The sequence below is a fragment of the Bombina bombina genome, chromosome 10 (assembly GCF_027579735.1).
Source record: "Bombina bombina isolate aBomBom1 chromosome 10, aBomBom1.pri, whole genome shotgun sequence".
Taxonomy (NCBI): Eukaryota; Metazoa; Chordata; class Amphibia; order Anura; family Bombinatoridae; genus Bombina; species Bombina bombina.
In genome coordinates, this window is record NC_069508.1 from 36,730,262 (window position 1) to 36,802,350 (window position 72,089).

At 37.4% G+C, this 72,089-nt stretch overlaps 1 protein-coding gene across 1 annotated transcript; it reads right to left on the minus strand.

The window, feature by feature from the left end:
• Positions 1–1,990: 1,990 nt before the first annotated feature.
• On the minus strand, positions 1,991–47,675 carry MTF2 (metal response element binding transcription factor 2). The gene is made up of 15 exons (XM_053693954.1): positions 47,499–47,675; positions 45,067–45,262; positions 44,797–44,878; positions 36,960–37,055; positions 35,448–35,548; positions 33,598–33,746; positions 28,260–28,355; positions 27,624–27,692; positions 23,669–23,792; positions 20,262–20,329; positions 10,707–10,874; positions 10,130–10,250; positions 8,654–8,712; positions 8,485–8,580; positions 1,991–6,202 (listed from the first exon to the last, which is right to left on the minus strand). The coding sequence occupies exons 1-15, from the start codon at positions 47,501–47,503 to the stop codon at positions 5,848–5,850; spliced, it is 1,785 nt and encodes a 594-aa protein (XP_053549929.1). The 5' UTR covers positions 47,504–47,675; the 3' UTR covers positions 1,991–5,847.
• Positions 47,676–72,089: the final 24,414 nt, after the last annotated feature.

The following is a 72,089-nucleotide window of genomic DNA, read 5'->3' on the forward strand; positions in this document are numbered from 1 at the left end:
AACCATGTTAAGTTTTATAATCCTACAGGTAAAGGTTATTGTGTATCATGGTGTGGAGAAGTTTAATAGGAATATTAGACAGAAAAACCTGGACTGGATAAGTCACAATGCCATCAACTTGCTATTGTAGCTTACATCATTAATGTTACAAATTCATCAACCTCAAATTGTTAACTAATCCGTTCTCTCTTAGAAGTCAGCATGTTAACATTTTTCTTTTTTATTGGTATCCAATCATTGTGATATAGAAGCAGTTACAGTCTGTGGCTGAGCTATCTTATGAAGGACAACCTTGAAAATAGTTGGAAACTTTTGGACTCAGTGAAACTTCTAGCTGACTACAGGCCAGTGTTGGGGAGTATCTAACGAACACTTAAACATGAAACCCCAAAATGTCTATTAATGATTTAGGTAGAGCATACATTTTTAAACAAACTTTCCGGTTTACTTCTATTATCAATTTTGTTCCATTCCTTTGGTATCCTTTAGTTAAAGGAGCAGCAGTGCTAGGTAGGCTCTGAAACTGGGAGCTAGCTGATTGGTGAATGCACATACTGTATATGCCTTTTGCCATTGGCTTACCAATGTGGGAGCTAGCTGAACACATTTGCCAAACCAATGGCAAAAGGCATATAGTGCAGCCACCAATCAGCAGCTAGCTCCCAGTTCCAGAGCCTACCTATGTATGCTTTTCAACAGAGGTTACCAAGAGAACTAAGCAAATTAGATAAGTAAATTGAAAAGTTGCTTAAAAGGATATGATCTGATTAAGGAAACATTTTTGGTTTCATGTCCCTTTAAGAAAGCAAACAATCGCCATTCATTGAAAAGAGGAAAGAAACCGCATTATTGGCGACATGATCAGAGAAAATAGTAAAGAAATGTAAAAATTCTGGAATATTTATAATATAAATGGATTTAAATAAAAAACCGTGTTCAATATGACGATATTAAAAACTGTAGTCAATTAACAGCAGGGCACGTGCATTCATCTCTTTCATGAGAAAACGAATGTCAAAGATGGAGGCCACCAGCAGCATCCGTCTCTTTTCAGATGTGGATTTCTTCTCGTGAAAGTGCAACACACTAAGATCTGTGCAAATTTGGTACCGAAAATAGCCAAATACCGCTGTCGGCTGCCATCTTTGGTCTTCGTTTTCTCACATGCCTAATTAACAGCTAGGTCAACCACTGACAGTTGGCATGAATTTTGAGAAGTGCATTTTAGACTATTGATGAAACAGACTGGTATTTACACTTTAGCAAGCATTGATCAAAGATGTTGGGCCTAGGTGCCTTTAATTTGGTTATTAGAAATATATCCAGTATCTGTGCTCCATAAGTGACTTTAGTTGGCCTTTTCAGTAACATTTATTCTGTGAATCTTCCAAAAGAAAATGCAAAACATGGGAAGATCAGATGGAAACAAAATCTGAAAATTCTTAAATTAAAAAGCTTGAACACCCAGGTAAAAAGATATTATGGTCAAGCAAAGTTAGCTTTTTAAAAGATATTGTGACATTAATAAAGATCACTCCTAGGATGTTCAGATGTCTCATTTGTCTACTTAATCAAGAAAGAAAATCAACTGTATGACATCGCAAGTTTTAAAATTGACTAATCTTTGTAAATTTGAAAACATCCTGGTAGCTTGCCCCTTTATCTGCGTTTTTGAGATTACTACGCCTGTGTCAAGTTATTTGCCGGTGCCAGGACTTGTTTTCACCCAGGTATGGCAAAAGGTGAATGATGCTACAAAACACCTAATACGATCTTTTCTTTACAGGATTTTCCAAACTACATTTATTGATTTATGAATAAGAAATTAGAATGTGAAAAATGTTTGAGCAAATGCAGACGTTACCAGTCTTACAGCTTTAATAAAAATATATCACAGCGTAGGAGAGCAGAGGGTGATTTATACAGTATGATCATTTGTAAATGTCTTTTTAAGGTACCTGTGAGAATAAAACAGCACAAAACAATTACATTCATTGCTATGCTTTATTTTGTTTGGACAAACACAAAAAAAAAAAAAGTACTTTTTTCATTTATTATAAAGCCACCCTATGACAATTGTTAGGCTATTGGGGTGGAATAATGTCTGATAAAAACAGCTTTTTATTTCATTGCACTAGTAGGTGTGAAGAGACATTCAAACAAAAAGCAATCTAATCTGGTGGTAAATATTGTATTAAAAGGACATGAAAATAATTTTTTTCTCTCATTATTCAGATAAGAGTAAACAAGGAAAAAAATTATATATATTCTAATTTACTTCTATCATCAAATTTGCTAGATACCAAGGTAGGCAGGCGTACACATTCCTGAAGCACTACATGACAGGAAATAGTGCACACCCCTGAGCTTACAGCCCCTGCTTTTCAACAACAAAAGAATTGATAACAGAAGAAATTTTAAAAGTTGTTTAAAATGGTGTGCTTTTTGTAAATTGTGAGAGAAATGTATTGAGTTTTATGTCCCTTTAATGTTTCAGAGGATAAAAAAATGGATGCCAACAATGACTTATATTGAAGTCTAGAGAAGGTATAAAAAAAATATTACAGGCAATTTGAATCTACACAAACAGAAAAAGTGTGGGGGGGGGGATAAAATTCAGTCTACTAAGCAACCGATGATTTCTTTGCAATATAAAAACACAAGAGTTCTGTAAGCAGTTACTTAACTTAATCACTTTAATTATCTGAAGGAAAATGCTGTGTTATTGAAGGTAGTATTTCAATTTCTTAAATATTATGCAACAATCTATGCTGTAATATAATTCGTAATCCTAAACAAAACAAAAATGACACTTTTTTTTTTAAAGATTGACATTAAGGAATAAACTGTACAAAATATTACACATTGGTTATGCAGAAAAAAGATTTACAACATAAACCTGAACAAATTTTACTGCTTAGGAGCTAAAAACTCTTCATAAACTAAGACGTTGTACACAAATTCCTATACACCTTTATGGTCATCTGCGTACAAGACTTGCTTGTCTGGTTCGGATTCAGCCGTGAGTTCTGTGCACTTTCATGTAACAGAAGGCGGTTTTGATTTTGCCCTACTCCACAGCAGAAGTTTTCAGCAGTAGATACATGCATTTGAAGGTTTCGGATACCTTCCGATGCGGCAGAAACTCTTACTATACGGCTATTTTCAGAGTCAAAATTATTCTTGTGAAACTGCAACACACTAGGATCTGCAAAATTTGCCTCTGAAAATAGCTGAATGGGACGAGCTGCTGCTTTAACTAGCGCCGCGGAACCTGTTGGCGCACTACAAATAACCAATGATAAAAAATAACAGGTATCTGAAACCTCCGGATTGCACACATCTAATTAGCAGTCTGTTGGCATAAAAGATAACGGACAATAAAAGGTTCAGAAACGTGTGTGCATTTTGTGAAAATTAGCAGTTTATGCATGATTAAGATCCCTCTAAAAATAACATACATGTCTTAAATATGAGTCACTTTAAAATGATAGATTTGTATCAATTAAATTAAAAATTTTTATGAATAATGAATTTACACAGCAGTAACAAATTCATCTACATATATATAGGAGGAAAAGCTCCAAGACACAACTGCTAATTCAATTAAACATTTAGAAATTCTGTAGAAAATTAAACTCTAGCAGAACATTGGAGTTAAAGTGGATGAAGTATCTAAAAAATAGAAGCAATTTTGCTAAAAAGTACTGAGCGAGTATTAGCACCGGGGAAGCCTGAGCAAATGCTTTGTGAAAATACTGCAGCGTGTCCTGAATTATTTATATTTCAAAGGTTTAATTTTCTACTTATTCTAAAGTAAATTATTGCATAGATCACATTTTATAAACAAGAGAACTATCTACGCAAACGTTCATTTACAGGCGTAATATTTCTTAAACACATTTGCTTAAAGCAACAGTGCCAGTCTCCATATACATCTGAAGCAAGGAGGATTTGTACAAGGCAGCATCAAACAATGTAACTCATGTGTATTGCTTGGCTTAATATTACAATTCATTGTAATTAAAAAAAAAAAAAAAAAAAAAAAGGATTTCACTTTCAACCCAAGCATACGGTTATTAACCAATTTCAAAACCATTCTAATGTAATCTAAATGTTTTGGTATGGTAGGTCAGATTAAACTAAAAACACTAGTAGAACAGTACACCGAGTTCCTCTTAAGAGCCTCTGTATACTCAAATGCAGCAATAAAATGCATAATACTCCACAAGTCCAAGAATTAAAGGAACATTAAAGTCATTTTATTATACATGCATTTATATAGTTTGATAGATTGATCAAAATCTTCTCAAATTTGCATTTTTTGTAGCATACTAAATGGCCAAATCTCTTTAGTATTTATCTCCATTCCTGTGGCCAAAAATAGGACAGGCAGAAATAAGCTCCTGCACTGATCAAGCAATCACTGTGTAGCATGTTGCGGTCCGGTTTTGATCCTTAAGGCACATGCCAGCTTTTCTGAGATAGCAAAAACATTTTCAGAGGAAAAGTTAAAAGGAAAAGGGGCAAAGCAAAAATATATTGCAAGGTTTTTGTACTACATCAATTTAAACATTTTATGGGGCGTTATGGGTGGGTTCATGTCCCTTTGAAAATAATTTCAAAAAGGGAAAGTTTGACAACCCTAAACAGGTAAGTCCTTTTTTCACTCTAGTGGCAAACAGTAAAGGGTGCTGTGCCCTTACAGATGGCCCATTTTTTACTTATGTTCTGAATATATACCAGTTACTTCTGCTACAAACCATTCGATACTGTAAAGCAAGTCACGTATTTCATAGTTTAGGGTCACATGGAACTGTTGCTTTATCACGTCAAACCGTATTTACTAAAATATTAAATCCACATTACATAAGGATACATTAGTCAAAGGTTTGATTACACAAACTGTAAACCAAACCACTGTTGCACATATTTGGTTATAAGCAATGTTCGTTCTAAAAACCCAAAGTCAGATGATATCAAGCAGTTGTAGCAATATTTAAAGGGATATAATGGTTAAAATAGAATGAGTGCATTTACATTTTAAGTAGAAGCATGGACAAAGCACCAGCCCATACCTTGTGTGCGCGTTTAGTATTAGCGATGACTTAAAGGGACAGCAAAGTCAAAACTAAAATTTAATGACACAGAAAACATATGCAATTGTAAGAGACAGTTTAATTCAATTATCAAATCGTGCAGGCTCTTTATATGCATCAGCTACTACTGAGCATGTGCAAGAGTTCATAGTGTATACATATAGGTCTGTGTGATTAGCTAATGGCTGTCGCATGGTAAAAGGGGCAGCAAATTTAATTGATTTTTTAAAATATTGAAGTGCTATTGCATTGTCTTATGTAATTGTTGATTATCCGGTTCTACTGTAATTAAGTTCATTTATTGTCTATCACACAAGGAAATACCAAACGAGCAGCAATGGTATTTGAAAGGCTGGTGCACAGGGCATGCAACTGAAACTGTAATAGCTTTTACTAGACTTATTTCTGCTCAGAGAAATATATTGCAAAAATGCTTCTGCTGAAAATAAAAATAAAAAAAAATCACTCACTTTAAAATTTTGACCATTATGTCCCGCAATACAGCCAACCATATTCCCTCGCAAAGAGGATATTCTTGTCATTTGGTCAGTAACAATATTGTGTTATTTTTTTTTTTTTTTTTTTTAAAAAGGCCACATTTTTAATTTCTCAACCCATTTACTACCAGAGAACACGTAATACAGGGACGCACTACGTATCACATGTACTGCGTTAGCAGAAAGGATCAAGAACAGTTACTGTTCTTTTTAAAGGAACCTGAAAAACAAAAATAAAATCTGTCCAGAGGTCAGGATGCGGTGGCACCCTCCCACTCTACAAGATACTGCACTTTCCCATCAAGCGTCACGCGACGCGCTATTACTCTGTATTTTTCACCACAGGCTATTCGCCCAGCAGCACCAAAATAACTTGTGATTGAATTCTTCAGGTGATGCAGCTGGAACTCCTGATCTGCTAGGTTCTTAACAATATCCGTATTTAGTCCAGAAAGCTGATCCTCTTTGTCTTCATCATTATTTGCATTGTCTGAATTGTGGGCTTGCAGAGCTTTTCGGGGGTGGCGACCCCTTCTTTTAAGTGGTGGAACATGTGCTGACCAAGACCTGCCTGCGCGTGTGACTCTGCTGAAGTCTTGCTGAGGACTGGAATAAAGGACACACAAAAGAAAGTCATTCTTTTTTTTTAGCGAGGAAAAAAAAAAAAAAGGGAAAGAAAACAGGAATAGCCTTTTAAGCATTTAGAGTAATCGTTTTAACAGCCTGGGCAACAGAAGTACATTATTGCTGCACCATATTTTGTTTGTTTATAAAAAGCGGTTGCTTATATTTTCTTTTTAAATGAATGCAAAGAATACAAGAAAAGTAATGATTTTGGATGTAGCCAAAGCCAAAGGCACTTGTCAAAGCTTCGGTTTATTCTTTGACAACTGAAAAAAAAATCTAACAGCCATTGCAGCAGCTGAATATACAAGCCGACTGTACATCTTTGTTTCCCCTTAAAGGGTTTCAAATGTTTATAGCAGCTTAAAGTATTATATTTATGGGAAACATCACATTGTTATCAAGGGAATGTCCATTCAAATGGGCTGACCCTACAGAAAGATAATACCCGTTTACATTATCTCCTTCTATAGAAACTTTACCTTTCAGTTGAAGAGTGTCACAATAGAGCGAGTAAACCTTAAAGGGCCATGATACCCACATTTTTTCTTTCATGATTTAGAAAGAGAATGCATTTTTAAACATCTTTCTAATTTACTTCTATTATCTAATTTGTTTTATTCTCTTGATATTCTTTGCTGAAAAGCATATCTAGATATGCTCAGTAGCTGCTGATTGGTTGCTGCACATAGAAGTCTCATGTGATTGGCTCACCCATGTGCATTGCTTTTTCTTCAAATAAGGATATCTCAAAAATGAAGCAAAATAAATAATAGAAGTAAATTGTAATGTTGTTTAAATTTGTATGTTCTATCTGAATCATGAAAGAAAGATTTTGGGTTTAGTGGCCCTTTAAGTGAAAATCTAAACAGCTTTATTGGATAGTATTAAAAAACAGACACACTGATCCTATGTCCATATACTCTGGCGTCCAAGCGTCATCCTTCAACCGAAAGGTAAAGTTTCTATTTGAATTTACCGTGAGGCCCCTGGAGGGATAGGGCCTAAGTGACTGGATTATCCACAGCGGGATCACGGTTGAATGGCGAGTGCATTGATTTTCATATCCAGTTTGTTTGTTGGACTATTGAATATCTCCTTCTATACACAAAGCCTAAAAGCCCTCACTGTTAGGTCAGTGGTTAATCTTTGCTGCCTTCTCACATTTACATAGCTTTTTCTAGGATACCAGGTCTGAACACATCCTCTATTTTACATTTGAAAACACATGGACTCTCTCCACTCCCTCACCTTAAACTGACAAAACTAAATTGTAGGCAATATAAAATATTTTTTTAAAGTCCTTTTTAGACAGTTGGTGCCAATCTCAGAGCCTAGACCGTCGCTGCACCACTGCATCAGTATGCCCCATGCATTTTTATGTCTGTCACAAGAACAAATCCACCAATCAGCAGCTATGTATATCCATAGATCAGTACCTGATGGTAAAGAGGCATCTATGTCCGATTTAAAAGGAAGCTAAAGAAGCGTTTTTTTTTTTAATTATTACTTATATTACAAAGTGCACAAGTATTTTTGTTTTAGATCCAATATAAGATTTGAAAGTACTCTCCAGCTTGAGGCAATGTGCAACACTTTAAATGGACATTAAACACTAAATAAATGCTAGATAGAATGATGCATTAAAGAAAAGATTAGTCTGAGAATAACCTGTAGATGTATTTTTTAAACTTTCATTAGTTGTATAAATATTGACAAAATAAGTGTAAAGTTTTAGTGTCTATAAAACGGGGGCTGCCATGTTGTAACTTGTGTTACCTTCTCTGCTGTGGCCAATTAGGGACAGTTATAAATAGGTCACTAAAGTGTGCAGCCAATGACTGTGTGGGATATAACAGTGTTCTGCACTTCCATTTCTAACAGGAACTGAAATGATAACAATTTCAGATTGCAATTAAAGGAAAAGGGGACAAAATAATTAAAGTATATTGCAGATTATTTTTTTATATATACAGTACGATGTATCATTTTAGATTATCATCTCAAAGTGTTTAATGTCCCTTTAAATGAAGCCTGTTGCTAATTACTATAATTATATATAAATTTATTAGGAATCAGGAACCACACTGTGTACTCAAAATAAATGGTCATCACCCTCTACAAAAGTTATCTTATGAATAACAATCTAGCTAAGTTATTCGTTCTTGTACATGGAAATGTAAGCAAAAGCAGAAAAGCTACTATATCTGCACTTGGCCCCAAAATCCAGCTAATTGCAGGGTAATCCATTTCAAACATCGTACCTAGAGATGTTGCTTGAGGTAGTTTCTTTAGTATTGGCGGTACCACCGGACTCCATATCAGAATTGTTGGACGACAAAACAGCAAGATCTGCGTTCCTAATAGATTAGACAAACCGGTTTAAAACCTGCCCAATAAATAAGAGTAAATGAATAAAGAAATGCACCTTACCTTCTTTGATCAGACAGATCAAGAATTTTATTCTCCAATACTTGATCAGTCTCTTTAGTCTAGGACAAAAAAAATATAAATTTATAATTTTGCATATTAAAAAAAGCTATTGAAAGGGATATGAAACCCAAATTATTTGTTTCATGATTCAGATAGAGCATTCAATTTTAAGCAACTTTCTAATTTAGTCCTATTATCAATTTTTTCTTCATTCTCTTGGTATCTTTATTCAAAAAGCATGAATCTAAGCTTAGGAGCCAGCCCATTTTTTGGTTCAGCAAGGGCTACCCAGGGTGCTAAATTAAAAATGGGTCGGCTCCTAAGCTTACATTCCTGCTTTTCCAAATACAGATACCTGTATCACTTATGATTCGATTAGTGCAAAACATTGAGATAATGAAAATACTTTAAATGGAAGTATGTGCAAGAAATATTATAAACGTTCAATATAAAGATTTTTCAAGATAAGTCAGACTGACAATATGGGACATTTCACCATTTTAACCATAATTTGGTGACACACTCATGCAGTTCAAGTACCCAATTAAACCGAGAGCTAGTTATTAAGTTTCATATATGCAACAAAGTCATTTAAAAAACATTTTGCTAGAAGGTAAATACAACAATTTAGGGATGCACCAAAATGTCGGCAGCAGAAACGTTTCGGCCCGAAAATGGCATTTTAGTTTTTTGGGGGTTTTTTGCCTGTTATTTTCAGTAAAATTAATTAATTGTGTAGCATATTTCAAATGTGATGCTAGCCTAGAGCAGCTTTTTGAGTTTATTACTTGACTTAATGTTTTGCATATAATAGTTTTCTAGGACTATATTTTATTTGGACAATTGGTAAAAAAACAAAACTTAAATCCGATTGTTACATAGAACGAAAGAAAGAATATTACAGTATATAGATATATAATATTGTGTAGGGAAGCACCAAAATTTTGGTCACAGAAACATTTTGGCCGAAAATGGCATCTTTTTTTTTTTGCCTTTTTTCTTGGTAAAATTATTGTGTAGCATATTATTGTATTCAGATTTTTTTTTGTCCAATTTTACTGTTAATTTCAATAAAAGTGTGGTTATTTTATTGGCTTGCAGTTTTTCAATTCAGATTTATTCATTAAATAGTTTAATTATGCAAAAAAAAACTAAAAAATATATATATTTTAAAACAGTTGCCTAGGAAAACACGTTTACAGTAGACTTTATATAGGCATTTAAAAAATAAAATTAATTAAAAAGTCATTTTCGTTCTCTGTTTTCGGCCAAGGGCATCCTGAATTTTCGGTCCAAAATTTATTTCGGTGCATCACTACAAATTCTATTTAACAAAGTTATTTTAAGTCAATTGATGCGCTTGTGAGACAGTAATTCAGCTTATACACGATTAAAAATAAACGCACAAGAGAAAATACTTGGTGTGTCACATTACCACCATACAGAATACATCAGAACTTTATAAACAATACTTACTGAATTTATGCTGACCAAAGCAGGAGCATTGTTCATCTCATTCTGCAAAATTTTCCTCCTGTGTGACCCTGGAGGTCGACCAACAGGCTTCCGCTTTTTCACTTCACCATTATTAACCTCTCTTTAAAAAAAAAAAAAAAGAAAAATGCAGTTTAGCTTTTTGCGTGCAATTTTAAGGGACATTTCAAATTACTTTTATAGTCAATTATACTCCATTCTATCAGTACCATTTGTTGAAAAGCATAGGCAGGTCTAGCAGCAGCAGTGCACAACTGGGAGCTAGCTGGTGGTTACAAACATATGCTTCTTGTCATTGGCTTACCAAGTGCTCAGATAGCTCCCAGTAGCGACTATGTATTTAGCCCATTGCAGGGGTTGTACACAAAATACTCTACTGCACTGTTTGCGTATAACAAGTTACACTATTTCCAATGTAGCCTTTTTAAGTCCCTTTAAACAGCTGGATTTAGTACATACCTCATCAGTAATGCTTGATGCTCACTTACAAAAGATTTGAAAAAGTAATGAGCAAAACTTGGTCATTCACTCTATAAAAACAGATATGGGGACTGCTTACTTTGTAACAGGTAGCAGTTTTGAGGACTTCCGGCCTTTAATCTTGAATTCATGAGCCGTGCTCTCTTCTTTTTCCAATTTTACAGCTGCATTTGGGGGTACAGGGGGTACTCTAATTCGCAGACCAAACAAATGCTTCTTTTTCTTGATTTCCTTCCCAGACATGAACCTATGATAAAGCAGCCAAATATTTCTTTCAACACATATAAAATTAACTTTCAATACTAAACATTAGGAATGATAAAATATAGTATAAACCAGGTCATCTGGTGGCCCGAGGGATACATGTGGCCCTTGGCACTAGTTTTTGTGGTCTTTCCGAAAAAGCAGAACTAATAAAGGTGCACCCTAGAAAAAAACAGAACTAAAAATGTGTGCTTTGGGGGGACCACAACTTAAAACAGCTCTGTAGAGGGAAGACAAGCAGACAGAGTATCATGCACCTTAACTAAAAACGACCCTGTGCCACTGAATATTTTTAGGAAATATATATATTTGTTTAAAAGCAACAAATATTTAACATACACAACGGGACAAGGCAGGGCTGCCCTCTCTCCCCCATCTTATTCGTCCTCACAATGGAGGTCCTGGCTTGCCATGTCAGGCAAAACCCAAACATTCATGGGATTACCATTGGTCCAGATGCTCACAAATTGGCCATGTTTGCCGATGATGTCCTACTCACCCTCACTTCCCCAGCACTCTCCCTACCCAGTCTAACCGCAGAATTTGACAAATTCAGTAGTTACTCACATTTCCTCATCAACTACACTAAATCAGAGCTTTTAAATATTACCATGACCCCCAAGAACTTTGTAAATTTCATTAAAACTTGCCCATTTAAAATTCAAAACTCACACTTGAAGTACTTAGGCATAGTATTAGCCTCTAACCCATCCAGATGGTTTGCCCTCAACTACCAACCGCTCCTACACTCTATCCAGCACTCATTATCTACCTGGAAAGACAAATCACTATCGTGGTGGGGTAGAATACAATCAATTAAAATGACTATACTCCCCAAAATTCTATATATACTACAAGCTATGCCCATCACAATCCAGAAAGCTTTTATACAACAATTGCAAAAAGCCATTAACAGCTTTGTGTGGGGAAGACTCTGCCCGAGAATACCGAGAGGAACTATGTATAGATCCCTACAGAGTGGGGGGCTGGGTCTTCCAGACCTACGTCTATACTACCAAGCGGTTACCCTACAAAGAATTCTTGACTGGCATTGTAGAAGAGACTCTAAGGCCTGGGTGGCAGTTGACTCACAGCTGCTTAAATCACCTAACCCCGGCCCCTTGTGCTGGCTCCCTAGGTCCAGACGCACCCCCCTATGCGCGACGTCCCCACTCTACAGGCACATCTTCAACACATGGGACCAATTACTTAAGACAACCCCAGCTCTGTCCACCCCAACATCTCCACTTACCCCGATCTTTCCCAACATAGAACTAATGGGAGGGTACGAACCTAGGAAAAAAAGACACTATAGTCCACGAACTGTTAGATTCCATCCCCATCACCCGACTACTCACTCAAGGTAAACTTAAGACTAGAGAAGAGCTTACACAAATATTCCGGGGATTCTTTGCTCCATGGCTTAAATTTGCACAATTACAACATTTTATACAGACAACTCACAATAAGCAAGACCTCCTCAGAACCCCAACCCCATTTGAACAAATCTGCCTAACTGAGAAAATTGCTAAGGGCTCACTGTCACTAGCCAAAGTACTACTACAAAAAGCACAGACCCCCCCACTACCTCCATATACAGCCCGATGGCAGCAGGAACTGGGCACGACCCTAGATACCACACAATGGTTACAAATCTTCCAGAATACGCGCACATCCTCCACATCCCCCAAAATCATAGAGCTTAACTATAAAGTATTACTACGATGGTACTTAACGCCATCCAGGCTGAATAACATTTATCCTACCGCTACGTCATCCTGTTGGAGGGGATGTGGTGGACAGGGCACCATGTTGCACATGTGGTGGTCTTGTCCAAGATTGGGCCCCCTTTGGCATGGTGTAGAGTATACCTTGAAAAAATTAGTTGAAACAGACTTTTCCCTAAGCCCTAGGCTAGTCCTCTTAAATGAAACCCCGCCAATCAAATGCACAATTAGACAGACACTGATACGCATAGGCCTCAACTGTGCGAAATCCCTCATTGCCCTACACTGGAAGTCACCCTTAATTCCAACACCAGAACAGTGGATTAAAAAAACAGACGAGATGCTCTCATGCGAGGAATATGGCTACTACAAAAGAAACAAGTCTGCATTCTATGCAGATCTCAGGTTTTACTGGGACTCCATCACCCCTAAATAGAGTCCCCCCCCCACATATATTGCAAGACCCAATTGTTATACTGGAGGGCAAAGCTACCCAGTAGATCTACAGCTGCCCAAAGCTTAATAGATGCAGACGTAGAAGTAGAGGTCAACTAGCCAATACCATACACCAACTCCAGGGTTGTCTCTGCATCAATCCCCTTCCCTATCTCCTTCCCTCTTCTTTTCCCCTTTTCCATTTTTTTGTCTCTCTTCTCCTCTCCTCCTTCTCTGTTTATTACTTTCTGTTATATTACATTTTTGTTCCGCAATGTTAGAAGGTTTTTATTTGTGAAATTGCAATGCGCAGAGACTGTACACCAGATATTGTGAAAATGGACATATTTATTTTTTTTTCCTTCCTTGGAGACACTCCAGCGGAGGTATAGTTCTCTGTCAAGGGGCTCAGTGACCTCCGGAAGGTGAGAATTCTTGAACTGACCCATAACCAGATCCGCCTACGGAGGTCCACCCACTCAGTCACACAAATTGTTGGTCCTATCCTAGTTTATACATTGACTGGGAAGACCCCTTATCTCTTTGTTAATTTACGTACTGATCGTGAAATTTCACCTATGTAATAATTTACTGTATTTTTTTCTATTGCAAAACCAATAAAAAACTATTGTTAAAAAAAAAAAAAAAAAAAACGCAACAAATATGCAGCCTTTAAGCTTCTGAAATATTGATCTGTGCCCTGCTAAGAAGTTATCTATTATTGGTATATAAAATGTTCACTGGAAAAAGAACACACACTGAGTAATGAACAGACCTCAAATATAAAATGTACAAAGCATTGTGTGCACAAAACTATTTTCATAAACATTTAAAACCACTTTTCATAATCAATAAAACATTTACATTATAGCTACATTAATAAGCCTAAAAAAATGTAACAGATAAAAAGGTCAAAATTGAAATGTGAGAGTTTTAAAATAGACGCATTTTTTTGCAACATACTTTCATTAGCAAACATGCTTCTTGTAAAAGTTATTACTTTTTTCCGCAGCATACGCACATATGCTGTGAGGGCCATGCACCAGTATTCAAACACTACACCACCTCAGAAAGTCAGCAATGGCTTATATGACAAAGTATTCACACACAATACACACCCTCAGCAGCTGACTATTCTTGAATACAGGAGCAGGGGTCCCTCAAAGCATGTGTTAATTAAAGTGTACTGCAAAAATATTTAAAAATGAAATGCACATTTCAATTTTACCTTTATAACCATTTAAAGAGATTAAAACAAATGACAAATATTAGTAAAAGGGGCTATTTATTTCAAGAAAACGATTAAAGGGTTATGATTTGAATATCATCAATGTCAGTGTAGAAAGAAATATTTTGTTACATAGTGGAATTTAACAGCTAATCTAAGTGTGTTAAAATTAAGACGTTATTTTCTTCTTTATTTTTAGTAACAATAGGAATCAAAAGTATTCACAAAAACAAAATTTATGCTTACCTGATAAATGTATTTATTTCTTGACACGGTGAGTCCAGGGAATCATCAATTACTGTTGGGGAATATCACTCCTGGCCAACAGGAGGCGGCAAAGAGCATCACAGCAAAGCTGTTAAGTATCACTTCCCTTCCCACTTCCCCAGTCATTCGACCGAAGGAAAAGGAGAGAAAGGAAATAACACAAGGTGTAAAGGTGCCTGAGGTTTATATAAAAAAAACTGTCTGAAAACAAGGGAGGGCCGTGGACTCACCGTGTCAAGAAAGAAATAAAATTTATCAGGTAAGCATAATTTTGTTTTCTTTTTCAAGACACGGTGAGTCCACAGAATCATCTATTACTGTTGGGAATCAATACCCAAGCTAGGGGACACAGATGATTAGGGAGGGACAAGACATGAAATCTAAACAGAAGGCGCCATCGCTTGAAGAACCTTTCTCCCAAAAGAAACATTTGCAAAGAAGGCCAAGTCGTAGCCTTAACCTGTTCTACAGAAACCTCATTCTTGAAAGCCCAAGAAGAAGAAAGAGCCATAGTGAAATGAACTAATTCTCTCAGGAGGCTGCTGTCCAGCAGACTCACAAGCCAAACGATAATACTTCTCAACCAGAGAGAAAGAAGTGGCAGTAGCTTTCTGATCTTTACGTTTTCAAGAAAAGCAGAAGACTGACAAAATTCCTGGGTAGTCTGCAATAAAATGTATGGACCCACACAACATCTAGGTTGTGTAACAAACGTTCTTTATGAGAAGTATTAGGACAGAGAAGGAACAACAACAATTTCCTGATTAATATTTCTGTCCGAAACAACCTTAGAAAGAAAACCAAACTTGGAACGAAGAACTAACTTATCTGCATGAAATAGGAGATAAGGAGAGTCATACTGCAAGCTGAAAGAGTTCAGAAACCCTCCGAGCATAAGAACGAGTAGTAAGAAACAAAACCTTCCAATATAATAACTTAATATCTATGAAATGCACTGGCTCAAACAGAGCCTTGTAGCAGAACTTAAGAACCAGGTTAAGACTCCAAGATGGAGCCAAAGATTTAAATACAGGCTCAATTCTGACCAGGGCCTGACAAAAGGATTGTATATCCGGCACATCTGCCAGGTGCTCGTGCAACAAAATAAAGCAGAAATCTGACCCTTGAGGGTACTGACAGACACCTTCTCCAGGCCGCCTTCCTGGAATCCTGACTACTCCAAGAATATCCTTTAGTTTCACACCAAAAAAGACATTTATGGTAAATTTTTCTATTGAAAGGCTTAAGAGCCTGAATCATGGTCTCAATGACCGATTCGGGAAATACACGCTTAGCAAAATCAAGCGTTCCATCCCTAAGCAGTCAGCTTCAGAGAAACGAGATTTGAATAAAGAAAGGGCCCCTGAAGTAGGTCCTTCCTCAGAGGGTGTCTCCACAGGGGTAGAGACAACATTTCTACTAGATCTCCATACCAGATCCTGCAAAGCCATGCAGGAGCTATTAGAATCACCAACGCTCTCTCCTGCTTGATCCGAGCAATGACTCGTAGAAGGAGAACCAAACGGAGGAGAGAGATATGCCAACCTGAAGTTCCAGAGCATCTATCAGAAAGGCTTGAGGGTCTCTCGACCTCGAACCGTACTTTGGGAGCTTGGCGTTCTGACGAGATGCTATCAGATCCAATTCCAGTAACCCCCATTTGGTTGATAACCTTGAGAACACTTCCGGATGAAGTTCCCACTCCCCGGAATGGAAAGTCTGTATGCTCAGGAAATCCGCTTCCTAATTGTCCACTCCTGGGATGTGGATGGCATATAGAAAGCAACTGTGAGCCTCCGGCCACTGAATGATTTGCGCCACCTCCTTCATGGCTAAAGAACTCTGAGTTCCCCCAGGAGGTTGATGAGTTCCCCCCAGGAGGTTGATGTAAGCCACTGAGGTTATGCTGCCCGACTGGAACATGATAAACCGGGCTAGAGCCACTTGATGCCAAGCGATCAAGGCGTTTAAGATCGCTCAACTCCAAAATGTTTATGGGGAAAGACGATTCCTTCTGAGACAAAAGTCTCTGCGCCTTCAACGAATCCCAGACTGCTCCCCAACCCATCAGGCTGGCGTCCGTGGTCACAAGTACCCAAGAGGGTCTCTGAAAGAATGTCCCCTGAGACAGATGTTCTTGAGACAGCCACCAAGGAAGGTAGTCTCTTGTTGGTTGATCCAGTACTATCCTCTGAGATAGATCTGCATAATCCCCATTCCATTGGGCAAACATGCATAGCTGTTGAGGTCTCAGGAGGAACCGAGCAAAAGGAACTATGTTCATGGAAGCTACCATCAAACCAATTACCTCCATACATTGGGCCACTGATAGCCGTTCCACAGACTGTAAGGACAGGCAAGCGGAAAAAATCTTGGCACTTCTGACAGCCGTCAAATATTTTCATTGATAGGGAATCTATGATGGTTCCTAAGAAGATCACTCTTGTAACAAGATCTTTGAATGAGATTCTGCTAGTTGTAAAGATAGTGCCTTGACCAGAATGTTGTCTAGATAGAGTGCCACTGCAACTCCCCTGGGACTGATTACTGCCAATAGAGCTCCCAGGACTTGAGAAAATTCTGGGAGCTGTTGCGAGGCCAAATGGAAGCGCTATAAAATTGAAAGTGTTTGTCCAGATAGGAAAATTTCTGAAATTTGAGATGATCCCCGTCAATGGGAACATGTATTTACACATCCTTTAGGTCCATGGTCGTCATGAATTGACCCCCTCCTGGACCAGAGGAAGGATGTAACGGATAGTCTCCATTTTGAAGGACAGCACTATGAGAAATGTGTTGAGTAATTTTAGATCTAGAATGGGTCTGAAAGTTCCCTCTTTTTTGGGAACCACAAACAGGTTGGAGTAGAACCTGAGACCTGTTCCTGTATTGGGACTGGATCTATTACTCCCAAGAGGGAAAGATCCTGTACACATTTCAAGAACGCCTCTTTTTATTTGGTCTAGAGATCATCTTGAAAGTTGGAACCTGCAACTGCGAGGAAAAGTCTTGAACTCTAACTTGTAACCCTGGGAAACTATGTCCACTGCCCACAGGTCTGAGACATCTGGTTTCCAAGCTTGCGAAAACTGAGCGAGTCTGCCCCCCACTTGACCCGATTCCGGATCGGGGCAGACCCTTCATGCTGACTTAGAATCAGCAGCGGGTTTCTTAGAAGTGGGATCTGAACACACGCCTCTATTCGGAGACCAGAACTCCCAATCACTGGAAAGATGTGAATCTTGCGTTGAATTGTTTCCCCTTGTTTAGAGATTTAGTTTCAGATGTGTGTTTTTTTCCACCCGTAGTATCATAAACAATTTCTGTCAGACCGGGTTCAAACAAGGTCTTACCCTTGTAAGGAATCGCTAGAAGCTTAGACTTAGAGGAAACAGATGAACAAGATCTCAGCCACAATGCTCTGAGCGCTAACACAGCAAAGCCCGATATTGTGGCACCCAATTTAATGCACTGCAAGGGAGTGTCCGGAATAAAGGAATTGGCCAACTTAAGAGCCGTAATCCTATCTTGGATTCCCTCTAAAAGGAGTCTCTACCAGAAGAGACTCATACAAGGCGCCGAACCATTAGGCTGCAGCACTTATCACAGTGGTGATACACACTGCAGGTTGCCATCGGAGACCCTGATGAACATACATTTTCTTCAAATAAGCCCCCGGCTTTTCCTAAAGGAGCAGCTATCCTCAATAGGAAAAGTAGTTTTCTTAGCCAGAGTAGAAATGGCCCCTTCAACATGAGGCACTGATTGTCACGACTCCTTAATGGAGTCAGCAACAGGAAACATCTTAAAAACAGGGGACGGGGAAAAGGAATCCCAGGTCCCTCCTATTCCTGTGCTATAATCTCCGTGGCAGAGTCTGGCACAGTAAAGACCGCCACAACGGAAGGACATCAAAGAATTTATTAAGATTGTCAGATTACCTAGGGATGACAATAGTAGTAGTATCTGAGTCGACAAGAGTAACCAAACAACCTCCTTTAACAGTACACGGAGGTATTAAAGTTTACATCTGAAGGATATAACTTCAGCATCAGATGAAGGAATTATACTGTCCGAATCTGAGATTTCACCCTCAGAGGCTACTGAAGTATCTTCCTCAGACTTATGAGAAAGGTTAACTTGGGTAAAAGAAGTCGGATCAGAAACCCTACTATCTGAATCTTTAATTTTCATCTTGCATTTACCCTGTAGCATGGGAATGATAGCTAATGCCGCAGAGGATACCTGGGCAGCAATCTCTGCTTGCAAAAAAACTCCTCCAGTAGATTAAGAGGAACCGCAGGGCAGTGCATGCGACGCCAATAAGGCTTGAGACATATGAGAATGCTGTGGCATAGCTTGAACAGCATCAACCTGGGAGACTGATGGCTCAGAAACAAGGAGTCTATCTTTATGAGTAACCGTCTCAAAAAATAAAATATGCAGGTACTGTACCTTTAAATTTTAACATGAACTGTACTGTACCTTTAAGGATAATTAAATAAACCGTGCCTTTAAATTAAATGTGTTCCTACGGTAATCTTACAAAATATGCAAATCATTTGGCGTGAGCAGACAATTTTCACATTAGGGACAATTTGATACTCTGATTTAGATGCCTACCTGTCCTCGCCAACCGGACAGCAATTGCGATCCCACAGAGCAGCCTTTAGATAGATCGTCCTAACAACCCCTTCACCATCAAAAGCAGGGCTCCTAACACTGCGCAACAGCATCGGACTGTATTGAGAAGCGCATCACATGACAGACACGCTGCACTACAGAGAAAGCGCGCGCTTCAGTCAGAGGAGAAACCCCGCCTCAGCAAAACCCAGGGAGAAGTACCCGCCTCCAAATGAATGGAGACGGCTCCAAAACGGCAATCTGCAACTCCATGACGCTAAATGTACAAGCACATAGCTCTCTCTCAATCTGTGTCCTTTGAACACTGATCCAGAGCCCAAAAATAAACATTAACCCCTGAATCACCAATACAAATAACATTTATTGCAAAACTTGCATTTTATCTCCCATTCACATGTACCAGTGCTTGCTGCCTGCCAAACAAGTCCTGATGCAGGACAAAGTCCCATAATAAGTGAAGAATTTCTTATTAACCCTTTAAAGCCAGTCTTTCCTTCCCAGAGGTAAACAAAAATGGCACTAACCTGCACATCCAGCTCTCCGGCAGGGGTACAGCCCACCCGGCGTGAGATGAAGCCAATCCTCACAGAGACCTGTGGATAGAAAAATTAACAGAGTAAGCCAACTCTGGCATTCTGTTTGAGGGCAGCAATCCTGTCAGGAAAACGCAGTGAGGACCACCCCACAAGTTCCTAACTGATTGAAAGCTACCACAGCCCTACTGAAGAGACTAACATGGAGTACAGCTAAACCCAGGTTGTCAGGTAAGATGTTCTTGATAGAAGAATCTTAATCTGACACCTAAAACATCACCTCTTCCTTGCGCTGAAGGCAAAGAGAATGACTGGGGTTTGTGGGAAGTGAAGTGATACTTAACAGCTTTGCTGTGGTGCTCTTTGCCTCCTCCTGCTGGCCAGGAGTGATATTCCCAAACAGTAATTGACGATTCCGTGGACTCACTGTGTCTTAAGAAAGAAAGTCAAATTATAAAAGATTAATAAAATAACTTTACTGCAAATTACATGCATAGATTTAAAAAAATATATAATTAAAAAAAAAAAAAACTTACATTGTTTTGTTTTCATTTAATGCATCCAGAATATATTCATATCTTTCTTGTTTGGGAGTATCAGCCAGCTGATAAAATAAATAAGTATCAATACATAAAAGGGCTAACACAATTTAAAACAAATTCATTTAGATTTGCAGAACAAAACTTGTAAGCTAAAACTGAATTCAGTGGAGGCCCAGAATGAGCTATTACAGGAGCTTGTAGATTTATTTTTGTAATCATATTTTAAAATACTGAACAAAATCTCTGAAGGACAATTAGGGGCAGATGAAGTGTTAAAAAAGGTCTATGTGCAAATTTAAACTATTTAACAGGGTTAGATGTCCCATTAAAAATTTTGAAATTTTTATATTTAAATTGTGTAATTATATACAGTTAAACAACTTTGCAATAGACTTTATTTTGCTCCCCTTTCATTTGAAAACATTCTACCTACCATTTATTTAGGAGTTTAATATCCCTTTAAGGGGGTTATTACAATGTTGCTATAATGTCTGAGTGCTGTCAACAAAATGTGGGTAAATACCCTTCTCATGATAGGAAACAAATTTTCTCCATAAAGAACATATAATCTCCCAAAATTTTTGACATTAAAATAAAAGCGACATGAAAGCCAACATTTTTCTTTCGTGATTCAGACAAAGGAAACACTTTTTTTTTTTTAAGTTTCCAATTCAATTCTAATACTTCCATCGGATTTGCTTTGTTCTCATGCCATTGAGATACTTACATGGCAGGAAATAGTGATGTTATCCAATGCTTTTACAAATGTAACATTCTGCAAAACTGCAGCTATATAGCACTGCAAACACATGCACACTCCTGAGGTTCTCTGATTTTCAACTAAGGTTACCAAGAGAAAAAAGGGAAATTTGATAATAGAAGTAATTTGGAAAGTTGTTTAAAATTGCATTCTCTATCTGAATCATGTTGGGTTTTATGTCCCTTTAAATACAAAGCCGGATACATGGTTTTAGAATAGCTGTGATGAAGACACTTAAAGGGACACTGTACTCAAATTTTTTCTTTTGTGATTCAGATTGAGCATGAAATTTTAAGCAACTTTCTAATTTACTCCTATTATCACATTTTCTTCATTCTCTTGGTATCTTTATTTGAAATGCAAGAATGTAAGTTTAGATGCCGGTCCATTTTTTGTGAACAACCTGGGTTGTCCTTGCTGATTGGTGGATAAATTCATCCACCAATAAAAAAGTGCTGTCCAGAGTACTGAACCCAAAAAAAGCTTAGATGCCTTTTTCAAATAAAGATAGCAAGAGAACGAAGAAAAATTGATAATAGGAGTAAATTAGAAAGTTGCTTAAAATTGCATGCTCTTTCTGAATTACAAAAGAAAAATGTTGGGTTAAGTGTCCCTTTTAAGTCGACTAGCTGACAGATTGGAATGAAAAGAGTTAAAGGGACATGAAACCCAAAAATTTTCTTTCATGATTCAGATAGAGAATACAATTTTAAACATTCAAATTTACTTCTATTATTTATTTTGCTTCCTTCTCTTGTTATCCTTTACTGCAAGGTTTATCTCGGTAAGCTCAGGAGCAGCAAAGAACCTAGGTTCTAGCCGCTGATTGCTGCCTGCAGATATATCAAAATGGTCATTGGCTCACCCATGTGTTCAGTTAGAAACCAGTAGTGCATTGCTTTCAGCAATGGATAACAAGAGAATGAAGCAAATTTGATAATAGAAGTAAATTGGAAAATTGTTTAAAATGGTATGTTCTATCTGAATCAAAAAAATTGGGGTTTACTATCCCTTTAAATGATGAACGGCATTACAGAACCTATGTAATGATAAAACTTGATAAAATGTCAAAACTATGTGTTGGCTTTAAACTCTTGCAGTTTGAGAGAGGTTTATAAAAAAAAATTAAAAAAAAGTAATAAAATGTAATATGTAGGCTGGTAAGCCTGGTTAACAATGATGTGTCCCTTTAAGATCATCACAAAAGCCTTTGATATCAAACAGACATGAAGAAGTGCACCTTATAATAAATGACCAAAGGAGCATAGACTTTATAGCCAGCACTAATTCCTTTATAAAAGCTGTGCAATACAAAAAGCCCTCTAATATGTGTCATTGTGTATCGTAGGACAGGAAAAAGTGACTTCCTGTAGGAGGTTTAAAAGGGACAGTCAACCATAGAATTGTTATTGTTTAAAAAGATAGATAATCCCTTTATTACTCATTCCCCAGTTTTGCATAACCAGCACAGTAATTAATATACTTTTTACCTCTGTGATTACCTTGTATCTAGGAACCTTCTTCCAGCCCCCTGATCACATGACTGTGACTGTTTATTATCTATTGTCTTAAATTTAGCATTGTATTGTGCTAGATCTTAAATAACTTTCTGTGCCTGAACACAGTGTTATCTATATGGCCCACGTGTACTTTCTGTCTCTTTGTGTTGAAAAGAGATTTATAAAGCCTGTGATAAGAGACAGCCCTCAAAGGCTTAGAAATTAGCATATGAGCCTACCTATGTTTAGTTTAAACTAAGAATACCAAGAGAAAAAAGCAAATTTGATGATAAAAGTAAATTGGAAAGTCAATTAAAATTAAAAGTCCTATCTGAATAATGAAAGTTTAATTTATACTAGAATGTCCCTTTAAAGGTAATTTTCATGGCGCACTAATCTTTTAGAAGTTAGATACATAGTGTTGCTAAGCAACAATGCTGGAGTATAAAAAGGCATTTAAATCTTACTGTAAATATACTAATCAGCTTTGACTAGTACTAAAGTTAAAAAAAAAAAAAACATACACTTTACCAACATGTTCATAAATTAAAGTAAAAATCTATTGCCAAATATTTATGCTTTGAGTTCTGAAATCTTTACATAGCATTAAAGGGACTGTCGAGTCCAAAATAAACTTTCATGATTCAGATAGGAAAAGTAAATTGGAAAGTTGTTTAAAATTACATGTATAACCAATTTTGCTTTGTTCTCTTGGTATTCTGAGTTGAAAGCTAAACTTAGGAGGTTCATATGTTAATTTCTTAGACCTTGAGAACCGCCTCTCATATGGATGCATTTTGACAGTTTTTCACCACTAGAGGGTGTTAGTTCATGTGTGTCATATAGATAACACTGTGCTCAAGCACGTGAAGCTACCTTGAAGTCAACACGGATTGGCTAAAATGCAAGTCTCTCAAAAGAACCGAGATAATGGGACTGTCAGAAGATGCTTAGATACAAGGTAATCACAGTGGTAAAAAGTGTATTAATATAACCGTATTAGTTACGCAAAACTAGGGAATGGGTATTAAAGGGATTATCTATCTTTTAAAACAAAAATTCTGGTGTAGACTGTCCCTTTAACATGAAACAAAATCTACAGCACTCATTGTCTAAAGCGAAGAAGCATTTGATATACTTACCTCCCCTGGGTTGATAAAATCCCAGTTATCATTTATGTAAGTGATCAGCTCGAGTTCTGAATCAAAGTACTTCTTCTTGTGAATAACACTTAGATTGTATAAGCAGAGATGTGCTATGTCTACCCTAGGATAAAAAACACAAGCTTAACTGCTGCCTATATAAACAATCATCTTAAGAGATCAAAAGAAGAATAAGATTCATCGGGCAGCGCTTGTCACATTTACATTAAACACCAGGAAAATGATTTTGTATATATATTTACATAGATTAAAAAAAATTAATAGGAGCGAGTGGTAAAAGTTGAGTTGTAGCTCTCTGGCCTTCGGTGAACTATTACATCCTGTTTACAGACTAAATTAAAGTGACATTTCAAGATTTTGCCTGCAGAGTTTAAAGTGATGGTAAATCCGAGTGTTTCAAAAACGCTAGGATCTACCATCACTAAAAATAAAGGCCACCTTCAATTCATCAGTTTGAAGGAATAAAAAAAAAAAAAAGATGAAAATGTGCCTTTATTTCGCCACGGGTTCACTGCTTAGCTAAGCGGCTCTAACTGCCCACGACACTGCTCATTTTTTCAGGTGACGTTTCTGCCTCTTAGCCAATCACTGTGCGAGCCGATCAACTTTATGCTTTGGCTAAGAGGTGGAAACTTCACCTGATTGAAGAAAATAACTGTGCTGTGGGCCGCTAGGCTTAGCAGTGAAGCAGCAGCAAAACTGATGAACGAAGGTGGCCTTTATTTTTAGTGACGGTAAATCCTAGCGGTTTTGAAACACTAGGATGTACCATCACTTTAAGATCAAATAATCACTTGGGTGGCAAGTCTTTAGCTGCACTGAAAATTGTTTCAATCTGTATTTTCGCTAAACAGACATTTAAAGTATAAATTAAACGTCTGGGATTCAGATAGAGCATGTCATTTTAAGAAATTTTTAATTTCACTTCTAAAGATCAAACTTACCTTCTCTTTGTTTCCTTTGTTTGAAAGCATATTTACATATTAGAAGCAGAATTGCACTCCTAGGAGCTAGCTGGCGACTGGTGGCTATACACAGTTGTCTCTTGTCACAAGATGTGTTCAGCTAGTTCCTAGTAGTGCATTGCTACTATGGAGCTGACTTTATTCAAGATACCAAATACAGAAATAAAGAAATCAGTGTTTTTCTGATAAGTTATTCCAAACTCAGCAAACCTCTAAATTACAAAATGTCCCAAAAATATTTGTAAATATCAACGATAATATTTATAAAACAATATAAAGTAGCAGATAGCGCAAATATGCAGGTTTGGGAAAATAAAAGGACTGAAAAAATAATGATAACGATAAGATAAATTAAAAATATATTGTATTTATTATCCAGATGGAGATCGAACAATCTAAAACTCAAATAATTGATACCGGTATTTAATAAAAATTGATCCTTAAATTACTAATAAAACACATCATACACCATTCATTCTGCCAAAATATATTACCACAGAGCTCTGTATAGAGAATGGTTTTTATGATCAACATTCAAATATTCAACGATAGTATCTCATAGATATCCGTAAATTGACTCAAAGGTTCTCTTATAAACGGTACAATTGTTTTCTCGACAATGTTTTATTGTCTGTAAATATTTGCAACAATGTCTCAGATATTTACTGTGAAGACAACGGCCAGACTTATTTGTAAGCAACAATGTCTCTTAAACAATATTTGCTGGCAAGTATCCCAGATATAATTGTGTTTGTTAATGGCTGTTCCTTATATAGCTCAGGCTTTAAAATATAAAGCGTCTCCAATCTGAGGTTATTTCCTGGCTATACCTATTTTGTTGTACAATAGTACCAGATGTAGTTTGCAACAATGTCTCTTAAACCTCTAATACAGTACTTATAGTTCAATAATACCTTCAATGCGATTCTGCGTTTGGTTAATTATCCGTTGCTCCTTTGGAAGAAACGTCACAATCCACGTGACCTGTGATTAACCAATCATAGAGCTATTTGCTCTCCTGTGTAGCGTGCAGTGACCAACCAAATTTCCTTAAACGCTCAAAGATTCCACATTCAGGTAATGTGAGCAATGGGTGTACGGTATATGTCACCCTCCTCCTTTGCAGATCCTTATTGGTTAGTTATATGCGATGGTTAAAATAAAATTTTCAATGATCAGATTCAGCAGTCTACAAGTTTCGGCTGTGAATCCTATCAAGATCTTGATAAAGGCTTCACAGACGAAATGCGTAGATTGCTGGTCAGGTCACGTGGATCCTGATGTTTCTTCCAAATGAGCAACGGATAATAAACCAAACACAGAATCGCATAGAAGGTATTATTGAACTATAAGTACTGTATTAGAGGTTTAAGAGACATTGTTGCAAACTACATCTAGTACTATTGAACAACAAAATAGGTACTGCCAGGAAATAACCTCAGATTGGAAATGCTTTATATTTTAAAGCCTGAGCCCTATAAGGAACAGCCATTAAACAAACACAAATTATAACTGGGATACTTGCCAGCAAATATTGTTTAAGAGACATTGTTACTAACAAATAAGTCTGTTCGTTGTCATCACAGTAGAAATCTAAGAGACATTGTTGCAAATACAAAACAAGACAAAATAAGAACATTGTTGAGAAAACAATTGTAGAGTTTATAAGAGACTTACAAATAAGTCTGGCTGTTGTCTTCACAGTAAATATCTGCAACATTGTTGCAAATATTTACAGACAATAAGAAACATTGTTGAGAAAACAATTGTACCGTTTATAAGAGACCCTTTGAGTCAATTACGGATATCTATGAGATACTATTGTTGAATATTTGAATGTGGATCATAAAACCATTCTCTATTCAGAGCTCTGTGGTAATATATATTTAGGCAGAATGAATGGTGTAGGAGGTGTGTTTTATTAGTAATTTTTTAAGGATCCATTTTTATTAAATGCCGGTATTATTTGAGTTTATTTTAGAATGTTCGATCACCAATATCTGGATAATAAAAACAATATATTTTCCATTTATCTTATCGTTATTTTTTCAGTCCTTTTATTTTCCCAAACCTGCATATTAGTGCTACCTCATATTGTTTTATAAATATTACTGACTTTATTTAAGCCCTTTGAAAGGGTTAAACAGTTATATATGTAAGCAATAATAAAATGCTCTGACACATTATGCACTTCTACAAGTTTATGTTCTAGTACAAGACTTGACAAACCCAGGAAGCACTGTCATAAAGGAACGTTTGGCTCCTAACTTTTGTACTTCAAAGATCTGTAAATACATTAAATAAAACCAGGAACATAATTTTTTTTTATTTTTTTTTTATTAAAAATACAAGTCTGGCCCCTAAAACTCCACCTAGAAAGTTACCAGCTCTGAAAAAGGGCTGCCTTTTGAGTACTTAAAGGTTACTACGTTCTGGTCTAAACATTGTATGATTAAAAGTATGGAACGCCACGCAAATAGTTTCTACAAAGTAAAAAGTAATAAGAAGGTTCCCTTCACATTACAAAAAAAAAAAAAAAAAAAAAACACACAAATAAAAAATATCTAATGAAACTTACTTGATTTGTGGTAGCAAGAGAGAGACTTGTGGTAACTGGAAGATGACACACCAATAATCCAAACTACGAAGACTTCAAAAGGCTTCAAAATTAAGAACTGTACCAGAGCACTCAAATAGTGGCTTTTGGAAGGACTTGGCATAGGGCAGATTAGAGGTCAGAATGTTGCCTCTAGTTTCATCACTGTGTTGGAAATAAAACATGTATATTAAAACTTGCATTCTGTAGGGTGCTATGGTACAGTTTTTGATTTTGAATACTTTGAGCCAATTTAGGCTTAACATTACTTTTGTTCCTAGTTTAAGCAACAAGATATTTACCGCAAAGACACAACATATAAAATAGCATTAAAAGTGTGGATAATCTTGCATAAAATATCGCCCGGACTTACCACCGTAAAGATAGACGTTTGAGGTATTCTGGTCCAGAATTGCAGACTGAACAAATAAATGTATAAAATCTGTTGAGGAAATGCAGTAACAGATATCGCTCAGCCTAAAGTATTGTACATTTAAAACAAAAAAAACACAAACACTGATGTGCAACAATCCACGAATTTGCAAGGAAAAAAACAAAATAAGTCAATACATGTAGAAAACTCTTTAACCAAATTGCTTGGGACCAGAACATTTTGGAATATTTGCATCTTTTAAATGGGACAGTTTGGCGAGGTGATGGGGTCAATTGTAAACAACAATATGTCATTTAGGCAATATTAACGTCCTAATACAGCTTATACACGTAACCTAAAGGCAGTTTTATATAATTTTTAATACTTTTGTATACATAGTACACTCAAAGATAATACAGAACTGTAATCAGAAATAGTAATTTTTAATAATGTTAATTAAAAAATGAATAGATATGAATTAAAAAGTTTGGCTTTCAGAATAAGTTTATTTTGGAATTCCGGTTTTGTAAAATTGTCTACCAGGTCAGCAAAGCACATCATGCTTAACCATTTAAATAGGGTCTAATGTCATTTTGGGAATGTAAAATATAAAGTTTTTGTAGAAAACATTCTCACCTGTCACCATAAAGCATAGGTTTTTGCAGGCATTGCACACAGGCCTCATGAAACCACTGCTTACATTTGCAGCATTGAAGCATCTTCAAATACCAGCTATGAATAGAAATGACAAAGTTACAAGCAGATATTTGTGTTTTAATATAATTTTTAAACCACTGAAGTGCAAGTAAACAAATATTAATATTTCTTTCCTAAGATATGGCGAGTCCATGGTGTCATTTACTGTTGGGAATATCTCTCCTGGCCAGCAGGAGGAGGCAAAGAGCACCACAGCCAAGCTGTTAAGTACCACTCTCCTTCCTACAACCCTCAGTCATTCTCTTTCCCTTAGTGCATGGAGGAGGTGAATTTTGGTGTCTGCAGAAAATTGGATTTCTTTACTTCAAGCAAGATTTTACCGTCAGAAAGCTGGAGTAGGTTTACTCTGATCTTTCCCTTTCAAGATTTGGTCTAGCCGTACTCCACGTTAGTCTCTTCAGTAGGGCAGTTGTGCCTTTAAAGCAGTTAGAAACTTGTGGGGTCTGGAAAGGAGGCTGGCACTGGAAGGGTTAACCCACAGCACTGATGAAGGGGTTAACACAACTAAAGACTGCACCATTATGGGGACTACTATCCTGAGTTCAAGATCATTTGCAGGCAGGGACTACATTTTGTGACAGACTGGGGTTAACTCCTTTATGGACAGGAAAGAGTTAACCCCATATCATTGGCTTTTTATTTCAGAAACTTTTTGAGGTCATGTTTATTTCATATATGGTTGGCAGGTATGTTTACACTTTATTAGGGGCAATTTGCGATCTTAAGTTAGCTGCGCTATTACAGCGCCACAGGAAGCAGCTCCATTTCCTTTGGGCTTCTCTTCCGGTCTAAAGTGCGCTTTTACAATACACAGACGCAGCTTCAAGACCAGTGACGTGTGCCTCTGGTTTCCGCTCACTGAAAAGTTTTGCAGAGCGGTTTTTGGTAGACACGGAAGACGTGACAGAGAAACGACCCAACGCTCCATTAGACAATTGTGGGAGCAGGTAGGCACCTCAGTCTTAGGGCTGGGGTGTAGAGGCAGCATAAATTTATATAAACAGTATCTACATATTTTACTTTTACTGCCAATATTTCCCAATTATTAGGTAAATTGTACTTGCTAGAAACACAGTTTGCACTTTGTCTCTTAAAAGGAACAGTACACAAGAAATAATTTTGAATTTTTTTTTTTGTCTCCTGCATCATGGAACAGGTTGCTGTTCCCAGGCACAGGTGCCCAATCTGTGTGGACAATCAAATTGTGCCGCCCTTGCCTTTTTGTTCCTCATGTATAGATAGAACTTCACAGAATAAAACTAACGCTTTGTTTCTGAACAGCCTCTCAGGATGATGCTGTTCAGGGAATGCCACAATTTTCTCCTCAGGCGTCCCAAGCGGTGCCCTGCAGTTCCTCATTCTCCTGGAGGAGCTTATTTGCAAGCGGAAATTGCTTCCCAGGTATCTTCTGCGGTATTGGCTGCCAGTCCCAAGCTACAGGGAAAACGCAAGAGGAAATTTAGAGATTCAGATAGTAAGGTTTCTGCTCCAGGTTCTGATACACAAGTGGCTCTCTCTCATAAGTCTGATGAGGAAGATATGTCGGTAGCCTCTGAGGGTGAAATCTCAGATTCCGACACTAATTCCTTCATCTGATGCTGAAATTGTATCCTTCGGATTTAAGCTGGAACACCTCTATGTACTGTTAAAGGAGGTTTTGGCTACTCTTGACAACTCAGATACTCCCATCGCTGTGAACCCTAGGACATCTAACAAGCTTCATAAATACTTTTATGTTCCTTCCTCTGTGGAGGTGTTTCCTGTGCCAGACCATGCCATGGAGATAATAGCACAGGAATGGAAGAAGTCCAGGATTCCCTTTTCCCCGTCTCCTGTCTTTAAGAAGATGTTTCTTGTTGCCGACTCCATTAAGGAGTCGTGGCAAACTGTGCCTAAAGTAGACATTTCTACTACTATTTCTATTGAGGATAGCGGCTCCTTTAAGGCAAAAAGCTGGAGGCTTATTTGAAGAAAATGTATGTTCATCAGGGTCTCCAATGGCAACCTGCAGTGTGTATTGCCACTGTGACAAGTGCAGTAGCCTATTGGTTCGACGCCTTGTCTGAGTCTCCCTTAGTGGAAATTCAGGATATTATCACTGAAGCTTCCAAGGTACGGTTCAAAGTCAAGAGATCCATAGGCCGTTCTGATAGATGCTCTGATGGCCCATTGGGATTTCAGGTTGGCATACCAGTTTCCTCTCCTTCCACGAGTCATTGCCCGTATCAAACAAGAGAGAGCGTCAGTGATTCTAATAGCCCCTGCGTGGCCTTGCAGGATCTGGTATGCAGACCTAGTGGCCATATCGTCTCTCCCACCTTGGAGACTGCCTCTGAGGAAGGACTTTCATCCAAATCTATAGTTTCTCTGAAGCTGACTGCTTGGAGATTGAACGCTGAGGGTGGTTTAGCGTTCAATCTCCAAGCAGTCAAATTTCTGCATTATCTATTTTGCTACATAAGCGTCTGGCGGACGTGCCAGATGTGCAATTTATTTGTCAGGTCTTGGTTAAAATCAGGCCTGTCTAAGTCTGTTGCTCCCCCTTGGAACCTTAACCTTGTTCTTAAAGTTTTGCAGCAGCCTCTGTTTGAGCCATTGCATTCCATAGATATAAGTTATCTTGGAAGTTTGTGTTTCTTATTGCTATCGCTTCTGCTCGGAGAGTCTCGGAACTCTCAGCTTGCAGTGTGATTCGCATTTTCTATGTTGATAAGGCAGTTCTACGTTCTAAGTTCGGTATTAATCAGAAAATTGTTGTTCCTTCTCTATGTCCTAGTCCTTCTCATAAAGAACGTTCGTTGCACAACTTGGATGTTGAGCGTGCTTTAAAGATTTTATTTACAGGCGACTGAGGATTTTCGCCAGTCTTCTGATCTGATCTCTGGGAAACTTAAAGGCCAGAAAGCTACTGCTACTTCTCTTTCTCTCTGTTCGAGAAGTATAAATCTCTTTGCTTATGAGACTGCTGGTCAGCAGCCTCCTGAGAGAATTAAGATTCATTCCACGGGAGCGGTCTCTTCTTGGGCTTTCAAAAATGAAGCTTCTGTAGATCAGATTTGCAAGGCTGCAACTTGGTCCTCTTTGCAATCTTTTTCTACATTTTCAAATTCAATATTTTTGCCTCGGCTGAAGCTTCTTTTGGGAGAAAGGTTCTTCAAGCGGTGGTGCCTTACGTTTAGGTCTACCTGTCTTGTCCCTCCCTAGTAATCTGTGTCCTCTAGCTTGGGTATATTGGTTCCCAACAGTAAATGATGACACTGTGGACTCACCATATCTTAGGAAACAAAACAAAAATTATGCTTACCTGATATATTTCCGGATATGGTGAGTCCACGGCCCCGTCCTTTCATTTAAAGTTATTTTTTACTAAACTTCAGGCACCTCTACACCTTGTGTTACTCTTCCCAACAGTAAATTATGACACCGTGGACACACCATATCCAGAAATAAATACATTTATCAGGTAATCAAATTTTGTTTTTATAATCTGAGGGAAATTACAGATACCACCACCATTATACTTTTATTATATCATAATACATTGTTACTATGTAGTACTCAGGCAATCAGCTGATAAGAATTCTTTATATTCAAAGATATTGCAGGCATACCCTTTCAGATTGGGGTTGTCCCCCAGCACAATTTGTCTATTGAAATGTTCAGCACAGGTGGTGATTTTTAAACTCGCAAAAAACAGCTATTTCAAAATCACACAATAAAAGTAAATGAGCTATTAGTAAGCAATTTTAGTGTTCTGCACAAAAATTTTGGTCAGCCGGATGGAGTTATGAAGTAGCCGGGTGGCAGCAGTGTATTACTTTACAATATTCTACAATTTTCTATTACTTATAAAGTGTTACTTTACTATTGTAAGAGATGGTAAACTTGAGCAATCTGCACACAAAAACAAAAAACAGAATGCCCAAAACATTTTTTTTTTTTTTTTTAAAATACACTTACTAAAAAAGTTATCGATCTTTCTAGTAGATTCAGTCCCGTTTTCCTCCGCCCCTCCCAGATATGCACTTTTTTCCCCCTTGAAGTTCTAACCGATATTCAATGAAAATGTGTGCCGAAAGGCATTGAACAAAAAATCTAGTGCACCTCATTCTAAGGTGCAAATGTTTGTTTATTACGCAGCTCACCGACTTCATGCGCGTACACAACTCACACATATCTGGGAATTCATAACTTAGTAGTCAAAACACGTGGATTAACACAGGGGAATCACGCTCTCTAAATGCTGCAGAACAGATTGCATACACTTGTGATTCATTATTTATATTGAAGCGGATTAATAGCTATAGTACATGCTTCCCAGTCTCGTAAGCGGGCATTATTACGTATGTAAAGAGCAGGTAGGACCGCTCTATGTCACACAATCTACTACCGGGTATGTTGAGGGATGGAGGAACAGGACATTCGGGCATAAAATTATTTTATAAATACAAAACAAACACACAAAAAACAGCAAAAATCAAAATGAAATATAAACTTAGCGGTTTCATTTCTGCATTACTGAAATATGTAAATTAAAGAGATAAAATGTACAATCACTTTAATATTGGATCATTTTAGTTTAATATTGGCTTAAATTTTAGCCAGGTGGTCAGTAAAAATCAGCCGGGTGGTGCTCCCATTAAAAAGGTCTAGGGAGAACACTGAATTTAAAGGGATAGGAAAGTCAAAATTAAACTTGCATGTCATTTTAAGACACTTTAATTATCTTCTATTTTCAAATGTGCTTCGTTCAATTGTTTTTTTTTTTTTTAAATGCGCACTTATCCTAAACAAGTGGGAGATTAATGCTGTTTGGTGCTTGCACAAATTTGTCTCTTGTGATTGGCTAACTAGATTTAAGATAGACTTATTTTTATAATATAGATATGAAGTTAAAATACCCCGCCACCCACTTCAAAAGTAAAAATGTTCTGTGTTAACCGTTTAGAGTGCTGATTGGACAACAATTCAGTTGCAACAAAAGGCGACCAAAGGGGAGAGTGCTAATTCGAGAACAGTTTAAACCTTTAGCTCACAGAAAAATTGCTTTTTGGAGAGGGCGGCGGAGCACGGGAATTTTCATTACAACTGATAAATTAAACACTATCTAAAATATCTCTAACATTCCAGATTTGTTTTTATAAAGTGGAGAGTTTACCATCAGGAAAAAAAAAAAACGTGTCAGCAAGATCCTTATATATAGGAACAACTATAATTGATTTTAAAATGAATTAAAAAAAAAAAAAAATGAACTCACTCTCCGGGGCCTCCGCAGTAACAGTAACATTGCTGTGTGTTTGTTTTATGGCCTATATCCCATTCCAGATCGTCAATATTGTACGGCAGACTCTGCTTCATCACTTGTAAAGCTTTGGCATTCGGTCCTTTTTTCAATGCTCCTCCTCTCTTGTAATGACAGAATAAAAATAAAAAAATACTTAGACACAGTCTGACACACACTGATAACTTTCTTCACAGGTGTCACTGGAAACCTGGAAGAACAGCTCTTCTGCCTTGTGGTAGTGGGGGAATCTGTACATTTGAAGATACAAAAATCACAGTTTGATACGTTTGTGACTAAGGATCACTAGATAAATTGCTTTTGTTAAAAAGCGACACAAATCGATCCCTTGAAAACATAAAACTTTCATATTTACCTTTAACTTGCTTAGAGGGAAAAACTAGTTTAAAGTTTGTCAATTTTGATGCTAAAGTGCCCGGTTTTTAAAAATTTGATTAAAAACAGGGGCACTTTAATTCATTAAAATTTACATTTCACTCCTAAGAAAAGAAAAAAAAAAAACAAAAAAAAAAACACTTACCTTTTAATCTTCACAGCAGCTCCAGCTTCCTCCGCTCGTCGCAAAGCCTCTTCCTGGGTCTAAAATGAGGAATCCTGCTTCCTCCAATTACGGCGTTGAATCAGACACTGATTCCCCCGGGGGGAAGCCGTGATTGGAGGATGACCTATCCATCATTTCTGACGTCAGAAATGGCTTGCAACGACCAGAGAAAGCTGGAGCTGCTGTGAAGATTAAAAAGGTAAGTTTTTTTTTCTCAACAGGAGTGAAATGTAAATTTTTATGAACTAAAGTACCCCTGTTTTTAATCGAATTTTTAAAAACCGGGCACTCTAGCATCAAAATTGACTTTCACTTTAATAACATTTTTAATAAAATCAAACCCCCCCTACCCTCACTTACATATGTGTAGTGCTTTAAACTTCTATCAGTCTTAGGAGTTATGGTCTCGCAATGGAAGGTGTTGCAGGTCCTGCGAGACCCAAAACTACAGAGACTGCTAGAAGGCAGATTAGAAGAGTTACAGCTGCTGATTAGCAAAAAGTGCTCTGCTTCTTGATAGAGGAAAAAAATTGCAGAGCTAGGATGACTACAAGTTAAAGGGGCAGTCAAGTCAAAATTAAACTTTCATGATTTAGATAGAGCAGCAATTTTAAGCAACTTTCTAAATGTACTCCTATTATCAATTTTTCTCCGTTCTCTTGGTATCTTTATTTGAAGAAGCTGGAATGTAAGCTCAGGAACCGGCATATTTTTGGTTTAGCACCCGGGGTAGTGCTTGCTGATTGGTGGCTACATTTAGACACCATTCAAGCAAGCGCTATCCCAGGTGCTGAACCAAAAATGTACCAGCTCCTAAGCTTACATTACAACTTTTTCAAATAAACCTAAGAGAAGAAAAATGGATAAGAGTAAATTAGGTTGCTTAAAATCGAACGTGCCATCGGAATCATGAAAGTTTAATTTTTGACTAGACTATCCCTTTAAAAAAGGTGTAGTTTATTTCGTTGAGCATCATGGGAAATGTAGTTCTGAAACATCTGGAGTGCCAAGGTTCCTGATCCCTGCTTTAAAGCATCATGTTTTACAATAAGTAAAAATGTGTGACCAAATGCTGAGAAGTATGGCTGATTGTATGTAGAAAGTTTTTTATTAAAGAAAACTGCATTGGTTATTCAGGCTTTTTTTTCTATTAGACAGAACTTGCATAGCAAAACAAATACAAAGTATCAGAGAATGGTCAAGTGGGCTTGGATTAGTTAAAATTGACTTAAAACCAAATACACTGAAGACAAAAAGCAGATACCTTTGTTGTGGTGGCAAACACACATTGCCGACAGAGCCATTTCTCATCAGTGTCAATCACGTTAGGATCAATCTTTGGAGTGTGGCACAGCTGATGGTAACCTAAACAAAATGTGAATGGACATTAATAAGGTTTTAGACCTATTGGCAAAGACTTTAAAAACATCTTGACTTTGTGTAAAGAAAAATGGATTGCCCTACGCTACCTAGAGGTCAAAAGAAAAAATATGTAAACTAGGTTTTAAGATGCTGCAAATCAAATTTAGGCAATTTGAAGAATTTTCGAAAACCTAGAATTTGCTTCTTTCTAGTGAACAAGGGACAAGCAAAAAAATTTTAAAAAATACAAAAGCAAGAGATGTTTATCCCCTTCACACAATTAGAACCTTTTTATGCCGTCCTAACAGCGCCGGGCTTTAACACAGAAGAAAAGCATGGAACATCCTACCTTATCTGGTTTTTCATTTCATTTTTCCAGCAAGTGTTTAAATGAAACAACTAATTAGTGAGATCAGTCAGTTGTCTCCCAATAGGAGGACTCTGAGGCCAGCTGAATAGTTACTATAAACAATTCTTATTTAGAAAGAACAACATTTTAGGGGGCTGTAAAACAAACAATAAGGGTTTTAGCCAGGTCTAAAATAATCCGGCCGAATGCACATGCGTATATTTAACCCCTTTCTAAATTTTCCTTTTTTTTTTTACATAAATTAAATTAGTGACATTGAATAGTTTCAGATCCTTAGAAAAAATGTAGTATATAAGAGAGAAACTGAGTAAACACAAAATTCAGTTTTTAAATTATTTTTAGCGAACACCAGCAGGTCCTGTGTGAAAAAACCATGGTCCTCTAAGTTTCAACCCATTACCCAAATGTAATTGATCATTAGATTCAATCAGAGTAGACAGACCCAGGCTGAATTACAACCCTGTTGAATCTACACATGACTTGTACAGAACCTATCAATGTGTATACTACAACATAACAGCACAATATGCCACTATCAAAATAAATTCCAGAGGAGGTGAGGCAAAGAGTTAATAAATCAGTTGATAAAGGATTACAAAACAGTCTCAAAGGGAATCCAAAGATACATTATTTACAAATGGAGAAAGTGTCATAAGTGCTTGGGCAGGACCTTAACGCCTCTCCCGCCATTAGGATGTTCCATGCCGTCCTAACAGCGCTGGGCTTTAACTCAGGACGATATGGAACGTTCCTACCATATATGGCATAATGGTGCAGCCTTTTAGGTAATGAAAAATTGGATTTGGGGCATGCCTAGCAGCATAGGCAGTCCCACATGATCTGATCCTGGCCTTGAATTCATGCGATTGCATCAGTGATCGCTTGTTTTCATTTTTTTCAAGTAAGTGTTAACATCAGAAGTTCATTCTGACCTAAGCACTTGCCCTCTGGCAACTAGGTTAGACACCAACTGAGCAGACATGAAGCAAGTGAACCTACCGTGTGCATACATGTGTAAGCGGATAAATACAATAGATAACATACCTTGCCCACACTTGTCACAAATTACAATTTCATTTGGCGCATCAGAATATTCTTCCTGACATATTGTGCAAACCATTTCTCCACTTTCAGAGGCCCCTGCAAAAGAGTTTAAAAACAGTTACATACAAGTTTCTAAATTTGCATCACTGACATTTCAAACTAAATGCAAAGCAAGAAAATATAGCACAACTACATGACAACTTTACATGTGGGTAACTCCTTTTAAGCTGATTAGATAGGCTCAAAGCTTCTCCTACAAAAAGGAACCTAGAGTCCTTTCTGAAAGAGGTGGTACACTTTCCCCTTTGTATAAGCAGTTGCAGAATGTTAGCGCTATATTAGAGTTTAAATTCATCCATTCCAAGGTAGATACAGTTTAACTTACTTTTTAATGTAGCACTGAAATTAAACTCCCATCTTCAAAAGTTTTTTTGGTAAACTGACGGTTTGAACTTTTCTATTGGCGCTTTATCTATATGGCATCGGAGAACAGTTCAACTGCTTACTCACAAAAAAATAAATAAAAAAATTTTGAAGTGGGCAGCCGGATTGCGGGGTATTTGAATATTAGTGCTACATTAAAAAGTTAAAGCGCCTCTTCATTAGAATAGATAATTAATCTCCATCTAAAATATTGCTAACATTCCAGATCTATTTACACAAAGGGGAAAGCTTATCAACACTTTATTATAGTACCAAGATCAATTATTAGCAAGGCTAAGATTTAAAACTGCATTCTAGTTTTAAAAACATTTTAAACATCCATACTTACTAGTTTGAAAAAGGATCAGTAAACTTTAATGGTATTTTTCTGTTGCAAATCAAATACATTTTTGTAAAGGAATTTGACCAATCCGGGTGTATTTATTATGTGCAAATCAGACAAAAACATTAGGAAAAGGTACTTTCCTATGCCACCCTAAATAAAGATTCAATGAAAAATTTCTGTATGCACCAGTCACTGGCTATAGGCTCACATGGAGCAGCACGTGGGGGGTTCTAGTGCCCAACTATTTTTTCTCTCTTTTTAACCAATTTAAAAAAAAAATAAACTCTGCAGAAAAGTGAAAGTAAAAATTCAAAGTCATTCTGTAATGTGGCCCTGGAAAATGGAGCACAATAGAAAACTGGTAGATATGAATAAATTCTATAAAATAATAAAATGCGTATTTATATATTTTCATATGGGAGAAAAGGCCAGATAGATTAAAATTCACAAAGTATTAATGTTATATACATGAAATGCAAAAAATGCTTCTTTCCAAAATATCAGTGAAAGAGTGACATGATGCACGTGCATGCGCCAGATACTGGCTACAAGTCACATGCAGCACTGAGTATTTATAGGAAGGCAGAAGTGCTTGTCCACAGCTAATGGCAGCATACAAAGTTTGTGTCCAATAAGGTCTCTATGCAAAACGTGTCATATCTAGCTTCCTGAAATCATGATAATGCTTCATATATTACTACAAGATTTCCATGAGAGTCTGCAAAATAAATCAATAGTTGAAAATGCATTCTTTCCTGTATCTAAGCCTCTGCAAACTGCCCCTTTATTTCAGTTCTTTTGACAGACTTGCAGTTTAGCCAATCAGTGTCTGCTCCCAGATAACTTCACGTGCACGAGCAGTGTTATCTATACGAAAAACATGAACTAACACCCTCTAGTGGTGAAAAACTGTTAAAATGCATTCTGAAAAGAGGTGGCCTTCAAGGTCTAAGAAATTAGCATATGAACCTCCTAGGTTAAGCTTTCAACTAAGAATACCAAGAGAACAAAGCAAAATCAGTGATAAAAGTAAATTGGAAAATTGTTTAAAATTACATCTGAATCATGAAAGTTTATTTTGGCCTAGACTGTCCCTTTAAGTTGTAGCTTTATAGAAGGAGCAGCAATTTTCACCAGTGAATCGCTTTTTTAAAAAAAAGTGCAATTATAGCCAAGAAAAAAGTATACAAGTTAGACATTGGCTATAGGAACTGGAAAGAGATTGATGAATGAATGAATTAATGTTGGTCTGGGCAGTTTAAGGAGAGGAGTGAAACAGGTGTAATTGATTCTCTAGTGCCTAGAAAATATACTTAAAAATGTTCAATTAATTATACTGCAATTCTATTGAAATGTATTTGCACTTTAAATAAAAAATGCTTTATTGTCCAATTTAGAAAACCTCTTAAGGGTTACTGATAAAGCCTTAAGTGCTTAGCTTTGTAAGTAGTTACAGCACCATAAGCAAAAAACAAAAATGACCACATCTTAACAAAACCTAATCAATAAGGTAGTCATCAACATTGCTCTGATTGTTTAAATATTTTATTGTTGAGCTTTTGTATGAAAAGATTTTCTTGGCGCTGGATTTCCCGCACGGCTATTGGCTAAGAGGTGGAAACATCACCTCTCAGCAAAACAGCGTTCTGGCGTGGGCTACCTGAGGAGCTCAGTGCATCGAACACTTGAAACAAATAAAGAAGCTTTCAGCATGAAGTATTGTATACTTTAAGAATGAAAGTCAGCTTTATTTGTTCCAATGGTCAATCCTAGCATTTCACAAAACGCTAGGATTGACAATCACTTTAAGGTGATGATTATTGTCCTACTTCCAATAACGTACAGCAGAAATTATCCAGAACATTGAAAAGAAATAAACTGGAATCATTCATACATGCTTTTATCTGTTCTATATTTGCTCTTGAAAAAGACGTTTGCATACGTTGAAAAGCGTTGAGCTAATAATTTTTATCTATATTGGAATATTATTTTGTTCCTTTGCTGTGACATCGCCGGATGTCTAATTTTGATGGAGTAAGTTACTACTTATTCAATTTATAAAACAGATTCTACATATTTTTCACTGGAGTTTTTTTAAACCCTTATTGTTACAAGACATCAGTGGATCCCTACTACTGGGCCTGTGTGACATACTCCAGACAAGCGGATATCATGCAACTTATGGAGTATACTGCACTCTTATTATTTGGCTTTTACATACACACCAAGCCCTTTTCTCTTTGTCAACAGAAGGATTATTATACATCCAGCCTGAGTTTAACATTAAAGATCTGCGCCATCTACCACTGAAAATCTACCTTAACCACAGTCCCTGGGGAGAGACTGAAAGAAGGCAGCGGTCTAACCAAAGGGAGAGTATTAGTTCTCAGTCCATTTGTAACAGATTGTTGTTTTTTTACCATCTTACAATATCTGTATATTGTTTCTTCTGTATTATACATGAACTTAAGACTCCTCACAATGCACCAATCAATACCACCCCAGAAATCCTTCAGTAATTCCACACATTATTCCTCATACCACAATACCGAACACATTACTTCCCAAAAGACATCCTCACACCCAGGGTTGGATACGTATCTGAACCAATGCACAGTCCCCTCATTAACAGTGGAACAACAAGATGACCTAAGCTCTCCCATCTCAACAACGGAAATAGCATCAGCAATTAAAAACCTCAATGCAGGGAAAAACCCATGCCCTGATGGCTTTACAGCCAAATACTATCAAATCTTTGCCCCCCTCCTAATACCACACATGCACCACCTGTTCAATAGTATATCCCGCACTAATCTTCTCTCACCTTCCATGCTAACAGCAAATGTAGTTGTACTACCTAAACCAGGGAAGGCACACAATACCCCATCAAACTTCAAGCCGATAATTACTAAATATCGCTATCAAGATATATGCTAAAATATTAGCAAATGGAATGAATAAAATACTTCCCTACCTCATACACACTAACCAAGTGGGTTTTATACCTAACAGGGAAGCAAGGGATAATACCCTTAAGATCTTTTCCCTCATGGAATATGCCACGAAAACCAGCCTTCCATCCATCTTTGCATCTATGGACGCAGAAAAAGCCTTATAGGCTAGATTGGGAATTTTTAAACAGACATTCAAATTTGGCTTCCCAGACACTTATGTTAAAAGTAGATTTAATATATATTCAGCCCTAGTGCCAAAAAAAAAAAAAAAAGTTAAATGATTCCCATGGAACCCGGCAAGGTTGCCCCCTTTGTCCATTGTTTTTCGTTTTAGCAATGGAAATCCTATCTGCTAGAATCAGACAAATTGAAAACATCTCGGGCATTAAATTAAAAAACGCTGAATACAAAATGTCTCTGTACGCGAATGACGTCTTCCTAACACTCACCTCACCCCTATCTGCACTAGCAGAAACTACATAAAGAATTAAATTTATATGGCCTGTACTCTAACTTCAAGGTAAACGTCGCAAAATCTGAATTTATGAGTGTAGCATAAGCAAAGAAAGTCGTCCACCAAATTGTACACGAATACGCATACTTCAATCAATAAAATACTTAGGCGTATATATCTCTGATAACCTTACCATGTAAACCATGAACTATGATGGCTTAAAGACTAGTATTCAAAGAGAATTATAGAAGTGGCGGCATAAGACCCTTTCTTGGATAGGCAGAATAAACACCATTAAAATGATAATCCTCCACAAGATTCTTTATCTCTTCCAAACAATACCTATCCCTGTCCCAGACTCTTATATTAATAAACTTAAAAACATTCTAAACACCTTCATCTGGCAAGAGAAACACCCTTGCATTGCAAAAGCTACAATGTATTGCCCTAAAATGAAAGGAGGCCTAGGAGCTCCCAATCTGAAGTACTATCAACTAGCGACAACACAAGTTTGAATAATAGATTGGTGTAAAAAAAAAAAAAAAAAAAAAAAAAAAACATTTTACATAAAGAGTGGGTATATACTGAACACATCTTAGCAGAAAGAGAACAATTAGGAAGTGACTGTTGGCTACACCAATCCAAAAGAAAAATAAGTCAGCTTACTTCACAACATTAGAAACCCTTAGCTTAGACTATGGGACAAGCACATACTAAAATGTTCAACAGTATCCTCCATCCCTAACTCCTGTAATGGGTAATCCAGATACGCCATGTAACCTACACAGGAGAGAACCAACTCCTACAACCATTAGTACAAATATCTTCTACATATCCACCTATTCCCACACAGCACAGATTAGTAGGTCCCTTACACCCATCGAAACCTTATGTAACAGACACCATAGCGAGGGGCATACTAACATACAAAATTCTGCTAGATCATCACTCCAGAAATCTCACCACATACACCATAAAATGGGTGACAGAACTCCAAACGCACTTAACAGAAAAGGAGTGGTCTGTAATCTTTCAAAATAGGAGTAGATCCTCCTCTTCTGTCAATATAATGGAAATTAACATGAAACTGTTGTGTAGGTGGTATCTGACTCCCTCTAGATTAGCCACAATATAAAAGACCGCCTCCCCTGACTGCTGGAGGACATGCGGAGATGTAGGCGATTTCTTACATATATGGTGGGGCTGCCCTAGTCTAGCCTCATACTGGCAAGCAGTTACAAATACTACAGAAAATATTATAGGGATAACATTACATCTGAACCCAGTCTTATTTCTCTTCAACAAATTCCAATATAAAATGTAAACTCAGATCCCAATTGCTCTTCATCATGATAAACTGAGCCAAACAACTCATCCCAAGAAAACGGAAGACAGAGCCCCCCCACACATAAATAATGGATAGTCTTAGAGTCCTTCACATTACATTATACCTCAAACAACTAGAAGAATACTATGATATGATATTCCTCTGGGAAGACTATACCAAGTCCTTAACACCTGCTAGTTCTTTAACTGTTCTTACACCCATGGCATCTGAATACAAAGAAACCTGTACCTATCCTCAATTATTTCTCAATGAATCCTCCCCTTGAGTTTGATGTCTATACCAACATATGTAACTTAGAGTTTTAAAGGGACAGTCAACAACAGAATTGTTGTTGTTTAAAAAGATAGATAATCCCTTTATTACCCATTCCCCAGTTTTGCACAACCAACACAGTTATATTAATACACTTTTTACCTCTGTAATTACCTTGTATCTAAGCCTCTGCAGGCTGCCCCCTTATTTCAGTTCATTTGACAGTCTTGCATTTTAGCCAATCAGTGCTCAATCCTCATGAACTAATGTCTTCTAGTGGTGAAAAACTGTCAAAATGCTTTCAGATTAGAGGCGGCCTTCAAGGACTAAAACATATAAACCTCCTAGGCTTAGCTTTCAACTAAGAATACCAAGAGAACAAAGCAAAATTGGTGATAAAAGTAAACTGGAAAGTTGTTTAAAATGACATGCTCTATTTGAATTATGAAAAAAAAATTTGGACTTGACTGTCCCATTAAGCATATAAAATTTCACCTGTAACTGATACAATTCATGTATGGATATGGTGCAATGTAACCAAAATGTTTGTATTATATCGACTGTGAACACTCAAAACTTGTCATTTTTTCTTAAAACCTCAATAAAATTTGAAATGTAAAAAAAATACAGCAGAAATATCCAGATATGAATAATTAAAGGGACACTGAACCCAATTTTTTTCTTTTGTGATTCCGATAGATCATGCAATTTTAAACAACTTTCTAATTTACTTCTATTATCAAATTTGCTTCATTCTCTTGGTTTCTTTATTTGAAAAGCAAGAATGTAAGTTTAGAAGCCGGCCCATTAAGACATTTTGATAATAGGAGTAAGTTAGAAAGTTGCTTAAAATTGCTGCTCTATCTGAATCATGAAAGAAAAAAATTTGGGTTCAGTATCCGTTTAACCTATTAAACTGGAGATAGTTAATCATTTTCTAAAAATTAAGCCTTCTTGTTGTAAATATTAACACCTTCACATCATTAGGGCGTTCAATGCCGTCCTAACAGCGCTGGGCTTTAATGCTGCCCTGGAGAATAATGGTTATACAAGAACCAGCACTGATTGGCTAAAATGCAAGTTTGTAAAAAGCACTGAAATAATGAGCAGTCCGCAGCAGCTTAGTTACAACGTAATCATAGAGGTAACAATTATATTAAAGGGACAGTCTACCTGAGAATTGTTGTTGTTTAAAAAGATAGATAATCCCTTTATTACCCATTCCCCAGTTTTGCATACCCAACACTGTTATATTAATATACTATTTACCTCTTTGATTACCTTGTATTTAAGCCTCTGCAGACTGCCCCCTTATTTCAGTTCTTTTGATAGACTTGCATTTTAGCCAATCAGTGCATACTCCTAGGTAACTCCACAGGTGCGAGCACAATGTAATCTATATGTCACACGTGAACTAGCGTGGTCTAGCTGTGAAAAACTGTCAAAATGCAATAAGATAAGAGGAGGCCTTCAGGGGCTTGGAAATTAGCATATGAGTCTTCCTAGGTTTAGCTTTCAACAAAATACTGAGACTACAAAGGAAATTTGGTGATTAAAAGTAAATTGGAAAGTTGTTTAAAAATTGCATGCCCTATCTGAATTCATGAAAGATTAACTTTGACTACACTGTCCCTTTAATATAAGTGTTGGTTATGCAAAACTGGGGAATGGAAAATAAAGGGATTATCTATCTTTTTAAACAACAATTTTCAAGTAGACTGTCCCTTAAACTAAATATGGCCCTATGCTGTTTGTGTGTTAAATAAGCCCTTATGGCTTCTAACATTTTCCTGTGACCCACGTGCGTTAGAAACTGGACTATAATTGACCTTGACAATAAGGTCCAACCTCATCGGGGCTCTCTAATCCTCCTACATCAGGGGGTCCATTTATTTACCATCATCTTGTATAGCACCAAGGAATATGTTGGCGCTTTATAAATAGACAGATTTAATGTGCCACAGAAGGAGAGAGAAGTGACACTCAGCCTATCAAACACTGGTGTAAAGCTTAAAACAGAACATGTAAACTAATAAGTAGAATTATATTTTGATGCTTACCAGTCTGTATGTCTTTCCAGAGAACCCACGACTTTGAGCTGTCTTCAAATAAGATAAAGCAGCTCTGCCTTAATTTATTTATCTAAAACAGAAAACAAGTTCATTTTCAGTCATATAAGCCCAACACTGAAAGGAATAAAGTATACTAGGGATATAAAATAAAACAGGATATAGCCTTTAACTGTAATTGCCATCTACACAAAGAAAGGTAGGTATTCAGATTTAAAACATTTTTTCTACTGAATCAAAGTTGCCTATTGCTTTGGTTACCTTTTTGATAGTTCCAAGATAAAACAATCCATCTGTCCATCTTGCTAGGACATCTTGCCCTTCTTCAAATTTACACACTTGTCTTTGGGGTTTCTGTCCATGCCGTTGGGACAGCTTGGTCGAGGACTCAAAAACCTTTGGGTGTCGACGGAAAGGAGATCTTTTAAGGACCAATGAATTACCCACAGTTGCGTCTCTAAAGATAGTGACATGAATAGAAACAGTTCAAATGTACCGAAGATTAAAGGAAAAGCAACACTGAGTGGGAGGGGCCTACATTTGCTAAAACAATGTCACATTTTAAAGTAATAGTGATGTGTTAACCTTTGGATGTAAGAGTGTAATTCTTAAAGGGACATTAACCGACTGCAATGCATTAAAAGCATTAGAGTAACATAACACCAAAAGGTCGCATTTAACAGCGGTAGTACTCTAGTACAAAGAATAAGGAGATGGCAGTACAACACACATGATTGGATGGATGTACTGCCTGCGTTTACTAATGGAAAAACTTAGACTGAAAAAAGTGTACACAAACAAAAACTGGAGGGGGTGAGTTAACCAGTTAAAATGGCTTTTTGTGTAGCTGAATGTAAGGACTGGCATATTAATGAACACTTTCAATGAATTGTAGTAAATTCAATACTTTATGTGATAAAACCAAGCTTAATTCTAGCTTTTAAAATAATATGAAGGGTAATTATAGCCAATTTCCTCTGTTCGATCTATAAAGTTGATCTATAAGTGGACATATAAAATACATTTCAAAAATTAAATTTAAAAACAAAATCTGTTCATTTCTTGAATAAAGCAACATCCCCCATCAATACAGGTGTGGGAATTGTCTTTTAAATCCAATGAGCATAAGAAGAAAAAAATTCAGAAAGTTTTAGCTTTTTTGGAAGTGTTTATTCTAGCACTACTGATTATATCCGCTGCATTTTCAGCTTGGGACCAGCAGTGCTCTGCAAGTGCCAAGTGGTATCACTACTGTGTTAACCCCTTTGTGGGGGTTAAAAACACAGCAGTTCAAGCTCAATAGTTTTAAAATTTCAGATTGAATCATGTATTTTTATTATTATGGTCCTATAAAGAAAAACTGCAATAAAATAAGAATTTCAGCTAATCAGATACAATAAAGGTACTGATACCTTGGTGTTCTGAAAAAGGGTTAAACGCACAGTAAAAGTACAGCTCAGGATCCTCACAGCACTGCTGGTCCTGAGCGGAAATCGCTACTGATCCAATCAGTTGCTAGTTACACAGCTGAGTCGTGTGGCGCTGCTGACTGGATCAGTCATTGTTTCCCCCAGGACCAGCAGTGCTCTAATGAATTAGAGAATACAATTTTAAATTATGGCCCATTAAAAGTACATGAAACCCAATTTTTCTCTTTCACAATTCAGAGAGAGCAAACAACATTCCATATTATTTATATTATCAAAATTGCTTTTTTCTCTTGATATCCTTTGTTAGATGTGCAGTAATGATAGTGCGAGAAATCTGAGCACATCAGGTGAGCTAATAATAAGAGGCATATATGTAAAGCTGCCAATCAGCAACTAGCTCGTGTAGTGCCTTGCTGCGCCTGAGCCTACCTAGGTATGCTTTTCGGCAAAGGATACCAAGGGAACAAAACAAAAATTACATAACAGAAGTATATTAGAAAGTTGTAAAAAATTGCAAGCTCTGAATTGTGGAAGTTTAATTTTGACTTTACTATACCTGTGTTTAGCCCCTGCTGCTTATTCCATCAGAGGCAATTTCCACTCTGGAACTGCAGTCCACTTCTACTATGTGTTTAACCTAATTTGCAGGGTCACAGAGGTGCAGCGTTGCTCGTCTTAAAATGACACTAACAAATTACAGCATGTAATTTTTCTACTATAATAGTTGCTTGAGATAATTTAGATCTGTTCCCATTTGCTACAACGTTACAAAAAATAATAATAATACTGTGTGTACTTCCCTGGACTGCAAAATAATATACATTTTTCTAACAAAATGACAATGTTTTATTATTTTAACACAATCTGTATGTGGATATTGTGTGTTACATTTAATAATTGCTGACATATTATACACATACATATAATATTAACGTCCCTTTGACCATTTACCAATGTTATACACCTTTCAACCCCATTTAATACTATAGGTTAAACAACTAGATATGCAGGCAACTAACATGATCTTGTTCATAAAATCAGACCCCCGAGTCTGTAAACACAGGAAACCAGCCCAGCTGCTGGGGAAAGTGACAAAGCCAGGTCCCCTGGTCCTTTGTGCTCAGGCTCATTAATATTCATATTGTGTGCAGCGAGTTCCGGGCCCAGGCTGGGACATCTCAACCTAACGAACTGGATATCGCCCCGGGTAACTCCCAGCTCGCACCGGACACAGCTCCGCTCACATTCTACGGCCCCACTCACCTCATTCGGTCACTTCAGTGGTGCGGGGGCTTCATATAGCGAAAACAAAAGAGCGCACAGAAATATGTTACCGACACGGCCGGTACCCCTCGCTTAGGAGGAGAATGGGCAGTAACCGGCAGCCCCCGCTTAATTGAAATGCATAAGGTGCCCGGTTCCACTGTAACTCTTCGCCATTTTGGTTTCCCGCGGAGCTCGCATTGCATTATGGGGGAAAATACAAACAGCTCTCTCAGCAACTGCCACACACAACCATAGAGGGAGCTAACCAGAGCGGCAGCAAGGGTCACAGGAAGTATCGCACTCTACGTGGCAGCCATCTTTCATGAGGGCAAACTGCTAGAAAATGGGCAATGGTGCTAAACAAAGGATAATGCAAAATACAATTTAAAATAATATTTTAGGTAATTCATAATTTAAAGGGACATAAAACCCAACATTTTCTTTCAATATTCAGATAGAGAATACCATTTTAAACAACATTCCAATTTACTTCTATTTTCTAATTTGCTTAATTCATGGATGAGCCAATCACAAGAAACATCTATTTGCAGCAACCAATCAGCAGCTATTGATCCTATTTTATATTCTTTTCAACAAAGGATAGCAAGAGAATGAAGCAAGTTAATAGAAGTAAATAGGAAAGTTTAAAATTGCATGCTCTTTCTAAATCATGAAAGCAAAAGTTTGAGTTTCATGTCCCTGTATTGGTACTGTGACAACTATGTAGCAAAAAGAAGGTTTGTTCTATTTTAATTCTGTTTTAAAGTTTACCAGGGAACACAAATCAGTTTGTGCTGCAGTTAAATAAAGAAATAAATACATGAATAACAAGCTGTAGGAATCTATGAGCATACAGGCTGTACCAGAGGAATTATTTGTATCTGTTTCCATTTGATAGATAATTAAAATATATAAATAATACATTTAAAAGTCTTCAGGAGGATTTGAACTTAGAACTCTGAAAGAAGAGTTATGAAATTAAGGGTGTCCTACTTTGTTAGGAAAAATATATGAAATGATAATTGTGGTTTGCATACAAGTGTACCTGAATGATGGGATATTGAAAAAAGAATGGAGTTCCAACGTCAAGTAGTCCATGATGGCAACAGTAATGCCAGGTACAGGCCAGGGTTATGCACAGGTAGGCAAATAGGAATTTCTGTAAGCCAATAGCAAATCCAAAAACAGGCCAGGTCATGCACAGATAGGTTAACAGGAATATCTGTAATCTAGAGTGACCAGATGTCCCCAATTTTAGGGGACAGTCCCAGGATTGAGGAGGCTGTCCCCGGACAAATTATGTCCCCGGGAAGATGGTCGGAGCCCTGTACATGTTAGATGTGTTTGTGGGAAGTTGATAGATTTATCTGTTTTAGACACTGATTAGTTGCGTAGAGCTACAGCAGTGGTTCCGCTTCCCCTGGATACTTCACCGCTGGCGCTCACAGCCCAGCTGAAGCTAAACCCCTCTCTATATACATTGTGAAGTGCTGCATGGGATTTGCCAGCCCCGCTTTGCAACGGCTCAAAGGTGCAAGGTAAGTTCTTGTGATGAGAGTGGGAGGTGACGTCACTGGATGGGGGCGTGGCTTATAGCCATTATTGTCTATGTCGCAGTTACCAAGTTAGATGTGTTGTACAAGCTGTATACTTCTATGCTCTGCAATAAAATAGTGTTGTACCTTCTATGCTGTGTCCTGCATTTCATGACATGGTGTCAGAAGTACTTGCCTGTGCTTCTGTTTCCTGAGCAATGACGATGTCGAAGTTTACCCCACCTGAGCCTTTTGATTTCTCTCAGCCTGCAGCTTGGCCCACATGGCGTCAGCGGTTTCAACGCTTCAGGATTGTTCCAAGCTGGACAAGGAGAGTGGTGAAGTACAAGTTAATTCTCTTTTATACTCTATGGGGAAAGATGTAAAGCCAGTGTTCAATGCCTTTACTTTCCAAGAAGGGGAAGAATTTGACTTTGAAATAGTTATGAACAAACTCAGTGCTCACTTTGTGCCCAAAAGAAATGTGATTCATGAGAGGGCCTGTTTTCACATCCATTTTATAATCCAGTATGCAGTTCTATCACAGGTTGATGAGATTATTTTAAGATGTTGCAACCATCGACAATCTTAATAGGTTTCATTAACAAAATAAAAAATAATAACAATAACAATGAAACTAAAACTTGCTCGCTCAGTAAATTATATTACTTCTCAAGATGTCTTATTTCTTCATCATATCTGTAGCTCTGTCAATGTCTCCTACTATAGTGCATATAAGACTCAATATGTTTAATAATGAACAGCACCATGTGTTAGAGTCAGAGTACGTGTCATGATGTATGGATGGAGTCTTCCCATAGGAACCTTATGTCATGGAAGGTATTCAGTTTCTGTCGTTTAAGGAATCCCAGTTCCTCTAATACTAGTATTTCTGACACCTTTTCCGTCCATAGTCTTTTTGTCGGTATTTCTTGCGTTTTCCATTTAAGAGCTATTAAGGACTTGGCCCCGTTCAGGCCTATTTGTAACAATGATAGTCTAAGTTTGCAAGGAAACTTTGGTAAGTAGTCGAGCAATGCTACTCTAGGAGTTAGCTTGGAGTCAATAGTCAGGACCTCCCTGAAGTGAGTTTCTACACTTTGCCACAGTGGCTTCAGTCTTTTGCACTCCCACCACAAGTGTTTGTAGCTACCTCTATCCTCACATCCCCTCCAACATTTATCATTAGCTTCCATATAAATAGAATGTAAACGAGTTGGGGTAAGGTACCATTATGATATTACTTTGAAGTTAAGTTCTAATAATTTTGTGGAAGTAGATTCCCGTTTAGTATGATTAAAAACTTTCTTCCATTCATCTCGACTTAAGGTCATACCTAGGTCTTCATGCCATTTAACTGTGTAGGTGGGGAGATTTGTGTCCTGCAGTGTTTGTATAATTTTCCTGACTAGTGATAGGGAGTGCGGTATTGTGTATGTTTTCAAATGGGGTCATTGTCCGTAAGAAGTCGGCTTTAAATGGGGAAATGTAAAAGTTGTGCATATTTAAGCCAGCTGGTGTAATTGCCTAATGCTATTTGTTTTATATTATTTCTGTCCAGAAGTTTACCTTCAGACACAAAGTTCACTATAGTGTAGCCCCATTCCGACTGTCTTTGAAACCCTTTGTCAAGTCCTCCAATCAGTTCGGCATTAACCGAAATTGGGAAGAGAGGGGATCTAATGCCCGATATATGTTTATGCTTCGCAACGATTGTGTCCCAAGTATCGAATATATGTCTATGCACCACTAATTCTGAAAAATTGGGAGGGTCTTAGGTTTTTCGGGACCCAACACAGGGCTCCTACTGAGGGTATTTGTAATATGTGGGAGTCCACCCATGCTTTGTTATCCTTAGCTCTGTGACAATCCATGACCCTTTGTAACGTAATAACATTCAAATCCTCCATTTACCATGAATCTAAACATTCTGGGTTTGCTCTGCCCCCAAACAAAAGTGTTAATATGTTTCTGTAATTGGGTGGCATACCACTTTGGGATGGGAATTGGGAGAGCTTGTAGTATGTAAAGAATTCTTGGCAAAACTGTCATTTTTATACATTGATTACGTCCCCACCAAGAGATCGGTTTGCCCAGCCATGAACGTAAATCTTTTTGTGTCGCATGCAGAAGAGCAAAGAGATTGCTATTAAATAGCATTGTCGATGACGGGGAGAGGTGAATTGCCTAGTATTTAGGAGTTTTAAAGGGCAAATGAGATAGCAATTGAAACTCCTGTTGTGGAAGGGAGATGTTCATCAATTCTGATTTTCGTGTGTTAACTAAGAAGCTTGAAAATTGACCAAATTTATCTAGCTCTGACATTATTTCTGGGATCGAGTTAACCGGAGATGTTGCTGTAAAAAGCACATCTTCTGCATATAAGTCTATTTTGAAATTATGTGGGCCAATTTCTACACCCCTGATTTTTGTATTCGCTCTAACATGTGCTGCCACGACTTCCATTGTCATAATAAACAGTGTAGGGGACAGGGGGCATCCCTGTCTCGTTTCATTCCTAATATTAAAAGGGTCTGGACGGCATACTGTTCACTTTGACTTTAGCAATGGGGCAGGAGTATAAACTAAATATCCGCAAGATCATCTTAGGGCCTATACCAAATGAGATCAGAGTTTCTTTAAAATATCGCCAATTTATGTGATCAAACGCTTTTTGTGCGTCTGTCACTAAAAGCACAGCGGGGATAGTATTGTGTTTAGCATATGACATTAATGTTAGGGCTCTATTTGTATTATCCCTCGCTTCTCTGCATGGAACAAAACCCACTTGATCTGTGTCTATATAATATCTTTTAGAATGTTAGATAAGCGTTTTGCTAGTATTTTTTCCAGAATCTTTACATCTGTGTTCAGAAGCGAAATGGGTCTATATCCGCTTGGATCGGTGGGAGGCTTATTTGGCTTCGGAATTACTGTTATATGTGAAAGTAACATCTTACTAGATAGGGCCTGATCATTGTCTAGCGTGTGGAAAAGGTTTAGTAAATGTGGGGCTACTATGTGTTTGAATTTTTTATCATAGGCATCTGTAAAACCATCTGGTCCTGGACTTCTTCCAGAGGGCAGTCCCGAGATGGCCGTGAGTATTTCTTGGAGAGTGATGGGCCTTTCCAGGTCATCCTTGCTACTAAACTGTATAGTGTTAGGACCAGTCAATCTTGGGACACCTTGTAAGTGGCGGCTGGCTGAGCAGAATATGGCCATATAAGATCCCAAAGAATATTTAGTAGCAAAATTATTTGCAGCATATTTAAATATGAAATTAATATGTAAAAAGAATATATGTGGACTTAAGTGTTTGGATGTGCGCAGTTTTTCAGGTGTGCTTAAACAAACCCCCTTGTTGTATTTCTTTAATTTCAGGGAGCTGACCAAATCCCTTTGGTTTAAGCACACCACCCTGCACAGGTGTGTCCCAGACAATGTGATTGTGTTTTATATATATATATATATATATATATATATATATATATATATATATATATATAAAGCCAGGGAGACTCATTCTGTGCAGACATGATTTGAGGCATAGTACTACAGTGGGGGAATTCTGTATTGGTATATTAGAATCGAATGTTTCAGCCCAGTAAGGCTAATCTGTGTGTATATAAATATATATATATATATATATATATATTATATATATATATATATATATATATATATATATAAAGCTAGGGAGTTTCATTCTGTGTAGTCATGATTTGAAGCATAGAACTGCAGTGTTGGAATTCTGTATTTAATATTAGAATCAAATGATTCAGCCCAGCAAAGCTAAACTGTATAGTGTTAGGACCAGTCAATCTTGGGACACCTTGTAAGTGGTGACTGGCTGAGCAGAATATGGCCATATTGTGTGACTAAGATCCCAAAGAATATTTAGTAGCAAAATTATTTGCCGCATATTTAAATATGAAATTAATATGTAAAAAGAATATATGTGGACTTAAGTGCTTGGATGTGCGCCAATACCTGTTGTTTGTCTTATATGTATTTTGGTCATTTGGCAGCACTCTCACAATATGAGTGCCAATATATAAAATGTTTTTTTTTTCAGGTGTGCTTAACCAACCCCCTTGTTGTATTTCATCCTTGCTACTAGTCTGTATTTTAGGCAAGTTGGCATCTTCAATGTATTGTACCATCTTTTGGATTGTTTTTATGTTGAGATTCCAGGTTGCGTATTTGGGTCGTAATGGAGTTAATGGAGTCATTATATGATTTTTTTCATATGGGCTTTAAGTTTAATATATTCACCCCTTATCACCGCTTTATGCGCTTCCCATATGTTTCCCGGGGAGGTGTCTGCTACTGTATTAATTTGGAAGTATTATTTTAATGTTTTACTGAATGAGTCAGATGTTAATGGATAATGGAGCAACGAGTTGTCCATTCTCCAGATATTTGGAATTAGTGGTCTGTCAGGCCACTCCAAGTCAATACATACAGCCGAATGAACCGACCAAACTGTTGGTTGTATATCTGACTCTTTTAATTGGAACAGATTGTTGCGATCAATAAGAAGGTAATCGATCCTTGTGTAGACTGACCAGGGGTGGGAGAAGAATGTATAATTGCGCTGAGTAGGATGTTGCACCCTCCAGGTGTCTACTAGTTCTAACTGTTCCATGCATTTGAAAACTGCATTGGGGGGTCTTGCTTGTGGTTGTGTAGAGCCTGAGGAGGCATCTAACACAGGGTCTAGAGTGATATTTAAGTCTCCTCCAAAGACCAAAATTCCCTTTTTGTGTTCTAAGACTAGGGAAAGAAGGTGTTAATAAAAATGTATGTCTACGTGAGTTTGGGGCATACACATTAACTAGGGTAATCGGTCTGTGAAAAAGAAGGCCTACAATGATCAGGATTCTACCTTCAGTGTCAGTTACCTTGTTAAGCAAAGGGAAATTGAGGCTTTTGTGTATAAGGATACCCACTCCGTTTTTTTTTAATAGTATGAGAATGAAAGAAATCAGTTGGGAAATCTCTAGATTTAAACCTGGGTTCTGAGCTCGATAAAAAAAGAGTGTCTCTTGTAAAAATATTATGGAGTCACAATGTTTATTGAAGCTTTTAATGCAATTGACCTCTTTGTGGGAGAGTTGAGGCCTTTTGTGTTCTGTGTTATTATGGATATATTAGTGTTCTGCATGAGGGTAAACTAAGGGGGAAGCAGAAGTCTCACCTGTCCGTAGTCTTGGCGTAGTTGTCATGGGTTCTACACTGATAAGATATCTATTTGAATGGAGGAGGTGACAATAAAAAATATCAATTGAGAGAAGAATGTTATTTCACCTTAATGATCTGAGGAGAGCAAGCATAAATAAAACATAAACAAACAAGCAAATGAACCATAACAAGTAACAAAATGACATAACATAAAAAGAATGAACCCTTTGTAGGGAGTTGGGGTTGAGCATTAAGTTTCTGCTCATAAGAGAGGGGATAATGGGGGGGGATTTGGCAGTTATGTGCCGGATCTCTCTCGTCGGGCGGATATAAGGTGGTAAATTTAGAAAAAAATTATTAGTAATGTCATGTAGGAGGTTGTCCTATCTAACTGAGAAGTCAGAGGTGGTGTTTGCAATCTGGACACTCAACAGTTCCATTGGTCATAATATCTTCTGGTTGGATCAGCAGAAGCCCGTGCTGATGTGATGCTGGTTGTGGCTGTGTTTCTTCGCTTGGTTTGGTATAGTTGTCCATTCTGGACGTTGGGCCGTAGGTGCGGTTTTCTTCAAAGGTTGATCATCCTGGCTGTTGTTGAATAACTTGGGAAGAAATGGTTGAGATATTCCCAGCTGTCTGCAAAACTGGTCCAGGTCTTCTGGGTCTTTGTAGGTGATCATTTTATCATCTTTTGTCATCTTAATGGAAAATGGAAATCCCCACCTATAAGGTATGTTCAAGTTCTGTAGATGAAGCGTGAGGTATCTGGCTTCCTTGCGTCTTGCTAAGGTAATGGGACAAAGGTCTGTATATATTTGCAAAGAGTCTTCTCCGAACCTTATAGGAGATTTTTTTTTCTTGCAGCTTGTAAAATTCGCTTTTTGTCTGAATATTTGTGGCAGCACAGTATAGTATCTTGTGGCGGGGCAGTGTCAGCTGGTTTTGCCCTTAAAGGAACATGAAACCCCAAAAAAATCTTTCATGATTCAGATAGAGAATACAATTTTAAACAACCTTCAAATTTACTTCTATTATTTAATTTGCTTCCTTCTCTTGTTATCCTTTGCTGAAATGTTTATCTAGGAAAGCTCAGGAGCAGCAAAGAATCTAGGTTTTAGCTACTGATTGGTGGATGCATATATATACTGATTTTCATTGGCTCACCCATGTGTTAAGTTAGAAACCAGTAGTGCTTGGTGGCGGTGCTCCTTCAAAAAAGCATACCAAGAGAACAAAGAAAAATTGATAATAGGAGTAAATTAGAACGTTTCTTAAAATTGCATGCTCTATCTGAATCATGAAAGAAAAAAATTGGGTTTCATGTCCCTTTAAGGCTCTATGTGCCCTGTTCAAACAGATGATGTCGTCTCTTTAAGCAGATTTTGGAGGTGTGATGATAGCTGTGCAGGGAGGATTTTCTCTGGGATACCACAAATCCTCAGGTTACTTCGGCGGCCTCTGTTATCCAGATCCTCTGCCTGTGTTTGCAGTTCTACAATCGTCGAGTTCTGTTGTTGCAAAGCTATGGCCATAGAATCTGTGGAGTTGGAAATTTCTTCTGTATGTTCTTCCAACTGGAGTACTCTATTCACCAAATCGTTAATGTCTCTTTTGACTTCTGCAATACCATCTTTTATTACTTTGCTTACTTGGGTCATAAAAGAGGTAAGGTCTGCTTTTGTAGTTAAAGCATTGAGGTCTGCTCTAGTAATTGGTGAATCATCTCCTGGTTGTGACAAGCTGCCCATATTTTCTGTTAAGAGGGATTCTGCTTCTTCTGAGCCCTGGGGTTCTAATGCCTTAAAGAAGGGATTGAGCGTTCCTCCGTTCGGATTAGAGCCTTTATTTATTTTGATTTGCTTGGTTTTTTTAGACCCCATTTGTATTGTTAGGGTCTTGCTAGGCTCCACTTAAAATACTTGCAGATAGTAGATTGACACAGTGTAGTTTCAATATATAATGGCGAAATTTCGGCTTTACTATTCCAAATCATGGATTGCTGTGTTTATTGCAGCCTTAAGGTAAAGTCAAGGGGATAAGTTCTGAGATGTAGGTGGAAGTCCCCTGTCCTTATAAATTCTGCTGTGTATTTAGACTGTTACCTTATGGCGTATCTCCGCCGTAATTTTCGACCCTGTTTAGGACTGTTCCGGTATGTTGTAGGTGCTTCCTGCTTTATGCTGCTTTATTTTTTAAACCTCCGGTGTTGAGTGCCCCTATACGCCCTGCCCTGCTGTACTGTGGATCCTACTTCTGGATCTGGATATAGGTGCTGATCGATCCGGTTTCCTCTGAACCGCCCGGCGTTCGAGCGTGTGTTTAGTAGGCCGCAATGTGGCGCGGCCGTATGGCGTGTGTTACTACTGTTTTTCGCGGGATCTCCGGATCTCCTGTTGTCCGCTGTGGCAGGCTGTGTAGTGATGGGCTTTCTGTTGTAGCTCTGACTGACATTATCTTGCCCTTAAGAGAGATCTTCACCGGAGCTCTAATACAGTTCAGCCATCTATGATAAAGCAAGTACCAACTTAAGGGACACTATCATGTAATTTTAAGATACTTTCTAATTTACTTCTATTATCAAATTGTGCAGTCTTTTTATTTACACACTTTCTGAGGCACCAACTCCTACTGAGCACCTGCAAGAGTTCACAGTGTATATGAGTCTGTGATTGGCGGATGATTGTCACATGATACATGAGGCTGGCAAATGGAAGTATATTTTTAAATTTATCAGGAAAAAAATGTACTGCTTATTTAAAATTCAGAGTAAGTGCTAGTTTATTATGCTCTTGTTGATTATGCAATTTTATGGTATTTAATGGTCCTTTAAGGCACATTCATTTATAGATATGCACTTCATTTTAGCATCAAAATAAAAATAAACAACTTTAGCATCAGTGCTTTCATACAAAAAAACATATTTTAACATTTTTCAGCAATGTTCTTTGATATGCACATTATTCATTTTAGTGTTTACTGTCTCTTTAAAACTCAGATTGCGTAATTCACATCTTTGATCTCCAAACCTTAGAGGTCAACAAATTAGTTTTTATTTTATCAGTCAATTTTTCTATGTTAGTGGAGGTGTTATGCAAGGCTAACAATATAGAATATAGGAGCAGTAAAAAACATTCACCTAGATTACAAGTAATAACTAACGCCCAAAAAGTTACGTTATTTCACTCTCCATATCGCTGCCATTACGAGTTACTGAAAAGCCTCCTTGTGCGCGTGATATCTTGGCGTTAGGCTCCATACCGCACAAAATCCAAGGTCTGCTTTGACCTGCTTGTGCACGCTTTCCCCCATAGACATCAATGGGGAGAGAGTGTTAGAAAAAAACCTAACACCTGAAGTGCGGAATGAAAATTCTCCGTAACGCAACCCCTTCAGGCCCATTTATCAAGCTCCGTATGGAGCTTGAAGGGCCGTGTTTCTGGCGAGTCTTCAGACTCGCCAGAAACACAACTTATGAAGCAGCGGTCTAAAGACCGCTGCTCCATAACCCTGTCCGCCTGCTCTGAACAGGCGAACAGGAATCGCCAGACATCAACCCGATCGAATACGATCGGGTTGATTGACAGCTCCCTGCTGGCGGCCGATTGGCCGCGAGTCAGCAGGGGGCGGCGTTGCACCAGCAGCTCTTGTGAGCTGCTGGTGCAATGTTAAATGCGGAGAGCGTATTGCTCTCCGCATTTAGCGAGGTCTTGCGGACCTGATCCGCAGTGTCGGATCAGGTCCGCAAGCCCTTTGATAAATGGGCCTGCATATGTCTAATCTGCTGCTCCTAACATCGCTGCCACTATAATTAATTTATTAACCCCTATCCCGCCACTCCCCGACATCGCCGCCACTAATTCGTAATTTGTAATTTAGTGTTTATTATTTTTTGTAATTTTTTATTTTATTAGAATAGTAAATTTAGGGTAATTTATAGTTTAATGTTAGGTTTATTTTTATTTCACATGTAAGTTTTTATTTATTTTAAGCTAGTTATATTGTAATTTTAATTTAAAGTTAAGGGGTGTTAGGTTTAAGGGTTAATAGTTTAATTTAGTGTTTTGTGATGTGGGAGGCCGGCAGTTTAGGGGTTAATAGGTTTATTTAGTGGCGGAGATGTGGGAGGAAAAGGGTTTAGGGGTTAATAACTTTATTATAGTGGCAGCGATGTCGGGGAGCGGTGGAATAGGGGTTAATAATTGTTATTAGTGTCAGCAATGTTGGTAGCGGCAGATTAGGGGTTGATAAATTTATTTAATAGTCGTAATGTGGGTGGGCGGCAGATTAGGGGTTAATAGGTTTAATATAGTGTTTGCGATGCGGGAGGGTGGTGGTTTAGAGGTTAATAGGTAGTTTATGGGTGTTAGTGTACTTTGTAACACTTTAGTTATGAGTTTTGTGAAACATTTTTGTGGCGCAAAACTCATAACTACTGCTCTCAGATGGCGGTATGGATTGTGTCAGTATAGACTGTAACGCAAGCATTTTAGCCTCACCGCACAACCTGTAATACCGGCGCTATGAAAATCCCATGCAAAATCGTCATTTTTTTGAGTGCGGAATGGATGTTGCTTTACAGGCTAAAATGCTTGCGGTAGAGCTATACCAACATGACTCGCAATAGCTGCATTACTGCCATTACGCTGAAATTGCCATTTTTTCAGCGTTAAAACCCATAATGCAAAACTCGTAATCTAGGTGATTCACAATATTGACCTTTCATTTTTTTTGTCAATAGCAACATAAAAAATAATGGGATTGTGTTTCAAAACAAAAGCTAATATAACATTACAATGTGAAAAGATCCATTGAAATCATATTAAAAAATAAACTGCTGACTATGCACCAATAACATTTTATTTTAATCACTTTACCCAGTTTTCATTTTATACCAAGATTCTGAAAGTAAAACTGTTAAATAAATAGTTTTCTTCACAACTTTTAAAGATACCAAATCAAACCATAATATTAAAACAAAAATACGAATCCTGAACGCGATAAATAAGCATTCCATTTGTAATATTGTTGCTTATGTAAAGCAGTAACTAAAAGGTCAGTATTAAAAAATACCTAACAGAAAAAAAAGACTAAAGGAAAATCCAAAGTAAGATTTCATGGTTTAGGTACAGTCTGCAATTAAAGAAAAAAAAATGCTTTGCTCGCTTAATATCCTTTGTTGAAGAGTAAACCTACTGAGGTAGGCTCAGAGGAACTCAGTAGTGTGCATCTACTTTAGTGCTCTATGGCAGCAGCATTTTCAACAATGTATAACATTGCTACAAACATTGTTGCAAACACTGCTTTCTTGAGTGCTAAAGAATACAATATATTGAGAGTAAAATTGCAATTTTTACATAAATCACATGCTATCTAAAGGGTAAAGTAATCCCTTATGGGAAAGATGAAGTCCTCTTCTATTAAGCAAGTGATCACATGGGCCTTTGGTACAAAGGTTAAATTGAAAACTTTCATGCACACAATCACACGCACACACATACCAATAAGTTAAAGGGAAACAAAAGCCCCAAATTATTTCATGATTGAGATAAAACACAATTTAAACAACTTTCCAATTTTCTTCTATGATCTAATTTGTTTCGTCCTCTTGGTATCCTTTGTGGAAAAGCATACCTAGGTAGGCTCAGGAGCTGTGAGCTAGCTGCTATATGTGTTTTTTTATATATATATATATATATATATATATATATATATATATAAATAAATATATATATATAAAAGTCAGAAATCCGGGTAATCCTAGGATTACCTGGGTAAACCTGACATTACACAAGCAGTTGTGGGTGAAGTCTGATGTAACGTAATTCCCTCGTCTACACTATTTTTTTTCCTCTCTAACTGGGGCGGTTCAAGGAAGGTGCCCCGCAGATCCTCTGGCGTCCACTCCAAGTGAACCTTGGAGAATGACGTTTACAAGGGGGACTTTGCCCCCCTTGAACTTCCCAGGCGAAGGCAAAAAAGATAGTGAAGTTGTGTGAATTACAGTGCATCTTATATACGTTTGATGCGGGGACTCAATGCACTCTGAGAAGATTTATCATGTTACATCGGGTAATGCTAGGACTACCCAATTTCTTACTTTTCCCGCAACATATACACTCACCGGCCACTTTATTAGTTACACCTGTTCTATTGCTTGGTAACAAAAATTGCTAATCAGCCAATCACATGGCAGCAACTCAATGCATTTAGGCATTGAGACGTGGCGAAGATGAATCGCTGAAGTTCAAACTGAGCATCAGAATGGGGAAGAAAGGGGATTTAAGTGACTTTGAATGTGGCATGGTTTTTGGTGCTAGACAGGCTGGTCTGAGTATTTAAAAAACTTTTGATCTACTGGAATTTTCATGCACAACCATCTCTATGGTTTATAGAGAATGGTCCGAAAAAGAGAAAATAATGTAACATTATTATCTTCCTCACCATAATCTTGTGTGAGGTAGTAACCATGTAACAATTAATATACCACTGCCTAGCTGAACAGCTGATCTCATTACTGCTACAACCATAGGCTATGGATCAGTGATCACAGAATCTTATATAAATAAAGATTTTAGAATGAATTGGTGATGTGTAATCTCTAACGTTGGTTTTACTATATTTACATGCCTGTAATGAGAGTATGGGGTTTGTATGAAAAATATACATTATGGATGCATAGAACGCAATTTAACACTAAACATGCACAGATGGATAATACAATGCTGACAGGTTGCATATACAAGGAAAACAGCTGAGTGCACCGGAGAACAATATGTTTTTAGTTGCTGACAGTTAAGGTGCTTAGATATTCAATCAGAACGTTAGGATTGTTTAGGCTAAACTTAGAGGATGCGGTAAGTACTTACAGAAAGTCCTGCAGCTGAGAAGTTGGCCGCTTCGTTACTCGCTGCTCTGTGTTTGACCGCGAACAGCGGAACTGCTGTGTGGGCGGGACCAATACCCGACAGGAGCGCAACAGAGTTAGGTGACAACAGAAAGCAGAGGCTTCAGGTTTCTCAGGAAAGGCTTGATAGAAGCAATCTCAGGATCCAGTGGAGGAGATTCAATAACAAGCAATGTGCTGCAGATCTCAGCAGCTTATAAAGGAAGCGACAGTACTGAACTGCAAGTTATTATGACATAGGGTCAGAATTTGACGTAAACAACATGAAAGCATGGATCCATCCGGCCTTGTATCAATGGTTCAGGCTGGTGTTGTAATGATGTGGGGGATATTTTCTTGGCACACTTTGTGCCCCTTAGTACCAATTGAGCATTGTTTAAATACCATGGCCTACCTGAGTATTGTTGCTGACCATGTCCATCCCTTTATGACTACAGTGTACCCATCTTCTGATGGCTACTTCCAGCAGGATAATGCACCATGTCACAAAGCTCAAATCATCTCAAACTGGTTTATTGAACATGACAATGAGTTCACTGTACTCCAAAGCCCTCCACAGTCACCAGATCTCAATCCAATAGAGCACCTTTGGGATGTTGTGGAACAATAGATTCGCATCATGGATGTGCAGCCGACAAATCTGCAGCAGCTGCTTGTTGCTATCATGTCAATATGGACCAAAATCTGAGGAATGTTTCCAACACCTTGTTGAATCTATGCCACAAATAATTATGGCAGTTCTGAAGGCAAAAGGGGGTCCAACCCGGTACTAGCAAAGTGTACCTGTCAGGGTTTTTCCCTGTTTTGTTTGCCATGTGCTGCTGGCAGCCATTTTACTCACCTCTCTTGCTGACTATGTGGCATTGTGGGGGATGCTGCTCATTTCCTGCACTTCCTTTTATGGCCAGACTGGTGTGCATCATCTGTGTGAGACAGGATGCAGTCTCAGAATTGTGATGTCATCACTTATTATTTTATTTAAAGGGCCTCAGTTCAGTATGCTTTGCCTTTGCGTTGTCTCAGACCTGTTTGTGAGAGTTCCTGTGTATTACCTGGCTGTCCGACGTCCTTCCTGGTTCCTGATCCCTGGCTTGTTCCTGACTCTGCTGTTTTCCTTGTTCCTGACTCGGCTCGTCTGACTACCAGCTCTGGTTTTGACTCCCGGCTTGTTATCTGACTAGTGGACTTTTTTTTATTATTTTTTGTTATTAATAAAGGTGTGATTATTTTTGCACTTCTCGTCTCAGTCTGATTCCTGGCACCCTGACAGTACCTAATAAAGTGGCTGGTGAGTGTATATATATATATATATATATGTATATATACACACACAAAAGAGAAAACTCTCTATCAAGCTCACAGTGACACAGGCCTTTGTCATTTCCCTAAGCACCTACAAAACACAGAAATGGACTGCACTCTCAGACCGGACTGGGTACACATCCTGAGTCACTGTAAAGCTCACATACTGAATACTTACAGACAACTGTACAATTTCCAGCAACTCAGGCAGTTAACTGCTGACCAACCTGAGTGACAAGCCCATAGGGAAAATTACAAACCAAAATTAGCAACACAACACTGATACGATTTATAACAGATTATGTTTTATGTAAGTGCCTATTTATAAACAATGATACTATTCATTTTCACAGAATTATTCTGTTCAAATGAGGATGAGTGGATTTTTAATAGGAAAACAATTATGAAGACCTGGCAATATATTAATTATATTGCAATATTTGTGTCAATTTCTGATCATTTCCTTGAGTTAATTACCAGTTGATGCTTGCTTGGTAAAAATATATATTATAGTCTTCTACTAAACAGTCTCGGAGGAGCTATGATAAGTGAATGAGGTCATTTTCCTTGCACTGTAATCATATTTAATTATAGAGATTTAGCAGGGAACGCAAACATATTATATTATACGATACAATCATTAAAGTAGTTCTGTTGCCTGATTCCACTTTATATTTAACTCAAGAGCTTTTTTTTTTTTTTTAAATAAATCTTTAATGCAAATGTCTTTTTAACAGTGTATCTATAATCAAAATGTAGACTAATTGTGTTTGTTATAAAGTTGTTTTAACAAATATCAAGCATACATAGCAACAGCAAATGTAGATTTTACTAAACATCACTGCATTTTTGGTTTATAAAAGATGCATAAATAAGTGTGCATAGTCAAAATATTAATTTAAAAGTTAAAGGGACATGAAACCCAATTTTTTTATTTCATTATTCAGATAGAGCATGCAATTTTAAACGTTCCAATGTACTTCCATTAAAGGGACATTCAAGTCAAAATTAAAGGAATAGTCTAGTCAAAATTAAACTTTCACGTTTTAGATGGAGTATACAATTTTAACCAGCTTTCTAACTTACTCCTATTATATATTTTTCTTCGTTCTCTTGCTATATTTATTTGAATGTAAGCTTAGGAGCCAGCCCATTTTTGGTTCAGCACCTGGGTAGTGCTTTCTGATTGGCGGCTACATTTAAACACCAATCAGCAAGCGCTACCCAGGTGCTGAACCAAAAATGGTCCGGCTCCTAAGCTTACATTTTTGCTTTTTTGAAAAACATTGGGTCAGCCAATAACAAGAGGTATATATGTGGAGCAACCAATAAGCAGCTAGCTCCCAGTAGTGCATTGCTGCTACTGAGCCTACCTAGGTTATGCTTTTCAGCAAAGGATAGCAAGCAAACAAAGCAAATTGGATAAAAGAAGTAAATTAGAAAGTTGTTTCAAATGACATGTTCTATTTGAATTGTGAAATACACATTGTGGGTTTCATATCCCTTTAAGCTTTCATTCAAATGTATAAAAAGCCCTCTACCCATTTTATCCCTATAAATGTTACCTTGTATATCGCCTATGTTTATAGCGCTGTGGAATCTGTTGGCGCTCTACAAATAAACGATAATAATAATAACAACATGAAATCCCATTTATAGGGACATGAAAGTCAAAGATAATACTTCATGGATCTGATAGAGAATGCAGTTTTAAGATAAAGTTCAAAATTATTTACAGTATCATTTTTTGATCTTTTGTTATCCTTTGTTGAAAAGCATACCTCGGTAGACTCAGGAGCAGCAATGTGCTAACTACTGGGAGCTAGCTGTGGATTAGTGGCTACCCATACCCCCAGGTTCCAATAGTGCATTGCTGCTCTGGTGCTAACTTTAACTGTGTGTTTAATTTATTTGCAATAGTGCAGTAATAAAATGCTGTAAATCATTAGAACATTTTATTTTTGCACTTCTATGTCCCTTTGAAATGCTTTACATAAAGGGTCATTGTACAATAGGACTTTGTTAAACCTGATGTGGTACCTCTTTTTTTTTTTTTTTTTTTAAATCAAAGTTTTTATCTAAGGTATTTAGCAGTACAAGATATATGTCAGTACAGTAGGTGCATCATCTCTATAACAGAAAAAAGAGAAAATAATAAACAGCAATCCTTTATATACATTACGCCTCAAAAATATTTCACCTGAATTCCAAGGCGACATTTCAGAAAGTAAATGACCCTATATAACATATCATGACATGTATGAATACTACAATAGTCGTTACTAATGCAAGAGTGATAGACCAATTTGATACCTTAAAGTTTTTGTATATTTTCAAAATTACTGATGTACCTCTATACAAAAATGAACTGCCTATTAGGAAGATACTTTAAACTGGAATATCTAAAGTAATGTCATATATTATAAAAAGTACAGTGCTTTATTATCATGTAATAAACTGCCTATTAAGAAGATAATTTAAACTGGAATGCTTAACATAATGGCATAAAGTAGGGGGGGGTACAATACTTTGATATCATATAACTATGATAAAGGCTTATTGGCCGTGGAGGATCAAGTTTAACTCAAGTACATGCTTCCTTATTACAAAATAAATACAAGAAAGCTCCTTTACTATGATATAATTCCAGTGGCTGTATTTAGATCGTATGGCTTTAGACAAAGAGGTATTGTGACTTAATATATGCATAATAGTAAGAAGCTGTATAGCATATGGTAGTACAGGTAAGGGAACAGATTAACCTCTAATATGGCACTGAAGCCCCATGAGAAATATATTAAATATAGCCAGCGCAAAGGAGCTTAGCTTGCATGACTAAAGGGATTAAAATCATTAAGATATTACCCGGCAGTAATTAACGTGTGGTGAGAAGACAATATTAGCTAATGGCCATATAAGGGTCTGGTCGCATTTACAAAAAACAGCCAATTGAGAACTCTCACCGCAGCCCAAAATATTCTCTAAAGACAAGGGGTGTATGTAATTATCTTAACTCGTTGTTAATCCTCGTAGTACCAACTATCAACATTATGGTTAACGTGAGATCTAACAATAACACAAATGTACCACCATATTAAATAAATGCTATGCATGTCACTAAACCCCAGTAACAGAGGTAAGTCCAGAATAGTCTAGAGGCCCACAGTTTTGTAGCCCTCTTGCTCTAAGGTCGGTGATAGAATAGCTAAAGAAAAGTTCAAACCCCACATGAGGTGTCTCCATGCCCGGGGAACTCCGCTCCCTCAGCGCTCGAGGTCCTGTCACCTGCAGCTGTGTAAGTAAATTGTGATTCGTGAAAGGTATCGACCTGCGATACAGTCCATGGCTCCAAGCCCCTCTTTGTGTGAGCCGAACTGTGAGATATTGACCTGGGTTATGTAGAGCTCCGCCCGTAGACTTCCACTCGCGTACCCGGAGGCCGGCCGCGCCATCACGGGTTTCAAACATGCCAGACACCGCATGTGATTTTTCAATGTAAGTGTAGGCTTCATATCCCAGTATAAGGCTGTGTGTTAAATTCTCTTCCTGAGCGGGAGAATTTCCCTGAGTCGACGTTGCCTCGGCTGTCAGTCTCAAATTTGCCACAGAGTTGTAGGTCACTTTGGCAATTGGTGTAGTTGTGCATGAATCATTATGGACACCGGCTCCACACTTAGAAATATCGCCATATTTCTCTTCTCTTGACAAACGTATTGTGTGCATGAGGTCTTCATAGTTACGGCAGATCTGGAGATCTAGATCTTGCAAGAGAGCCTGTATCTGCAATTATATATCTTCCTCCATGTGAAAATAGATAAAGTAGCAAAATGATAGCTTCCCCTCCACAGCCTTTACGTAGCAGATGAATACTGCTTAACCCGGTTAAACTTAGAACCGGGGGGGGGATAGATGTTATCGTGAGGTAGGCCGCTGCTCTCCAGCTTGTTTAACTCAGCTTCTACTCCGTCCTTTTCTATGAAAGTGGTGTCTTTTGAAATAGCAGTGATTCCCATCCAGATAATCCAATAAATGAAATCAAAGTCTATGTATATAGGTAGGGAAAAATGTCCAAATATTCAGAAAAAGCTTGGAGCTCAAAAGTTATGCATCTTATCTTGGCCTCGGCTTAGTCACGCCCCCCGTGGTACCGATTTTTTAAAGACCAGTAAGTCTGACATCACTAGTCAGTAAGATATTAGAGTGGATTATAAAGCATTATATGGAAGTGTTTATTCATGAAAAGAAAATGATGAGTGACAATCAGCATGGTTTTATGATCATGTCATATTCTCATTGGTTTATTTGAAAGTAAGGTGGAAGTGGAACATATATAAAGGTGAATTTTTCAATGGCTTTTGATTCAATGACAGAAAAGATTAATATACATGATTAAAAGTACACTAAACACTAAATACATTTCATGCACCTCCCTCCCTAGAGAGCTGCTATTAAAGGGACCTAGGTTGTGCTGCAGGCATATGAAGGAGAGTTACTGCACATGTGCGAACAAATCAGAACTGGAATGTAGTGAAAGTTAGATTTCAACATGGCAGCAGCCATGACTAGAGGGAGGTATGGATAACCTTAAGGCTAGGCTTGTCAAATATATTTAGTGTTTAATGTCCCTTTAAGAGATGAGGAATAGTTGGCAATATCAGCACATTGCTAAAAAAAACAGGTTGAAAGACAGGGAAGACAGAATTGTAATTGAAGTTTCAAATGTACTGCTTTGTTTTTCTGGCATCCTTTGTTGAAGAATATACCCACACTGTGCTTGTGTGTTTAGCACTTTACGGCAACTGTGTTCACAACAATGTTTGTAGCATTGTTATATACGATAGCAAAGCAAATGTAATTGTTTTTTTTTATTGCATGCTCTGTTTTTAATAATGAAAGATCATTTTAACGTTAGTGTCCCATTTAATGAGTAGACGTGCATGGGCATCCAATAGCAGTGTGCACAAAATCCCAAATGTGCACTTCAGAAATGATGTCATGGATTTAATTAGGCGCATGTGTTCAGACAAATGCTAAAACTAACAATTTTACACTTTTTAATATGTCAATACAATAAATGGGCAGCTCCCTTAAAAAGTCAATTAAATAAAATGTTGTTGATTCAATAATACTGTTAAAACTATTACTTTCCAGATGGGTAAGGACTTTTCTGCAGAATGTCCTTGTCAGCTGATTGATATCTGTGTCAGCCAATAAAGTTGTAAGTTTTACTTTTGTTATTGGCTAAATGCCCCATTAATTGGACACTAAACCCAATTTTTTTTTCTTTCGTGATTCAGATAGAGCATGCAATTCTAAGCAACTTTCTAATTTACTCCTATTATCAATTTTTATTTGCTTTCTTGCTATCTTTATTTGAAAAATAAGGCATCTAAGCTAAGGAGCCAGATTTTTTTTTGGTTCAGAACTCTGGACAACACTTGTTTAATGGTGGGTGCATTTAGCCATCAATCACCAAAATGGGCCGGCTTCTAAACTTGCATTCTTGCTTTTCAAATACAGATTGCAAGAGAATGAAGAAAATGTGATAATAGGAGTAAATTAGAAAGTTGCATGAAATTGCTGCTTGTTACGGTTACCCTTAGTCTCGCTGAGAGATGGACCGCTTAGTAGCCTGGATTCCTATTGCTGAAGAGGGGAGAAGCTGCTTTCCATAGTATTCTATACGAGTCTCGCAAAAGTAGAATAATCCCCCTAGCTGTAGTACAGCTAGGATACCCTTCTGCCCACAAAAACGAGTCAACGCTGCGATTGAGGGTCAACCAAGAACTCAGGACTGGGATGCCCAGCCTGCTTTTTATTGAGGTTACATGCAAACAGGACACTCTCAGGGAGAGGCATAAAATCACCAATCACACATTTGGTACATTTAGATAGAGAGACAACGCCCTTTGACAGGCCACAATAGAATTACATTACTTCAGCAGATAACAAGTTACACACAAGAAAACAATGCAGTCCATCTTATCAACCAGCAGTCTGACTCTGGAGGTGATTAGACAATGGGAATGTTTATCACTAAACTTAATTAGAGCTGATGCCAGCAAACTTGTATTTAAGAAAATAGCTTCTTGAAGCTGAACAAAGTTAACTCTTTCAGTTCTGACCGAAAGGTCTGTCACATAGCACTTAATGGTACACAATGAAAACTAATGCTCTATCAGAATTACAAAAGAAAAAATTTGGGTTCAGTGTCCCTTTAAGAAATATTTAGAATTATAGGTTAAAGACACAGTACAATTGTCTCACTGTTTGTGTGTTCTAAATAATCAATTTTAACTAATGTATTGTATTAAAGGGACATTTTACACTAGATTTTTCTTTGCATAATTGTTTTGTAGAAAATCCATTTATATAGCCCATCTTGGGAGTTTTGTAAAAAATGTATAGTTTTGCTTATTTTTAGATAACATTGTGCTGATTTTCAGACTCCTAACCAAGCCCCAAAGTTTTAGATGTATACTGATGTCTACAGATTCCTGATGCTTCTGTTTGTATAATGGGTCTTTTAATTTGCAGATGAGGGGGGAGTGTTGCTTTCTCAACCCCTTTCAGTGGGTGACGCAGCCTAACATTATCAACAGAGCTAAACAGGGTGCTTCTAAGTAAGTTTTTAAACCATTTTATACTGGATTTTTATATCAGTATCTGTGCATCTTATTCTTTATAGTAGTGTCTATTACAGGCAGTTATATGAAAATGAGTGTATACTGTCGCTTTAAGCTGTTTACAATTAACCCCTTTACTTTTATTTTGTCATTTGAAATACCTGATTTGTATGCTGCATCCTCCAACTATACTAAAGATGTCAGTGCTAAATAGAGCTATTTAAGCAAGAGGCAGCAGTAGAAATCAATCTCCTAGTTGGTGGGGGTAGAGGGGGAGACCAGCTTGTGTCAACTTTGAATACAATGAACTCTTACCTGCTACTTCCTTTTACAGAGACATGAAACCCCAAATAATTATTTCATGATTCAGAGCATGCACGTTTAAACAACTTTCTAATTTGCTTCTATGATCAAATTTTCTTTGTTCTCCAGGTATCTTTTGTTGAAAGGCAAGGATGCAAGCTCAGGAGCGTGCACGTGTCTGAAGCACTATATGGCAGCAGATTTGCAAGAGCACTAGATGGCAGCACTATTTCCTGCCATGTAGTGCTCCAGACACCTATCTAAGTATCTCTTCAACAAAGAATACCATGTGAACAAAGCAAATTTCATTATAGAAGTAAATTGGAAACTTTTTAAAAAAAAAATCTATGTTCTGTCTGAATCACAAAGAAAATGTTTGGGCTTCAAATCCCTTTAAATGTACTAGCAGGTCCAATTATATAAATATCTGAGGCAAATATGAGCTAAAATTGTTGTAAGGCGTCATATTTCACAAGGCCTAGAGCAGCACTAAAACTAATTGCAGCACTGCACATTATTCAGAACATTCTCAACAATTTTTTTTTCTTCAAATAGCTAATCTGCAAACAAAGTCATTCTGTCACACAACTTCTTACACAGATTATTACTGAACACAGAATGAGCGAATGAAGACGTCTATTTTCATTTATATCATTAATTAACTGAACAGAATCAGTACTACACTACCTTAAAGGGACAGTATACACTCATTTTCATAAAACTGCATGTAATAGACACTACTATAAAGAATAATATGCACAGATACTGATATAAAAATCCAGTATAAAACTGTTTAAAAACTTACTTAGAAGCTGTCAGTTTGGCTCTGTTGAAAAGGTAGCTGGAAAGCCCACTGCAAGTGGCAAATAAGACACCCCCCTCCCCCTTCTTTTGCATATGAAAAGACCCTTTACACAAACAGGAGCAAGCTGGAGTAGGTAGTCGAGCGTATTCACATAAAACTTTGGGGCTTGGTTAGGAGTCTGAAAATCAGAGCAATGTTATTTAAAAATAAGCAAAACTATACATTAATTTAAAAAAAAAAAACTTTATGGGTTATATAAATAGATCTACAAAACATTTATGCAAAGAAAAAATGTGTATAATGTCCCTTTAAAGGCACATAAAAGTGCAAAAAAGAAAATGCTCTTATATGTTTGTTAGTGCTCTTTGCTTGTATATAACGGTGTGTTTAAAGTGCCATTACAGGACAATCCAGAAGAGGAGGGGCTGGGAGCACGTGCGGCCTCTCTTGAGAAGCTGGGGAGAAGCTCGGTCTCTAGGAAAGGGAGGCCCAAGTGGAGCGAAGCTTGCAGGAGAAAAGTTGATTCCCATGCCCTTTCAGAATCATGAAAGTTTAATTTTGACTAGACTATCCTTTAATATAACTGTGTTGGTTATGCAAAACTGGAGAATGGATAATAAAGGGATTATCTATCTTTTTAAACAACAAAAATTCTGGTGTAGACTGTCCCTTTAAGGCACTTGATCTGGGTATTGATACGTTCTGGACCAAAAGGGATATTCTGAGCTATAAAGAATTGTATAAGGTCTGTCCCTTAAGGGGGATAATTGGTATCTATGAATACACAGTTAAAAAAAAGAAAAAGAAAACTTTGTTTGCTGGGCATCAGTGGATGTTTTAAAAAGCTACCACAGATACAATTAAATGCAGAGAACAGAATAAAGAGGCAAGATATAGCCCAAGAGAGACAGTTCCCTTATAAGAACCGTTTGTTGTAAATATAATAATATCTTGAATCCTTCCCCACCCCACCTAAGGATGGTTTATGTATATCATGTGCACCCGATATAAGAATTTTAAGCATTTATCACATTTAAGTTGAGCAAAAAAAACTCAGGAATATAATGGAGCTATTTAATACCATATGACCTAATTGGATTGTTGGAAAAGAGCGCTGAAAAGAGAATGAATTTCAGTTTACTATAAATACTAAAGGGTACTAGGTGTTTGAGCTGATGGAAAAGTATTTTATCTCACCTAAAATGGCACCTACAAGTAAAGTTTCTTAAAATAAGCATTCTAAAGGAAATACAAGTATTCTATCCATTACAACAAAGGAGTATGTAATTAGTGAACAACTACAAACCTATAATCGTTAAGATCAATTAGGAAATCTTGTTGGTAAAATTGATAAAGTTATTCAGGAATTGCAACAAATAATAGCTGGAATATCAGGGATTGAACAAAGAGTATCTGATACAGAGGATTTACAAGCTAGTATGGATAACAGACTTAGATTCCTAGAAAAATAAAACAACAAGTGGAATAATAAAGCCGACAAATTGGAAAACCAGTCAAGAAGGAATAATATTAGGCTAGTTGGATTGTCGGAGTCTATTTAATCCTCTCAATTAATTGATTTTGCTGAAAACATCTAACCACAGTTATTGGGTGTTGAACCAGAAATGCAATTATTTCAGGTGGAGAGAGCACAAGGGTTAGGTCAAATTCATTTTGACACGAAGGGGACGATTTATCAATGTCTGGCAGACATGATCTACTGTAGTGGATCATGTCTGGCAGACATCACTGAATGCTGAATGCATACGCTGTCGGCACTAAACATTGCACAAGCAGTTCTGGTGAACTGCTTGTGCAATGCCGCCCTCTGCAGAGGCTTTGGGGCCGATACGGGCAATGGTAAATCGGCCCCAAAGAGTCAGCAGAAATCTAGAGCGGTCATTATTCAATATCAACTTTCAGGCT

Excerpts from the sequence above, each read along its gene's own strand:
- MTF2 (XM_053693954.1), bottom strand. Across the intron at positions 35,549-36,959 it reads TTGTGACAAGTGTGGGCAAG|GTTACCATCAGCTGTGCCAC; the intron begins GTATGTTATCTA and ends CATTTTGTTTAG. Across the intron at positions 28,356-33,597 it reads TACTGCGGAGGCCCCGGAGA|CTGGTATTTGAAGATGCTTC; the intron begins GTGAGTTCATTT and ends TTCTATTCATAG.